Source organism: Pararge aegeria, chromosome 11, assembly GCF_905163445.1.
Source record: "Pararge aegeria chromosome 11, ilParAegt1.1, whole genome shotgun sequence".
In the NCBI taxonomy this organism is placed as follows: domain Eukaryota; kingdom Metazoa; phylum Arthropoda; class Insecta; order Lepidoptera; family Nymphalidae; genus Pararge; species Pararge aegeria.
In genome coordinates, this window is record NC_053190.1 from 12,494,137 (window position 1) to 12,566,225 (window position 72,089).

At 36.5% G+C, this 72,089-nt stretch overlaps 3 protein-coding genes across 4 annotated transcripts in view; 1 reads left to right on the forward strand and 2 right to left on the reverse strand.

The window, feature by feature from the left end:
• Positions 1 to 1,414: 1,414 nt before the first annotated feature.
• LOC120627199 (collagen alpha-1(III) chain-like) lies at positions 1,415 to 16,645 on the reverse strand. Its single transcript, XM_039895063.1, has 22 exons — positions 16,548 to 16,645; positions 15,812 to 15,859; positions 14,921 to 14,974; positions 14,278 to 14,337; positions 14,139 to 14,186; positions 13,185 to 13,232; positions 12,591 to 12,638; positions 12,093 to 12,140; positions 11,883 to 11,930; positions 11,307 to 11,357; positions 11,145 to 11,192; positions 11,005 to 11,058; positions 10,385 to 10,435; positions 9,667 to 9,720; positions 9,528 to 9,572; positions 9,122 to 9,166; positions 7,630 to 7,683; positions 7,247 to 7,294; positions 6,166 to 7,068; positions 2,380 to 3,456; positions 1,882 to 1,956; positions 1,415 to 1,695 (listed from the first exon to the last, which is right to left on the reverse strand). The coding sequence occupies exons 1-22, from the start codon at positions 16,621 to 16,623 to the stop codon at positions 1,682 to 1,684; spliced, it is 2,997 nt and encodes a 998-aa protein (XP_039750997.1). The 5' UTR covers positions 16,624 to 16,645; the 3' UTR covers positions 1,415 to 1,681.
• Positions 16,646 to 17,720: 1,075 nt separating this feature from the next.
• Positions 17,721 to 22,698, reverse strand: LOC120627428 (odorant receptor 4-like). Its single transcript, XM_039895429.1, has 6 exons — positions 22,650 to 22,698; positions 19,364 to 20,201; positions 19,177 to 19,273; positions 18,783 to 18,887; positions 18,273 to 18,428; positions 17,721 to 17,774 (listed from the first exon to the last, which is right to left on the reverse strand). The coding sequence occupies exons 1-6, from the start codon at positions 22,696 to 22,698 to the stop codon at positions 17,721 to 17,723; spliced, it is 1,299 nt and encodes a 432-aa protein (XP_039751363.1).
• A 46,243-nt stretch (positions 22,699 to 68,941) lies between these two features.
• LOC120627447 overlaps positions 68,942 to 72,089 on the forward strand; it is a 3,430-nt gene continuing 282 nt past the window's right edge. The window contains exons 1-3 of one of the 2 annotated variants that reach the window (XM_039895451.1): positions 68,942 to 69,503; positions 69,592 to 69,660; positions 69,899 to 72,089. The exon at positions 69,899 to 72,089 is cut by the window's right edge and continues 282 nt beyond it. In XM_039895451.1, coding sequence (XP_039751385.1) covers positions 69,452 to 69,503; positions 69,592 to 69,660; positions 69,899 to 71,877 — 2,100 coding nt within the window. In that variant the 5' untranslated portion in view covers positions 68,942 to 69,451 and the 3' untranslated portion in view covers positions 71,878 to 72,089. The remainder of the gene's footprint in view (positions 69,504 to 69,591; positions 69,661 to 69,898) is intronic. The other variant, XM_039895452.1, reaches the window with a different exon arrangement.

The following is a 72,089-nucleotide window of genomic DNA, read 5'->3' on the forward strand; positions in this document are numbered from 1 at the left end:
AATTTAACGGAGATATAAAGTAAAATTGATGAAAGTTTTCATCCCATTTCCCGGAGGAAACTTATTGTTTATCGGGATAAAAAGTATCCTATCCACCCGGTATATCAGCTACCACAATACCTAATTTTATTAAAATCCGTTCAGTAGTTTCCACGTGATGCCCGGACAGACAGACAGACATACAGACAGACAGGCAGACAAAAATAAAATAAAATTCTGTTTTGGACTCAGTATCAATTGTAAAGCATCCCCTGGTCAAAATTTTCAAAATATATTAAATGTACAGAAATCTTCCAGTTACAGTTTTTTATATTATATTTTATTTTATACTAATATTTTAATCCATTTTACGCTAAAATCATCAAGGTTGAGTTTTATACAGTATTTAGAATACAGATATTTTCCTTCTGACTATATTTGATTACATAGCGATCGGTGGAGTTATCCGGAATAATGTTTTTATTTATAGGGTACGGCCTACGCCAGCGGTCACTTTATTTTTGCTCTGTGTAGACTAACAGTAGTAGTATTACAATGTTTTGTTAACGTATTTTTAAGAAAAGCAACTGTAATCGACCGATGTTCGGCAGTATTGATTTGAAATAAAATCATTAGATTTAAGTAAATTACTAGGCATTGCGCGCGATTTTACATGCGTTGACGATGCGACGCTACGCGCACGCGGTAGCCTTACTCATAGGCATATATACCTTTCATATAATCTATGCCTCTTATGCCCGTATTCACTAAAAATATAAATTCTGTTTTTTTTAATAACCTTAAATCCATACGAATAGTGAAAAATATGATATTACAAACATAAAATACGACACCTTGTGGCAAGAACCATAAACAAGTTAGGCTATATGATTTGCCTAGTGCTGAGACAAAGACGTGCAGATGTGCAATGAAAATCGATTGGTGAAAGGTATGCCAGGGAATCTTCTTTAATTAGGCGTTACTTACTAAAGCATTGCCTTGTTTGTCGTTAGTGAAAAAAAAAATCTTTATATCTCTATAATTTTTTTTTATTGTTTCTATTTTCTTTAGAAAAATAGTTGTGATATCGGACTATAAAAAGTTTTTAATGTATTTATTTATATACAGTAATGACTTTAGTACGCACGAAACCTTCCTATTTACCACCATACCCCTGACAGGCAGTTCAGCTTCTGGCATGTTTACTCATAAAGGCGATGGATATTGCCATTTTATGCCATCTTCCTTCTTTATACGTCAAAAGGTAAGATTGCAGTCAGGGGCTTACTTGTAGTGGTATTCAAAAAAAACATGAATTAAAATAAGAACATATAAACTATTCCTTTCTTATTCCGATTGAGAAGATGCACCCTAAAATTTTAATTTTGTCAAATTACTTACTATTTAGAGAAAAAGGGATTAAATGAAAAAAAAATATGCTTGCTCAATATATTTGGATTTAAGATTAACAATGGTGCCACAAATCTCTTAAACTGAACTAAAGAAGGTATTGCTATCCGTTTAATTATCTTTGCAATAGTAAAGGAACGTACTATGTTAAGAAATGACAATTTGGTTTAGTTTCGAGATTAACATTCACCAATATTAACAATTAAATTTATATATATATATAAAAATATTATATAAAGGTAATCATCTTCCTTTAACTTGTCGCCTTGGTTGATCATTCTTTCTCAGTTTCTCAGTTTCTTTTACCTGTAAATAGATAAATATATTTAAAAAAAAAACGATTTCCAAAACTTATTGATCAGGTAGCTTATATCTTGTGCTAACGAAAAATCAATTGTTTTGTCAAATGATGTTCCTGTTATAATATATACATGAAGAGGTTCATAGAAATTTCATGGACAAAAAACTTCACATAAAAATTAAACAAATTACCATTTACTCCACACGGGCAGAGACTAATTCTTGAGCGATAGTCTTTTTCTCCACGTTCTCCACTCAATTCACGTCCTAAAATGAATAATGTTAGAATGTATTAGAAAGAAAAACTTAGTCAGACGTTTTCTAACTAACTACTCCAAACTAATTCTTCATTTGTTGATTATCGACAGCCCTTTTATTCAACCAAATCTACAGTCTCGCCTTATCACTGTAGTTTACTCCAACGTTAATTTTTGCATTTAGGAATTTGGAAGCAGCTAATCAAATAAAGTGTGTGGGATCGAATAATTTTTTCTGAAATGAAAATGAAAATGAAATGCCCCGCGCTGCTTACACTCGATATAGTATTTCTCTTAAAAACAAAACTATTCACCAATTTTATTTTTCCCTAATGTTTTTTTATGAATGAATAGTAAACATTTGAAACATTAATTTCTTCACTGTTCTAAGATGACAAAAAAGTCACTATGTATACATATTTTTTATATTTACCTCTTCCAAAACGTTCCGTGATTGTCAACTCTGGCAATATGATATAATTGTTCTTCTTTCTTCTGGGTGGCACTCTATAAATAATGACAGGTTTGCATTCTGGGATGCCAGAACCACCAGGAGAATTGCCAGAACCAGAAGGAATGCTGGGAGAACCGCCCGATTGACCAGGATTGCTGGGTGAGCCTCCAGATCCAGATGGACTACTCGGGGAGCCTCCCGGTTGACCAGAGTTGCTAGGAGATCCTCCGGATCCAGACGGACTGCTTGGTGAACCAGAGTTGCTAGGAGATCCTCCAGAGCCGCCTGGTTGACCAGAGTTGCTAGGAGATCCTCCAGATCCAGACGGACTGCTTGGTAAGCCACCTGGTTGACCCGAGTTGCTAGGAGATCCTCCAGAGCCACCTGGTTGACCAGAGTTGCTAGGAGACCCTCCTGATCCAGAAGGACTGCTTGGTGAGCCACCTGTTTGACCAGAGTTGCTAGGAGATCCTCCAGAGCCACCTGGTTGTCCAGAGTTGCTAGGAGATCCTCCGGATCCAGACGGACTGCTTGGTGAGCCACCCTGTTGACCAGAGTTGCTTGGAGATCCTCCAGATCCAGACGGACTGCTTGATGAGCCACCCGGTTGACCAGAGTTGCTTGGAGATCCTCCGGATCCAGACGGACTGCTTGGTGAGCCACCCGGTTGACCAGAGTTGCTTGGAGATCCTCCAGATCCAGACGGACTGCTTGGTGAGCCACCTGTTTGACCAGAGTTGCTAGGAGATCCTCCAGAGCCACCTTGTTGTCCAGAGTTGCTAGGAGATCCTCCGGATCCAGACGGACTGCTTGGTGAGCCACCCGGTTGACCAGAGTTGCTTGGAGATCCTCCGGATCCAGACGGACTGCTTGGTGAGCCACCCGATTGACCAGAGTTGCTTGGAGATCCTCCGGATCCAGACGGACTGCTTGGTGAACCAGAGTTGCTAGGTGATCCTCCAGAGCCGCCCGGTTGACCAGAGTTGCTGGGAGATCCTCCAGATCCAGACGGACTGCTTGGTGAGCCACCCGGTTGACCAGAGTTGCTTGGAGATCCTCCGGATCCAGACGGACTGCTTGGTGAACCAGAGTTGCTAGGAGATCCTCCAGAGCCGCCTGGTTGACCAGAGTTGCTGGGAGACCCTCCTGATCCAGATGGACTGCTTGGTGAGCCACTCGGTTGACCAGAGTTGCTAGGAGATCCTCCAGATCCAGAAGGACTGCTTGGTGAGCCACCTGTTTGACCAGAGTTGCTAGGAGATCCTCCAGAGCCACCTGGTTGTCCAGAGTTGCTAGGAGATCCTCCGGATCCAGACGGACTGCTTGGTGAGCCACCCTGTTGACCAGAGTTGCTTGGAGATCCTCCAGATCCAGACGGACTGCTTGGTGAGCCACCCGGTTGACCAGAGTTGCTTGGAGATCCTCCGGATCCAGACGGACTGCTTGGTGAGCCACCCGGTTGACCAGAGTTGCTTGGAGATCCTCCAGATCCAGACGGACTGCTTGGTGAGCCACCTGTTTGACCAGAGTTGCTAGGAGATCCTCCAGAGCCACCTTGTTGTCCAGAGTTGCTAGGAGATCCTCCGGATCCAGACGGACTGCTTGGTGAGCCACCCGGTTGACCAGAGTTGCTTGGAGATCCTCCTGATCCAGACGGACTGCTTGGTGAGCCACCCGGTTGACCAGAGTTGCTAGGAGATCCTCCAGATCCAGACGGACTGCTTGGTGAGCCACCTGGTTGTCCAGAGTTGCTAGGAGATCCTCCGGATCCAGACGGACTGCTTGGTGAGCCACCCGGTTGACCAGAGTTGCTAGGAGATCCTCCAGATCCAGACGGACTGCTTGGTGAGCCACCCGGTTGACCAGAGTTGCTTGGAGATCCTCCGGATCCAGACGGACTGCTTGGTGAGCCACCCGGTTGACCAGAGTTGCTAGGAGATCCTCCGGATCCAGATGGACTGCTTGGTGACCCAGAGTTGCTAGGAGATCCTCCAGAGCCACTTGGTTGACCAGAGTTGCTAGGAGACCCTCCTGATCCAGAAGGACTGCTTGATGAACCGCTTGATTGACCGGGTTTTCCTGGTGATCCGGGTTTTCCCGGTGAACCTGGTTTTCCTGGCTTGCCTGGTCTTCCAGGACGGCCTGGTCTCCCTGGTTTACCTGGCTTGCCAGGTCGTCCTGGCCGTCCTTTATTACCACCCGGTTGACCAGAGTTGCCGGGAGATCCTCCATTTCCAGATGGACTGCTTGGTGACCCAGAGTTGCTTGGTGATCCTCCAGAGCCAGATGGACTGCTTGGTGAACCAGAGTTGCTAGGAGATCCTCCAGACCCAGATGGACTGCTTGGTAGGCCACCTGGTTGACCAGAGTTGCTTGGAGACCCTCCAGATCCAGATGGACTGCTTGGTGATCCTGAGTTGCTAGGAGATCCCCCAGATCCGGATGGACTGCTCGGTGAACCTGAGTTGCTAGGGGACCCTCCAGATCCAGATGGACTGCTTGGCGAGCCAGAATTGCTAGGAGATCCTCCAGATCCAGATGGACTGCTTGGTGAGCCACCCGGTTGACCAGAGTTGCTTGGAGATCCCCCAGATCCAGACGGACTGCTTGGTGAGCCACCCGGTTGACCAGAGTTGCTAGGAGATCCTCCAGAGCCAGACGGACTGCTTGGTGAGCCACCTGGTTGACCAGAGTTGCTAGGAGATCCTCCAGATCCAGACGGACTGCTTGGTGAGCCATCTTGTTGACCAGAGTTGCTGGGAGATCCTCCAGATCCAGACGGACTGCTTGGTGAGCTACCTGGTTGACCAGAGTTGCTAGGAGAACCTCCAGAGCCAGACGGACTGCTTGGTGAGCCACCTGGTTGACCAGAGTTGCTAGGAGATCCTCCAGATCCAGACGGACTGCTTGGTGAGCCACCTTGTTGACCAGAGTTGCTCGGAGATCCTCCAGATCCAGATGGACTGCTTGGTGAGCCACTCGGTTGACCAGAGTTGCTAGGAGATCCTCCAGATCCAGACGGACTGCTTGGTGAGCCACCTGGTTGACCAGAGTTGCTAGGAGACCCTCCTGATCCAGATGGGCTGCTTGGTGAGCCACTTGGTTGACCAGAGTTGCTTGGGGATCCTCCAGATCCAGACGGACTGCTTGGTGAGCCACCCGGTTGACCAGAGTTGCTTGGAGATCCTCCGGATCCAGACGGACTGCTTGGTGAGCCACCCGGTTGACCAGAGTTGCTTGGAGATCCTCCAGATCCAGACGGGCTGCTTGGTGAGCCACCTGTTTGACCAGAGTTGCTAGGAGATCCTCCAGAGCCACCTTGTTGTCCAGAGTTGCTAGGAGATCCTCCAGATCCAGATGGACTGCTTGGTGAGCCACTCGGTTGACCAGAGTTGCTAGGAGATCCTCCAGTTCCAGACGGACTGCTTGGTGAGCTACCTTGTTGACCAGAGTTGCTAGGAGATCCTCCAGATCCAGATGGACTGCTTGGTGAGCCACTTGGTTGACCAGAATTGCTAGGAGACCCTCCAGATCCAGATGGACTGCTTGATGAGCCACCCGGTTGACCAGAGTTGCTTGGAGATCCTCCGGATCCAGACGGACTGCTTGGTGAGCCACCTGGTTGACCAGAGTTGCTAGGAGATCCTCCAGATCCAGACGGACTGCTTGGTGAGCTACCTGGTTGACCAGAGTTGCTAGGAGATCCTCCAGAGCCAGACGGACTGCTTGGTGAGCCACCCGATTGACCAGAGTTGCTAGGAGAACCTCCAGAGCCAGACGGACTGCTTGGTGAGCCACCTGGTTGACCAGAGTTGCTAGGAGATCCTCCAGATCCAGACGGACTGCTTGGTGAGCCACCTTGTTGACCAGAGTTGCTCGGAGATCCTCCAGATCCAGATGGACTGCTTGGTGAGCCACTCGGTTGACCAGAGTTGCTAGGAGATCCTCCAGATCCAGACGGACTGCTTGGTGAGCCACCTGGTTGACCAGAGTTGCTAGGAGACCCTCCTGATCCAGATGGGCTGCTTGGTGAGCCACTTGGTTGACCAGAGTTGCTTGGGGATCCTCCAGATCCAGACGGACTGCTTGGTGAGCCACCCGGTTGACCAGAGTTGCTTGGAGATCCTCCGGATCCAGACGGACTGCTTGGTGAGCCACCCGGTTGACCAGAGTTGCTTGGAGATCCTCCAGATCCAGACGGACTGCTTGGTGAGCCACCCGGTTGACCAGAGTTGCTTGGAGATCCTCCGGATCCAGACGGACTGCTTGGTGAGCCACCCGGTTGACCAGAGTTGCTTGGAGATCCTCCAGATCCAGACGGGCTGCTTGGTGAGCCACCTGTTTGACCAGAGTTGCTAGGAGATCCTCCAGAGCCACCTTGTTGTCCAGAGTTGCTAGGAGATCCTCCAGACCCAGATGGACTGCTTGGTGAACCTCCCGATTGACCTGAGTTGCTAGGAGATCCTCCAGACCCAGATGGACTGCTTGGTGAACCTGAGTTGCTAGGAGATCCTCCAGATCCCGATGGACTGCTTGGTGAGCCACCCGTTTGACCAGAGTTACTAGGAGACCCTCCAGATCCAGATGGACTGCTTGGCGAGCCGCCAGATTGTCCAGGACTTCCGGGATTTTGACCAGTTGGCTTTCGTCTTCTTCCTCGCGATTTAGCTGGTTTATAAATGGAAAAATTTATTTAATTATTTTGCTACTTTACTTATAAAATCGATTTTCAATCTCAAGAAACAAACATCACATTTTGTTGCTATTTTAAATTGTGTCCCCCAAATTACAAGGTTACTGAGGGTTACTTAGACAAACATTGAGTAATTAGTTACAATTTCCTTACCGGAAGCACGTGCGCTTGCAGATGATTTTCCACCTCCATTTGATGTTGCTGCGTAATAGATAGAATGGTATCAAATATTTTATCAATAACCTCGTGAAAAGATATCAATAGTTCGCTTTTATACAAAAAGCATTATTTGACATAGTTTTATCGAGATGACAGATTTTCACCTACTAGCAACTCTAGGGCATGTTGCTTAACATTATGTTTGTCAATCACGAAAATTTTGTATGGAAACTAAACTCGATAACCGGGAAGGTTGTACCTAGCAGCCTTATAATAATTGACTTATAGCAGGATTCAGCATTCAGAGCATCCTTGTAGATACTAAAATTAATTGTCATATAAAGAAAAAAAAATTGAAAATAAAAATTTCAATCTACCTTTGGCACTAGCATTAGCATTTGCTTCGCTGGTTCCTTCACCGCCATTGTCGTCTATGAAAAGTATAAAGATAAAATATTAGAAGAAGGCTGATTCACTAACTTAGTTTACAACAAATTTAGTTAACTGCCGGTTTATACCCTCTTTTATTACACTCGCCTACCGAGATAAATTAAACTCAGTTGGAAACTAAGGTTTCAAAATGCTAAATATGGATTTAACAGGTTATTTGGTGTCAAAGTTCAACTGTGGCTAGTTAAATATGGTGTCAATTGAGATAATAAATCGGCCTACTGGACGCCACGGTTTCACCCGCATTAACTAAGTGTTTTAACGTAATGTTGTAATATTATAGTTTAAGACCCACGTATTAATAGACGTAAACTTACCACCCTAACTCATTACGCAATTTTTTCATGACACTTGCCCTTGTCTGCTATCTCACTTGGTAGTAAGCGATGACGTATTCTAAGATGTTAGCAATCTAGCCGGTTAAGTGTAATGGCATATCAAGCGCATATCCCTTATCTACGCGACTTTGTACTAGAACGCTACGTCGACATGTCTTTATCGGTATGGTGGTAACTGAATAGTACGAACGAGTAATAATACGAACCGTGTGATCAAGCGCAATAGATTTAATACAAACTCTAATTTCGATGTATTATTTTTCAACTTTACGAACCGACATAAATACTTTATTTTAAGTTTTTTCAAACTCATTTAATTAAGATCGACAGAAATCCGATAAAACAGTAAGTAATATTTACATTTACTCTGTGCAAAAGGATAAAGCAGCTTATTAGCACTCATTCTCTTGGATAGTTTTACAAATACAAGTTACAATAATTTCAGGCAGAATAATATTATTACTAAAATGAAATATAAGCTGTGTTACTCGACGAAAATTTAGCCACCTATAAATAATTGAAATATTAAAATCAAATAAGTATTGTTTGAGTTTATCCACTGTAAAGAAACGGCCAATAAATCCTCTTCCTCTTTATAATAATAGTTATCATCATCATCATAATTTCATTACCGGCTCATTACAGAGCACTGGTTTTCTCCCGCAGTGAGAAGGATTTGGCCGTCCACCACGCTGGCCTAGTGTGGATTTGTGGACTATATATTAGTATATTTAAATAATTCACCGGAGGTTGGCGTAAAAATAATTAATACAAATTCATATACCAGTGATTAACGTTTAAGCTAATGACTTGCCACTCATTTTTAAATTATTGAGACGTAATTTATCATGGGTTAGGGTTTGTTTTAGGCTAGTATTAAAAAAGCTATATAAGAAAATGATGACAATATAACGCCAAACAATTCATCCTCCGTCAGGCAAATGCGAAAATTAAGGCGTCCAATGTAACGTAGTAAGTAATTATTACCCGAAATTGACCGATAATCTTTCGCCTATTTTTTTTATCATCACATCAATATCGTGATAACTTTAGAGTATACAATAAATAATACGAATCTTACCTCCGTCGTCATCATTGCCGTCAGATCCGTCACCGCCCTCTTCTTCTGAAAGTTGTAAGAAAGTAAAAATAACAATCATAAGTAAAAAAATAAACATACTATGACAATACGCCATATCGCCTTTAGCCCCCAAAGTAAGCGTAGCTAGTGTATTAGATACTAAGATGACTGATGAATATTTTTATGAATACCATACATAAATTCTTATAATATACAGATAAACACCCAGACACTGTAAAACATTCATGCTCATCACACAAACATTATCCAGTTGTGGGAATCGACCCCACGGCTTTGGACTCAGAAAGCGGGGTCGCTGCCCACTGTGCCAGTCGGCCGTCAATCATACATGCTTAGTTTTTATGACTTTACAGCAAAGTGCAATATTCAACCGTCCTAAACTTACCTCCACCTCCATTGCTGCCCTTTGATCCTTTGCCGCCATTTTGTTCTGTAAATAATTGTATACATATTTACTGCTCATGATTTGTGATTACTTTACTGAACTAGTATTTCAATTAAAATTACTGCCTGCCATTACTTACTGCCTGTACCACCGCTACCATTGTTTCCCTCTAATCCTTCATCTCCCTCTTCTTCTGTAAAGATATAAAATAAATAAATTAATTAATAAATAATCAATATACTACGACAATACACGCATCGCCATCTAGCCCTAAATTAAGCGTAGCTTGTGTAATGAGCACTAAGATAAATGTAAAACATCACTTCGACCTATACAACCAGGCCACTACAGAGCACGGGAGCTCCTCCCACAATGAGAAGGGGTTAAGGCCGTAGTCCACTACGCAGGCCAAGTGCGGATAGGTGGACTCCACACACGTTTCAGAACATTATGTTGAATTCTTAGGCATGCAGGTTTCCTCACGATGTTTTCCTTCACCGTTAAAGAAGTGATATTTTAATTACTTAAAACGCATATAACTTAGAGGTGCGTGCTGGGATTCGAACTCGGCCGCCCTGAAAGAGAAGTCAAGCTCCTACCCAATGCCCTATCACGGCTTCGATGACTGTAAAATAATACACCTAAACACTTGTAATATAAAAATAAACACTACTAAAAATCATACATGTACATCTTTAATCATTTTCCAGTTGAGGGAATCGAACCCACACCTGGATTCAGAAAGCAGGCCGATTAGCCAGGTCACCGAAAGTTAACATCAAATGCTCATGCTGTTTTTTTCTTTACTGCACTTTGTACGCACACAAATGTTTTACAAGTAAGAAACATTAACTTACCGTCGCCATTATCATCACTGTTTCCTTCTGACCCTTCCCCACCTGTTTGTTCTGGAAATGTATAAAGATTGTTTTATGTTTTTTTTAAGGTTATACTACTTTTGGCGCGTTAGGACAAAGTGATGAGAGTAATTTTTTACGATGCGCGCGACACCCTAAAGGTTTAACAGTTATATTAAAATAAACTTTATTTGACTAGATTATGACTTATAATAAAACTTTGAATTTATTAAATATTTTCTATTGTTAGTGTAGTTTTTCCTACAAACGTAGAATAAGGCGAAAGATGAAATTTTTGAAAAGATTTTTATCTTGTTCCGCCAAAGAAGTATAACTTCTAATGTGGTTATGTTTTTTTAGGTATATAGATGAGCGCTTGACTGCAATCACACCTGATGGTAAGTGTTGATGCAGCCCAAGGTGGAGGTGGTGGCGCTTGCCTAGAAGATGCCAATTCAATATTGATTTGAAGGTAACTAAAATTGTTAAGAAAATGGGAAAATGGGAGCTGCAGATATGCAGATCCTTACGGGGCTTCGCGGTTTGCTGGTAAATAGGTAAAGTAACTGCAATTTTTTGACTTTATTGCACAGTGCTATAAATAAAAATTCTTTACTTACTGCCTTCACCGCCACTACCGTTGCTTCCCTCTGATCCTTTACCTCCATTTTGTTCTGTTAAAGTGTAAAAGATAGTCATCAGTAATCACATTGTTTATAATTTTACAACACTGTGATACAATTGAGAATCCATTACTTACTGCCTCCACTACCATTGCTTCCTTCTGATCCTCCTTGTCCCTTTTGTTCTGTAAAATTAAAGTATATAATTACCATAAGGTAATTCGCACATAATTCATTTTTACTTTACTTTACAGTGTTATAATTAATAATAGTAGATATATAAGTAATAGTTTACTTACTGCCGCCACCACCACCACCGCTTCCCTCTGAACCTTTGCCGCCATTTTCTTCTATAACATATAATTTTTATGAAGGTCAAAACTCAAGAAAGTTAGTTCACTCCGTTTGATGTCAAACGGGGCATAAATAACTAGCTGATAAAATCCATAGTATTTTTTTATTTTTTTTATTTATACATATATATATAAATATATATAAAAACAAGGTTTACTATGACCCACAAATATTTTAATAGATTCAGGTAAAAAGTCCTAATTTGAACGTTCACATAACTTACAAATTTAAAATAGTGTAAGTTATGTGAACGGGAGAACATGAGTTTATTATTTTATATTGTATGACCTTAATTTGGCACTTAAATAAATGGAGTTTAGTATAAATATTCAATCATCTGTCCATCGTTTTAAGGCTCTGGATTTAGATAAAAAATCTAGCTTTTTAACGCTAAAAAGCTTAAAGTCAAACACGAACTTTTTATATAATACATCATAATACACTTAATTATATAGAAAAATTAAGGTAATAATTGATTGACGGCAACTAGAGATAGTGTATTAAATTAATTGTTGACTTACCGCCACCATTATCACCTTCTGACCCTTCATCATTCACTTCGCTTTCCGCTGTATTAAAAAAACAATTATTAATTAAACTACAAATAAAAAATAGTGTGTTTAAAATTCTGGTACTCAGATAATTTAAACTCAAGAACTACGTTAATTCAACTGGATGTATGTCTGGATATATCTCATTAAATAAAATTGTAAGTACTATAAATAACTCACCAGAGGCTTGTGCATTTGCTTCAGAAGATCCGTCTCCTTCGCTTTCAGCTGAAGCATTAAAGTTATTATTATTTTATTTATTCAATAATTAATAAATATAGTAAAAATAATTTTCATATTATTTGAAATCAAAGTGTATGTCTATTTTTGTAACTTGTAACAAAACAAAAACTTTCATGATTTTTTATTTTAATGTATGTTATAGATTTTCTATATGTGTTAAAATTTATGTTAAGATGATTAACATAATAAGAACACCAAGAACAGGAATGTATTATTATAAAATATTCAATTTGATAGATATTTCTCGGCATAAATTATATAAAAAACGCTAATAAAGAGATAAGTCAAATACTAATAATTGATTTGAATTCAATGTTACTATTTGAATGTGAATTTTGAGAATTCTCGAGAATTCTCGAGAATTTAGGGTATTTTGTGTATTTTATTTTGTATTGAATTAAGTTTAAAAGTATTAGTTTTAAACAGTTTTCTTACCTTTGGCAGCTGCATTTGCTTTAGCAGATCCATTACCTTTGCTCTCCGCTGCAACGAATATATTTTAAAGATTACGAAGAGTGCTTGGCTTCAATATATTAACCTATATATGTTAATTTAATTTCTATCCAGATATATAAAGAAGCCTCGGAAGACGGTGCATTTAAATACGTAATTTTCGAAAGAAACAAACGTCGTTTCATTTTAACGTAAAGGCCAGTTAAACATTCTTTACTATCAAATGGAATTTATAGAATTTAGATATTGTAGTAATTTAACATCGTAATTTTTTAACATCGTGTCCCAAAAATTGGTCCTCTCGTCTGGTGACCCAAGACTTATTTAGCCCAAAGGCTAAGTCTAGCAATTGAAAGGGGCAATACCATGCCCATAAGTTAACAGTTAGACGGCTTATATTTATAGTAAATATTAATTTTAGTTTGTAAATATTATTTCCCTTGAAAAATATATTTTTCGTTGGTTTGTTAACAAAAAAAAAGTAATTTATAAGATAATGATTTGCCTAGGAATATCTCACTAGTAAATACATTTTAATAATATGGTTGTCCAGCTTATGTCTAAAATGTTGCGTACCTTTGGCAGCTGCTTTTGCTTCGGCAGAACCATTACCGTCGCTCTCCGCTGGAAGAGATTAATTTTTAATATAGGTTTATCCTAAGAGTATAATTTCTTAACACCACCGTCATTCTCAGACAATTCATGTCCATCTGCTGGGCACAGGTCTCCTTTTTCATAAGAAAAATCACCATACAAATCGATAGGCCTTAAACGATTTTTATCACATAGTGATGATAATGGAAACCGACGGCTTAGCGTGCTTCCTAAGGCTGGACGGGTGGACTGATTGACACTGTTCAAACTGCAAGTCTGCAGTTATACTGAGAATTTCTTAAGACAATTATTTAGGTACTATAAATATATATGTGATGGTGATATTGATATGGCCAAAGAAATATATAATTTATGAATGTTTGGCCCGATTTAGGAATTCTACCCAGAACATAGCGATCTTTAGTTGAACATGGTACCAACAAAATAGCACAAATGATCGCTAGACTAAAATGTAAAAAGTTATTAACCAAAAATTGTTATCTATCCAATATAAAAAAATTTAGACCTCTATCTCGAGACAAATATTTTAATAATAGCAAAATATAACAGAGCGATCATCTTCTTGATCAACAGTTTTACGTGCAAAAGAAGAACATTTGTTTGAAGATAAGTCTCGCATATAAAGGGGCTGCAATATAGTGCAAACAGTTTCGAAGATAAACAAGTCAATCTAGATTGTCCATTAGATAAATAAAATTGGCAATCGTTTGACTGCTGCTTGCTAAATTATGTAGGTAGGCAAAAATGCAAATAACTCTGAGTAACTTAATTAAATCCGAAGTTGAACTTTTTACGATGAAACATGTCAAAAACATGTCTGAATTACGCACGGGACGAATTTCCAGTGGCCACCGTTGCACGTTAAATGATTAAACAACATTTTACTACTTTATGTAATCTCTAAAAATATCATACCTTTGGCAGCTGCATTTGCTTCGGCAGATCCACCGCCTTCGTTTTCCGCTGCAAGCGATTATAATATTTAAATTAATAATGGTATTTTAAGTAGTTTTACATTATTAATTCTTATTATGTGCCAAAGCCCCATTCTTACCATCGGCGTCAGCATCTGCATCTGCATCTGCATCTGCAGATCCATCGCCTTCACTCTCCGCTATAACAAAAAGAGCATAATAACTGAACGGATCAAAAGAGACCCATCTTCTCTCATATTAACCCTCCTTTTAAGCCATAGTTTACCACGCTTGCCAAATGCGGATTTTCACTTGCTCTTGAGAACATTGCGGAGAATTCTCAGGCATGCAGATGTCCTTCTGGGAAGTATACAACGGGTTCCGAAGACGTCTACTAAAGCCAACGAGAGGGACATGCCGTGGTAGTTTTTAGTTTGGGTAAACGCGTCCCACATAACATTACCTACATAACCTCTGTCCTGCCCAAAAGGACAAAGGTAGCCATAAAGCTTTTCCATCGCGACAAAGGCATGCATGTGTCCTTGTGATATTATCCTTTAAGAGATGCTTCAAACGCACTTAACAACGAAAAGTGCGTGCCGGGGATGGAACTCGGTCCACCCGAAAGGGAATCCAAATCGTGATACAAATCTTTATAATATTACCAAAACAGTAAAAATAGTAATACAAAGATGCTAAGTAGCCGTTTAGTAAATACCTGTATCAAGGTAAGCTCGGAGGTAAGCTAAGTAAAGACGGTCTTATAAATTGAAGGTTACTTACCAGAAGCATCTGCGCTCGCGCTTGCTCTTGCTGATCCTTCACCTTCACTCTTCGCTGAAATTATTTTGATTATTATTATTTTCACAAAATTAGGGTCAGATTCTTTAAAGCTTTTGACCTTATTCAATTCGCTACATGACAACAATGCGTAAGGCATCGTGATGTGATCCATCTAAAGTGTAAGATAGTTATATCCCTTATTCCTTATCTTTCAATAAATAAGTTTTACTTCTATAATAAATCTATAATTTGCGCAGCGCTGCGATTGGCGCAGTGGGCAGTGACCCTGCTTTCTGAGCCAAGGCCGTGGGTTCGATTTCCACAACTGGACAATGTTTGTGTGATGAACATGATTGTTTTTCAGTGTCTGGGTGCTTATCTATATATTATAAGTATTTATGTATACTATTCATATTATAATTAATCATCAGTCATCTTAGTACCCATAACACAAGCTATGCTTACTTTGGGGCTAGATGGCGATGTGTCGTAGTATATTTATTTATTTTAATTTGGAAATTATTTGTAAACGTTGTGAAAACCTGTAATAAGCTAAACATTCACTTAGCTCACAACGTAAAAACTTGGACAAGAAAAAATGTATTAGCGGTTGGTTTTCCTAAATAAATAAATAAATAATCTTAATAATCCCCGAAAAGTTTGGAAACTATTATGTTCATTGCAAATGATAGACACTAAAATATTTAGTTGAACGATTTAATTATTTATGAAATGGAGTGCTTTCGACTAGGTATTTAGGTTATTGGGTGAGATGCGGACGCCTGCTGTTCCGAGGTGTCATAATCACAAATTGACCCATCAATGGGCTGACGATTTATGGTAATACAGCAGATGATAACATCTGAACTGTTAGTATACTGATAAACTTACCACTTGCTATTGCATTCGCTTCGGCTTTAGAGCCGGAATTTCTGCCACCTGTTAAATTAAATATTAAACATATGTAACTTTTTTTTAAATCAGGAATCAAAGAAAACATATTTTGACATCCTGCCACACATTAATGCCAACGACACCACGTATGTTAACTAAGCCTTGTGCTGCATGCACCATATAGTCAAAGCATACGGCGCTGATTCTTTAGTTGGTACCTTGTACCAGGTGGCACCCATAATTCATGCAAATAGCCATTTAATTAAATGCATTCTTTGTATCTTAATATGAGTGCATTGTTGTATTATTTATTAAAATAAATAAATCGAAAAATATGTACTACGCAGATTGAAAGAAAGAAAGAAAAAAAATATTTGCGCCCGTGGGAGCGTACAGCGCTGATTTTCAGCTAGCACCTTTTACCAGGTGACACTGCCATCCACTGACGACATTTTAATATTTTATTTTAATAATAAACTAAGCAAAAGTTATATAAAAAAACACAACAATAAAACGAATACCACTAAATAAACCCACAACTATAATAATAATAAATTAAAAGTAATAAACTTGAAAATAAAAACGTTCATATATCAATAACTAATTAAACACACAGTGTGAAAGGTAGATACATAATTGAAACCATACAGGATTGCAGACCATAGCAGGAGTTATTAAATATTGAAACAATTATAGAGGGCTACATTTTTTTATACAAAACGTTTCTACTTACCATTGCCAGTATGTTTGGCTAGTAGCCCTAGAGGTGCAACTAATAAGAATAATATTATTAGACCCTTTGTACCCATTTTGTTTGGGCTCAAGTGACTGATGTTTGCTTAGATTACCTTGGCTTATAAAGGTGAAAATCTATAAAAAAATTTATAGATGTTAAAAAAATCGTGGCGATAAAACAATATTATAATGTTTATTTTTATTAGAAAATTTATATCTTAAATAAAAGGAGTCGTGATTTTCTTATAATAAACATTTATATTTAATCTTTTTTAAGTAGCTCATTAGACGAAGTACACTTTCTTTCTGGCTACCGGTTGGGTGGGTCGTGGTAAGAATTCAGCCTATTGAAATTCTTAAAACAAGTTCAAAATTCCTTTTGAATATTATATAATATAACCTTTTGCATGATGTTTCTATTTTGTTTAATCGTTTATAATGTTATAGTTGTACACGTATTTTACTAAAATCTTTTTGAAATGTACAGATAAAATAAGCTCACTTAAATTTACCGAAAATGGCGTCTTATAATACGTTGCGTAAATTGTGGGAGTCATACTCAACTTTTCAGACAAAATGAAAACGGTCGATAACAATATTCTATCAATATGCCTACGAAGAATAGTAATATGAATGTAGACATCTTGGTTTTATGGCATCATAGGAGCGAAATCGCTTCAATATTAGCCATTGTACTGTAGCACCCTCATTTTTACTGCCAAATGCATGCTGGAACTTTTCAACTTTAGCCTGGCGTCCATTTATGGTAAATTCAACTAAATGATTAAATAAAAATAAACTGAAATGCAACTATTATTTTCAAAGAAAATCTATTTATTTTTATGGTAAAAGGCAAGCAGGTTTATATTTATAATAATCTAAACATAAAAAATACAACGTGGATTAAATTTAAATACAAGAACACAGTGATCGAACAAATTCATAGTTACCATAAATTTCTCAACCATTAAAAAAAATACAAATAATTAAGTTAATAATGAATACAAGCTTATAAAACTAGAATATGAACTACTTAGTGCATTACAATAGGAATTAATGTAACTACCCGTTTCAAAAGTGCTTTCCTTTAAACTAAAATAAATGTTTTTTTTTATAACTATAAATTATTACGTATTTTTTTTTGTCTACTAAGAATATAATTGAATTAACATTATTTATAAATCGTGCGCAATAAATTATAAAACTGATATGATGAGCTGCATATCTGAAAAGAAGGAGTATTATTTCACTCATTTTTTAGTTAAGGAAATGGTTTAGTACGGTTTGCACATAAATGAAAAATATTTTATAAAGGTAAATATAATATCTGTCTTACACAAACTTTGATCATGCACACACAAACATACACACACACACATACATACACACACACACACAAACATACACAGAAACACGCATACTTATTTGTATATTATAGGTTGTAATTTTTTATTATCATCTAAATTTCTTTATAACATGTCTGTCCTTTTGTATATCATTGTATCTCTTGTTATGTTTGTTTTCCTACCTTCATTTTGATGTATTTTGTTAAGTTTATTTTAATTGTAATGGAAGAGCGGAGTCTTCTGACACAGGGGTATTAATACTACTCTTAAAAGAAGGCTTCAGCGATATATTGATACAACTTTGTTTCTTACCGATATTTTTATTGAAAAATAAAATATGTTTTCACTTTCATAAGTAAACACTTCAATTGACTTACGCTACTGAAACTGTTCATATTCATAACAATATATCCCTTTCCTGTCAAACGAAATTGTTTTTGGGTTCTCATCATAAACATTAGCATCAATTTCTTTGCTTCGGGGCTAGCGTATGACCAGTCGCTAAAGTAAATTGCTTCTGTGAGATTTTTGCTCTGTTGGGGAAATAATCTTTATTATAAATATTGCCTATTTATTAATATTTAAGGAACTTTTATTAAAATTTTAAAATGAATTACTAAACATCGGATCATTTTTTAGAACACTTCGTCAATGGGGTATGGAAATAAAAACGAACAAAATGACTTGGAGGAGTGTCCAATTTCAATGTAACGATGAAAATTAAAAATTGGAGATTTGATCAGGAAACTGTCTTCAGATAAATAAAACATGATTGAATTTTGAATTAACCGAAGCAGAACTTTATAAATTAATAAAATTATTTACACCTATTAATTTTGGAAGCAAGTAGCAGTAGAATTATAATTAGTGTTGATAATTAAACTCACATGATCATTTAATACTTGTCCAAGAAGGCATTGATTAAATATTTCAATGACTAGCGACATAAACATAAGAAAGTAACGTATCCGTTTGTATGTGACATCTACAACCTGTAATATAATATTCCAATTAGACTACTCATACGCATGTCTGAACAAGAATTGCTTACCACATTACAAAAGTATATGAAATTCAAGTGGCAGATAGTCCCTTTTATGATTAGGTAGCTACCAATAGAAGGTATTTAAAAAGTCGTTATTCGGGTGGTAGACAAGTAACTTATTACTAAGATGCCAGTGAATAAGTTACAGTAAAGTTTAACTCCAAAGATTTAAAGAAAGTTACAATTTTATGACAAAAACAACAACAATTCAAAATGAATAAATAAAACCACTGTACCGTGAATGTAAAAGCTGTTAAACAAATGAATATAGCTCCGAGGGAATAGTTGAGAAGCATTGCGTCACCCAGAACTTTGTCTAGTTTAGATGTTATTCTAAAAAAATGTTAACAGTTATAGTCATCGTAGCTGAGGGTATAGTAGAACTTTTTAAATTTTATTTTATGATAACAAGCTACTACTTACTTGGCTAAGAAGATATGTTTTGATATAATGATTTTCAATTTATTTACGACAGTCCGGTGAACCTCACGAGCGTTACGGTCTTCAAGTATTGCAACCACATTGTCTGGACTCAAAATTTCTTCTAAGCAATTCCCGAGTAATTTTAATTCCATACAAATAAATCCTATATAAGATGTGTGCATTACATCCAAGATTACAAAAACAGCTATAACAATAGCTGTCATAAAGCTTTCCCAAATATATGCAGCAGCGTACCATTTTACTTTATTGAAAGGATACCATGCATCGTAAGGATATAAATATTCGTCAGTGACTCCGTGCATTTTGTTATTATACACCATAAATAAATAAGGGAAAGAATCGACTATTAAAGTTAAAGGAATAGTATAGAAAACTAAAAAGCGATTGATTGCCATGACCATCCATTTATAGCTCTTCACAATTTTCTGGTGTTCTTGGGATTGTCTTGCAACGATATTCCACATTCCATCTTTAAAATGGTAAAATATCTCTTCATACAACTCTTTATAAGCGTGACTTCTTGTATACTTTATATAAGCCATTATTATTACACCCAGATTTGGGGCGATGTTGATGATTTCAAGCCAATCCTTGCTACCATCAGTGATTAGTGTGAATGAAAGTTGCGTTATTGTACACATCATTAGGATACACGTTATATAATAACCAACCATTCTTAATTTGTTCCCATTAATAAAAGGACCAAGAAAAATTTTGGAACCCACAGACTGTAAAAATGCTAACTCTAGTAATATTTCATTTCTCAGTTGGTTATTGGACATGTTGGCGTCAGAAGTTGCACCAAATGAATGTGCTTCTATGGTCAGAAAAATAAAAGCTACGCTTTAAAGTCTACATTGATGATAATATGCTGCAATTTAACTTGCTTTGTAATTTTCTAATAGACGTTTTAATATGAGTTCTTAGTAGTTGGGATTTCTGAATAATAATAGGCATGAAACGATTAGGTTTTTAAATTACTAGCTTTTGTTTAACTTATTTAAGCTGTTACAGCTTAGTGACTTCGACTTTCCTTTCGTGGAAACCGAGTTTGAGCCCCGGCACGCACCACTAACTTTCCGGAGTTATGTGCGTTTTTGATTTAAGCAATATAAATTTCACGTGCTTTAAACGGTAAACGGAAACCTGTATGCCTGAAAGTTCTCCATAAGGTTCTCAAAGGCGTGTGTAGTCTACCAATACGCACTTGGCCAGCGTGGTAGACTACGGCCTTAAACCCTTCTCATTCTTAGAGGAGACCCGTGCTCTGTAGTGGGCTGGTAATGGGTTGACGATGATGATGATGATCAAACTTATATTGTTCGAATAAAGTTTGGATTCTGGTAAAAATATTATTATCACTGTTCGCTCCGCGTATATGTTCAACTTTTAAAAATCATTCAAATTAAGTTCACTCTATTTGTATAGTATCGTTTTATTCGCAATCTGGTCTAGCCAATGGCAGAGCTCGCTTCCCGAGCCTACGGTTGTACACGAATGCTCATTGGCCCCAGCCGAATGGAGTTGCAAAGTTACTATCGACGCGAACGTAGAAAAAACCACGCTGCTGGTTCGAAAATGACTAGAATTTGATCTCCTGTTATTCCCGCTATCGTGGTAGACAACATAATTCAAGTTAATTCGCCCCTGTGAAGTTGTTGTGCAGTGTGTGAGTGGAGTGTGGAACCAAATCATCAAATTCTCCAGGCAGCATTGCCACGTGCTGTCTTGTCTCCGATACAATCGAAATACGACCAAACAGATCTCGGTCTGGATCGCCTCGGTACGACCGGTAAGTATCTGCTTGTTGCTTAGACCAGTGCCTAACATTTGAGGAGTAGAACCTACCCGTTTTACATCGGTGGAACATCCAATCGAAATTCGCGTTCTAAACCCAGAGTGACGTCACCGGATCTCCACGGCAAGATTCGTGTCGTCACATCTTTTGGTGCCGAAACCAGGGAAAGGTGTCTGGTCACTTCACTTTGAGTCGTATTTTATATATTACGCGTAACGAGTAATATAGCTGGTATTTTTCTAATATAAATCGTAATTTTAGCTATTACAACCAATTTGAGCAGGCACTCAGTACTTAAATTAATTAAATTCTATCGTAATCTATCTTAAATAAACTTTTGCCATATGAATTAGACTATAAATAAGTCATATTTCATAATTTAGTGTTAAATATGGAACATTAAAACGCATTCGGCCATGTTGCTCTAAACACTCATCGGTTATTGGCTGACTGCATTTATAATAGTTCAATGATTCGTTCCTTTTGATAGTAATAGCTACAGATAAATAATAAAACAGGTTCGTATCTACATCATTCATAATCACTCTTTTCCACTCGCTATTCATGCATACTTCAGGCTTGTTTATTAAGTGAAAGATATCTGCCAAGATATTATCAAACTACCGTCGCGTCGCGTCGTTCCGAATTTGTGTTGTTTACAAACTATCCAAATACGATTCCCAGCTGTATCTAAAACATGTTCGATTCGTAGAATATTAAGATTCCTACACATCACGCGTAAACAATCTATCAAAATCGGTGATTACGTGTATTCTATCGGGTGTGACAATCTTATGTTCTTAAGCCCCTTTGTTACTCCAATACGTGTTGCTATAGATCATGCCTATATAATAGGCAATTTTACAACATATCGGTGCTTATGTATAGGTATAGTTTATCGGCTATAGTGACTTCTATTCGGTTTATCGAGCTAAAGCGGATCTTGTGTGAAACAAACTATCTATTTATCGGTGTTTTATGCAATAGGTGACGACTGTAATAATCTCGTACTCGAACTTATAAAAATTAATATAAGAATCAAACATTCATATAAATTGATATAGTAGGCCCTTGATTTTTATGCAGCAGTAGCTTGTAGCTATAACAGCATTCATACAGCCACTAAAAGAGTACCTCAGCTACGCAGGAAACTATCGAACCGTCTTCTATTTTGCTGCTTCAAGAGCGGTTGTCCGGTTATGAGTATCCGGTTATTTCTACTATTATAGTTTCTCCCTTGTTGACATTCAACTTATTTATATTTATCGTGATAATGTCATTTAGTACAAGGCGTAAGCTTAGTTCAACGAAAATAAAGTCTAAACCGGCGGGAACCGATTGTTCTACTGTCCAAAACCTACCGTCTTTACGTCGAAAACGGACAATAGCGTTAAACCGTTTGACTAAAGCGTTAGAGGTTGGTTTATTAGCTAAAACCGATGACAGTCAGATCGACTTATTCCTTACCTACTGTGATCAAGCAAAGAGAATTGCTAACGACTTTGAACAGGCGCATTTTTCTATTCTTGAACTTTTGGACACATGCGATGATGCAAGCGATGGTGATGATGCTGATGATGAAATGCGCATTCGTTTTGATAATACTTATTTCCAAATTATGTCTATGCGTCGTACCTTAACAAAAGCAGAATTAAATTCATCAATTATATCTAGTGATAACCTTCGTAATAAGTCATCATTGTCACACGTTAAGCTGCCTAAAATTCAATTGCCTACCTATTCAGGTGACATTAAAAAATGGCCTGAGTTTTTCGATACATTTAATTCGCTTATTCATGACTGCCCTTCGCTTACCGATGTGGAGAAATTTCACTATTTAACTTCCTCCCTAAGCGGCGATCCGTTAGCTCTTATTCGTGTGTTTCCGGTTACGAGTGAATATTACTCGGATGCGTATGCGGCCTTGGTCACGCGTTATCAGGATAAACGAGAGTTGGCTTTCACTTGTTGGAGGGATATATTAAACGTTAATTTTAAAATTCAAAACGCATTTGAATTTCGTCGAACCTTAGATAGTATCGATGAGAGTTTAAGTATTCTAAAGAAACTAAAACTTCCAGTAGATCAATGGGATTTTATTATTGTTTATCACATTTTATCAAAACTAGATTCGAAATTGCGCCGCGAATTCGAAGAGAAGTGTACTAAGTCGGAATTTCCCAAATACCTGCAATTAAAGGAGTTTTTACATTCGAAGTGTGAAGCACTTATGCGAGATAATCACTTTAATGAGTTTTCTAAAGATCCTAATCTAGCAAAAGAAACTTCTAAGTCTATGTACTCTAATCCTAGGCGATCTAATGTGACTCACACCTTATTAATCGATAATTCGAATGTATCTCAACCGTCAACGAAACTAATGGCTCAAACTAACAAATCAGTTCCAATGAAATGTTCATTTTGCGGTGATTCTCATCCGATCTCACAATGTCAAGCTTTTCTCTCTAAATCCGTAGCTGAGCGCATAACGATCACAACCGAAAAAGGATGGTGCTACAACTGCCTCAAGGAATCTCATCAATTGCGAAACTGTGTCAGCATTTTTCGATGCCTCAAATGTAAAGCTAAACACCACACTTTAATTTGTGACATGAACAAGGAAGATTATTGCGTTACCGACTCTGAATCCGTGTCTCTCGTTGCTGGGAACTCTAGTCATGTAGCGAATACAACCGTTCTTTTGGCTACAACTAGTATTCAAATCAAGGACGTAGACGGCAAGTATCATCAGTTTCGAGCAATCTTTGACACCGGAAGTCAAAATAGCATTATAACTCAATCGGCAGCTCAACGTTTAAATGTTGAACCAGTTCCAGGCAAATTCAACATCAAGAGCTTGGGTGGTGTCGCAGTTAGTATCACCGGCAAGATTCACTGTAACGTTGCCGCTAATAATCACACGTTATTTGGTGTTGACATGCATGTCATGCCAACAATCTGTGGCGATCATCCAAGCGCGAAACTTCAAACTCAAGGCTGGTCTCATATTCATTCGCTAACTTTAGCTGATCCCGGGTTCGATACTCCTGGACCTATTGACGTGCTTTTAGGCGCTGACGTTTTCGCAAACTCTTTACTCAACGACATCATAAAGGGCGATGAGCATCAGCCCCTCGCCATAAATTCTTTGTTCGGTTGGCTGTTGGTAGGAAGAGCACCACTCGTGAATACTATTTTGCCACCGGAGGTTTTACCTAACTCGACCAAGTTGGTATACGTCCGACCAGATCAGCTCTCAAGCCTTCCTCAGAAGGAATATTTTCCAGAACCTCAATCATTCATTGACAACCCATCTTCAAATATAAACGTGCATAATCTACGTGCGATATCAGCCACCAATACGCTTTTACGCGATCTAAAATCCTCAAATGAATTACCAGATCAGCTATCCGCTAAGATAGGGATCTTGCCAGACCAGCAACTACCCGTACGTCTCACTATCGATACTACTATCGCATATCGTTCTATCTATCAAAAGCAAAGTTTATACCTACAAGTCTTGAGCCATGATGGATCTATTCAAACTCGGCTATTGTGTGCCAAGGCTCGTGTTAGGAACCACTTTTTTACCACGCGCATTAAGGATATTGAACAAGAGTGTCAATCGCCCCTCATTCAGGAAGGTGATAAAGTAGATTTCTTTATAAATAATATCCACCCTTTAAAACATTTAAAAAATAAATCGAAATCTTATCGTATCTCGGATCTATACCTTCCAATTTGTGATCATAATACCGGTTCACTTTTCACTGAAGTTGAAAACGGTCATTCATTATCACTTATTGTGGTAATGAATGACCGACCAAATTTCTATATTCCATTTCGTAAACCGGCACCTGCAATTGAAGCAATCATTCATAGCGAAGTGGTTCCAAAATCGTTACCTGTTTATGAACGTGGAGGCTGCTCTCACGGTGGGCGGTTGTTTTCCTTGCGCTAATTTTAAATTCATACAATGCAGCATCTCTGTCTTACTTAGAGAGGACCCTTTCACGTCCCAGTTTATCAAATTCAGTTTCTTCAAATGGATAAAGGAATACGTTAAGTATTTAACACCAAGAGCAGGATGGGCGAAAGCGTCTAACAGTCAAGAATGTATCAAATATTACAATCGCGTTTGCCTACTGCGATGGTCATTGGCCATTACGCCTAGTGCTTAATTTACTAATCGACTATTTTTTAAGGATATGTACTCTCTTGTTTTATCGGCACACTAATCTTAACATATTAATTAAGTTTAGCATATAGTTTAGTTTATAATTTAATTAGTATTTCAAAATTCGCTTCGATCATCATTCCTGCTTAACTGGAAAATACCAGCTGTATTTTGGTGGGCGGTATGTTCGCTCCGCGTATATGTTCAACTTTTAAAAATCATTCAAATTAAGTTCACTCTATTTGTATAGTATCGTTTTATTCGCAATCTGGTCTAGCCAATGGCAGAGCTCGCTTCCCGAGCCTACGGTTGTACACGAATGCTCATTGGCCCCAGCCGAATGGAGTTGCAAAGTTACTATCGACGCGAACGTAGAAAAAACCACGCTGCTGGTTCGAAAATGACTAGAATTTGATCTCCTGTTATTCCCGCTATCGTGGTAGACAACATAATTCAAGTTAATTCGCCCCTGTGAAGTTGTTGTGCAGTGTGTGAGTGGAGTGTGGAACCAAATCATCAAATTCTCCAGGCAGCATTGCCACGTGCTGTCTTGTCTCCGATACAATCGAAATACGACCAAACAGATCTCGGTCTGGATCGCCTCGGTACGACCGGTAAGTATCTGCTTGTTGCTTAGACCAGTGCCTAACATTTGAGGAGTAGAACCTACCCGTTTTACATCGGTGGAACATCCAATCGAAATTCGCGTTCTAAACCCAGAGTGACGTCACCGGATCTCCACGGCAAGATTCGTGTCGTCACAATCACTATGCAACCCGTTGAGCTATGTACCTACCTCTATTTTATCAAACCATACGAGACGGCCGAGTGGCGCAGAGGTCAGCGACACTGCTTTCTGAGTCGAAGGTTGTGGGTTCGATTCCGACAACTGGAAAATGTTTGTGTGATGAACATGAATATTTTTCAGTGTCTGGGTGTTTATCTGTATATTAAACGTATTCATAAAAAAAAATTCATCGGCTATCTTAGTACCCATAACACAAGCTACTGTTGTCTGTATGTCTGTCTGTCTGTCCGGGCATCACGTGAAAACTACTGAACGGATTTAAATACACATAAATATAAATTTGGTATAGTGGTAGCTGATATTCCCTGTCAACATATAGGCTAGTTACTTTTTATCCCGATAAGCAAAAAGTTTCCTCTGGGAAATGCGATGAAAGTTTTTATCAATTTTACTTCATAGCTCCGTTAAATTTGAACCGATTTCAATAATTATTTTTATTTGAAAGTGTATACTAACAAGCATGTATTGTCTAATTTTAATGAAGATCTTATAAATATTGTCGGAGATAAAGGACATAACTCTTCGCAGATACCAGCAAGTCGCAAGGCATATGGTAAAACGATCGAATGCATGCTACTGATATTATAAATTCGAAAGTTTGTGAGGATGAATGTATGGATGGACGGTTCTAAGTATGGATGGATGGTTTTAGTGTTTATTTTACCATGGTTTTCTGTAAATTGGCTGAAATATAACGATGTTTTTTAAAGATGTCATACCGATGAAGAGTTTTACTGGCGGATGCCGCGAAAATGGTTGATGATACATAAATATAATGTACCACATGTTTAAAGTAATCGTGATTATCTACAAAAGAATCCGCGAGGTTATATGTCTAACTGTGTTACGGGTTTACGTAAAATAACACACTGAGACACTTTATATATAAAACATTTAATTACAGAGACATTACAGAGACATTACAAGTTAACTACAGCTAATTACTGCAAGCTAAAACTAATTCTACGTTATGCCTATATACTAACAGCCTAATTAGTTTGGACGCCAGGAGAGTTTTTTGATGAAGGATCGGAACTCTGCCAAAAACCAGTGGACCTCGGCTAGCTGATCTCAGGGCTTTAGTAATTTTATAGTGCCAGGGTTAAAAAGGGCATTTCTTCAGGCTACGACAATAGAAAGAATATTTTAAGCACAAAACTATGCAAAGCTAGGCAAATAGTTTAATCTACAAAACAATTTGTGCAGCTTACCCCTTTTTGGAACACAAATCTCACTCACTTAATGATCGACCGCACATTGCAAATCGATTATAAGATTTCTTGATAAAATCAAAATAGCTCAAACAACGTAATTATATCCACCAAATATCGTTCTGTCCCATTAGACAGCTGACCGCTAAATGGCCGTGACCGCACATCGTCTCCGCGATATGTGAAAACAAATTATAAAACATAAAAAGTAGAAAGAGTACAACTTTTTCAAGACTAGGATTCGAACTCGGATGCGGCGTCATACGTCTGGCCACTCGACCACTGCGCTCTCGGCTATCGCAACGACCGGCGTGAAAATAAGAAACCAGTACTACTAAGCTAATACCTACATAATATTCCCCCAACACAGAGAAGAAAGAAAATATATCCCATAAGTAAGTATATATTTTATTTCTTCTCCGGACTGTCACGCCAAAATGTCTTCAAATCTTTGGCATGCCAGATACCAATAGATTTCCCATAAACGTTGTTCAAGTGAAAAACATTATCCGATAGTTTTTTAGTTATGATGGCTCTTTCAAATTTCGGTGCTAATTTAGCCATAAATTTTGTTCCAGCTTTAGACAGCTGACCGCTAAATGGCCGTGACCGCACATCGTCTCCGCGATATGTGAAAACAAATTATAAAACATAAAAAGTAGAAAGAGTACAACTTTTTCAAGACTAGGATTCGAACTCGGATGCGGCGTCATACGTCTGGCCACTCGACCACTGCGCTCTCGGCTATCGCAACGACCGGCGTGAAAATAAGAAACCAGTACTACTAAGCTAATACCTACATAATAACTGTTATGGTTAAGTCACAATAACTACTTTTTTTATAATTTTTCTTTGAAAAAACTGGTATAATTGTAAGATGTTGACATTCCTATCATGATATTAATACTTATCCAAATAAATAGTTTTATAAATATGAATTTTAATTATATACCTGCAAATTACTTTTTAAATTGTTCAAATTGAACCTATCGCTTAGAAGTAACGGCGGGCATAGAAACGCAAACAGTAAGAAAAATGCTGCGGGCCGCCCGGCCGCGTGTAACATACTTTGGAAGTAAAACTGGACCTGGTAGGTAGCGCTGCAATTCGTTTCTAGGTTTTTTTAAGATATTAAAACCGCTAATAACCGATTCAGTGCAGACGAAGTTGCACGGGTTAGCTAGTTAGTCTAATAAAAGTCACTAATGTAACTTAACGTTTTATGTTTCGATTTTAATTATGTCAGAATCATTATGTATTTCTAATATCAAGTAGTTGTGTAACGTAAAACAAAGGTCATCTACCTTCCCGGCACGATGTCTACTGCAATTTATAACAGTAATGCTGGCAATCTGTCGCTTTGCCGACGTCATAACTCAGCGAGCGATATAAGCGATTATGCTTTGTAATAGCGATTTCGCCTTGTTTATTGTTATTGAGGGTTTTGTATGAACATTTCAGTTAAGTTGTATAATAAATAAAAGTGAAATATGCTTAGTAAAGGTGAATAAAAATGTAATGAGTCTTCCAAATAGGATTCTGTTTCTGGTTTTATTATGAGTGCTATTTGAATCGAATCCTGTGGATTTAAATAGCACTGATAACAAAAGACTTATCCTGCTAAGGGCCACATTTTTATTTTATTTTTCTTTAATTCGAAAACCAACAGTTGTAGTTACTAAATAGTTTACAAATTGGTTGACTTGAAACTAATAACAGGTTTCCACAGTTAAGTCTTATATATCAAGGGTACCTGATAGAACCCATCAAAAACGCAGCAAACTGTAACTAAGTATTAAGTTTACCTTGCAACAGTTTATCTACTAAGTTGCGACGTACACTGTTCATATCACCACAAAATAAGTCAATTTCGGGGTCATTGTAAACAGAAATAATAAGGCGAGAGACACGGATTACAAAGTAATTAAATCTATTCTTACTTTTAGTTAAGGGTACTTGCAGAATCTTTTTATGTCTAGGTAATCTAGGGTACAATAAAATCTAACTTAGTAAGTAATTTCGGACTATCTATTGACCCTCTAGCAATGTTAAGTAAGAGACAAACATCGGCAATGTTTCTACGTACTAATAAATTTGTAAACTTAAAATTTGCTCACAGGTGCGTTTCTTCAAAATTGTGTTTTGGTTTAACTCCATAACATAGTAATTCGTGGTAGAACTTATGCTACTGTAAAAAGTATTGTTACACTATAAACCTAGTAGGCGCAGTATAGGAAAACTTTCAACTTAATGGAGCTATGATGGTGGCTGGAAGTGGAGGCTAAAGACGATGGGACTTGTTCAAGATAAATCTGTGTTTATTTATTTATTTTATTTTTACTCTTTACTTGTACACAAAAAATACAGAAGAAGAATTAAAAAAAACAGACAGAAGCAGCCTTATCGCTTAGTAGCGATCTCTGCCAGGCAACCAGACAGACAAAATAAACCATTATAACACAAAATAATATTTTAGTTATAATCCACTACTCACTTAGATATTCTTTGAAGTTATATTATAACAAAAGTCCAATTTTCGAAAAACATATTCATATTCACTGAAATTACAAAGCGTATCCCATACTCCGCCGAGGGTAGTACAGTGCTTTATTAAAGTTTAAAGGTCCCACCCATTATTCATGAGGTCTCGCTTGATTCTCCACACGAGATAGTTGCAATAAATTGGGACGACTTTATTGGCTATTAAAATAAGTAATGAAAATGTTTCGTGCACTGTACCGATTCATTTTGTAGCACGGCTGCGGTTGCGGTTGAAATATCGATGAAAGAAAAAACGTGGAAAAGCTAAAAAGATGGTTCATGTTATGAAGATAATGTTTGTGCCTGCAAAATTCACAAATAAGTTGAGTAATTAAATTAAAATTTGCTCACAAATGCATTTCTTTAAAATAGTGTTTTTGTTTAAGATCCCACGGAAACGGGATTGTTCAAGTGCTTAGTAAATTAAATCAGTGGCGTGGTTTTTATATATATATATATATATATATATATATATATATATCTTCTTAGGGTGCCGTCTCCTTACGAAGGTTGGCAATCATTAGGGCTATCTCTACCTTGGACACCGCTGCTCTAAATAATGATTTGGTGCTCTTTCCAAACCATTGTCGTAGATTTTTGAGCCATGATATTCTTCTTCGGCCAGGCCTATATATATATATACATACATATAAAAATAACATATATTATATATATATAAAAAATTCGGAACCGACAGGATTTGAACCAGCGACTCTTTGGCAATCGCGGCCTACCTAGGTTCAAATCCAACATTGCTACTATATATAAAATATTGCTACATATATATATATACTACTTTGAAGCGGTGACAGCTCAGTGGGTAGGACTTCAACTTCACTTTAAGGGGGGGCGAGTTCGAATCCCAGCACGCATATCTAACTTTTCTAAGTTATTTACGTTAAAACAATTAAAATATCACTTGCTTTAACGGTGAAGGAAAACATCGTGAGGAAACCTGCATAATGTTCTGAAAGTTGTGTGAAGTCCACCAATCCGCACTAGGCCAGCGTGGTGAACTGCGGCCTTAACCCCTTTTCATTCTGAAATGAGACCCGTGTCCTGTAGTGGGCTGGTAATGGGTTGATATGATGACGATGGTGATTGTTACCAGTGGCGTGCATAGAGGGTATGCACAGGCTATGCAGATGATATAAAATGAAGAAAATCTCCAGTACCAGTTATAAATACCTAAGGGTAGGCTTTTTATAACTCTTACAATGCCTATTCATATTTTTTTTTGCACGCCACGCCTCTATGCACGCCACTGATTGCTACTCTATACAAAGAATTAAAGAAATAAAATTGAGCTCGATTGACAATAAAGTATTGATGTGACACTATTGTTATCAATCAATGAATAGCCTATAACAGTCCACTGCTGGCTTCTTCTAACTGGAGTTTACTCACGTTGGGCAGATTGGTTGGCGATCGCAGAAGATGGTAGTAAGCAGGACGCTGCTACCTTTTCTTCTTTACATTCCCTTAGTCGCCTCGTACGACATCGATTTCGAGGAGTGGTGATAACTGCTCTTTGATCTGACATCACCACACGACACGGCTCGTTTGTCATGCTGGACTTGGACTTGCTTGGACCTGATGGTAAGTGGGAAGCCATCGCCTATAAACAGTGCAACACTTCCAAGATCATGCAAGGAACACATCCACATCACACACACATCAGGTGTCACGCCTGTACACCGGCAACACGCCCTTCAGATTCTCCGAGCTATGTGCCTTGCTCATTTCCACTTGAGCTTTGCGAAATATTTAATATTAAGAAACCATTACGCTAATATTTTCTTTTTCCTTTATAACTTCATAGATCTTAGAAGAACAACTACATAGGTCTTCAAACCACCGATACTAGCTACTACTAGGGTTGACCTCACTACAACAGTATGCAACATAATTAACGATCCCTTTACTTACCCACGTACCCGTTACTTTAATCTAATCTTTCTCTAATATACATAATAGCATTATACTGCACCCGTTATCCTATATTTTACTCTTATTTTACTGTGTAACGTGAAGTGGACACAAGCTGATAAAAACTAGACAAATTTCCGTCAATCTCCTGATCACTGTTCCTATACTGATCACATCAAACCTAATGCCTTGCTTTTAATATACAAGCGAATAAATAAAAGAAGTTTTATTTCGTGTGTTTTGTAAACGCTTATAGACACACGCAAGACTTTTTTACATAGTGAAAAATAATATTTCCTTCCATTTTTGTATTTAAACATTTATACTAGTACTACTTACAGTCGTTGTAGAGTAAGAGCTCTTAGAAGCTTTTGCAAACGATAACTAGTTCCTTGCACTAATTAAAGCAGACACTGAAATAAATGTTCAGCAGACACAGAAAATGCGGCTTTACCTACAAGTGGTGGAGCTGTATGCAATGCTTCTTTTTGTCAAAGTACCGGACCACCGGGTCCTAAAGCAAACACCATTTGCATTTGTAACATTTACTCGATGTTACACTATGCTGTGAACGTTGAGACAATTTAAATCATAGTGTTTATTTTGACGTGACAACGTCTTATAAATTGGTTTGCCGGGTGACACTTCAAGAAACTGCGTTACGCTCCGCTCACGTTATGCGCTCACAATGAGAGCGAGAAAGGCACGCGTCCCTTTGTAGTAAACGCTGTTTCATTGTACGCAAATGTATTGCAAGTTATTGTATGTATATTTGTATATAAATACGTATGTATGTGTAAAGGTAAAAATAAAATTTTGTTAATATGAAATTCAGTGCGAGATTCTTTGTATAAATTAATGTTTTAAATATAATTCTTTGTATAAATAAATGTTTTAAATTGTTACTATTATTTCATCCTTCTTCCTACTATACGAATGAATATTCACATTAAAATTATTTTACCACTCAAAGTCGTTGTCACGTAAAACTTTCGCCCGTATACCGACTTTACAGGCAACCAATTTTTTTATTACACTACATATTAGAGTGAATAAAATGTATGTACTGGTATGTTAAAACCACACTACACACATTGTTGGTGGCACGTCTATTTTGGTAGGGTGTTAAGTAGCCACAACTAAAACCAGACCAGACTAAACAATATTAAAAAATTTAAATTGCCTTACAAGATTCGAACCAAATTAACACCACGTCGATTACCGCTGTGCTAAAAAGGTGTACAATGTTTTTGCTTGCTAAAAATAACCAAACGGTGTTTGTTTTTTGTGTCTACTTATACGATATTTCATAAATATTGGGAAATAGATAATTGATTAAGGGTGTCGGTGTGTTGAGTAGCACTTTCCCTCGCATGATATCCCAGAACTTTTTAAATTAGAAGGGAGCCTTCTACAACAAGCCAACCGCCTGTATTGTTTGAACAACACAATTTTGAGAAAATGTTTATCAGACGTCAGAATTTTGCAAATGTAGCGCAATAAATTTTAACATAAGTGGACACACACCTTTGACGCTTGCTGAAACTTGTCCATAGACGTGCTGCTCTTAGCATTCGAGCACTACAGAATAATACTTTGGTAGTAAACAACGTCGCAAATTAGATTTTGTTCCTCTTTGTGTTGGAGAATTAGTTGGGAATATGTAAAGACGCTCATTGCGACTGGGTGATTCTTTTTAACTTTCTATTCTTATTTCTATTTTACCGTATTCTTGAGCACTATATGTTTTTATCTTTCTAAGAAATCTTTTTCATTATGAAGTGCTACAACTTCGTAAGTTTTAATCCGTATAAGATTTTTGCTGAGAAAAAAAAATCTACAAAATTGATCTCATTAATTTTATTATAATATTTCTAAAGTAGTCACTAGTCATGACTGGAACCTCTCAACTGACCAGAACTAAGAAAATTAAGATGTTATCAGGTCCTAAATCGCCTCTGTCGGGGATCAAGGCTCCTAGTTACATTACATACATTACATACATAAATAAATTAATTAATAAACTAAGGCAATACAGACATGGCCGTCTAACCCCAAAGTAAGCGTAGCTTGTGTTATTGGTGATAAGATGAATGACGAATATTTTTAAGAATAATATACATAAATACTTATAATACACAAATAGACACCCGGACAAACATTTTCCATTTGTGGGAATCGAACCCACGGCCTTGACTAAAATGCAGGGTCGCAACCCACTGCACCAATCGGCCGTCTCATGGCATGATCATAGCGTTCTCCACTGCACCATGAAAGTCGCTCATACGATTATTTTTTGTGATAATTTTATTTTTGATAAGTAGGAATATCTAAGTAAGGTAAGTATAATGAGATGAAGTTTTTATTGGGCTTCTCAACAGACGCTTAGACACGAACACGTTAAGCATCCTCGCATAATAAGTTCTTATGTTAAAGTTTATTGATGAGGTTACCACACCACAATAAAGTAAAAAATATTTATTACCGATCCAAATTTTGAAATTAAAACTTATCTATCTGATTTAAAACATTTCGAATCCCGATTCTGATTCAACAATTTACGATCTAATACAAAGATATTCCACTTAATTAAGAGCTCAATTAAGCCGGGCCGTTCATTCGTAATCCGTTGACTTCGAGGCATGCAGTGAATCCCGTATTTCCATCAAATTAAACAGCACCTTTGCGCAACTATTTATAAAGATTCCTTGGGGGCGCTATTCAAGATGTGAAATTTGACGTATAAGACCTCCAAGCGGCCGAATAAAACGCTCTTCCCGCTATTGTGCGGCGCTGAGTGAACATGTCTACCTCATAACCTTTCAGGTTATTATTCTTTGAGACGTCTTCATCTTATGGGCTTTCAGTATAGAGTTGATTTTACCAGGTGGCAAGTATTGTGACGACAATAGTTATAGATACAGCGTCTATAACCTAACCTAACTATTAAAAAAGTATCTACGAAATGAACGAATAAGCTAATGCCTTAATGCTGCTCATCTCATGCGACACAGAATGAGAATAAAATTAGACTTATGTGCATATGATATGAGAAAAAAAAAAGTGTATTCTCTGTCGTTTTTTTAAACATGTTCAACTACTTAAATAATTCAATTATATTGAAAAGTGTGGAAAGATAAAAATCCTATGTATCGATTTGTAACAGGGCTGTAGTTCCATTTACCTAAATAATCAAATTTTGAATATATTAACTTTTTCCCCGGGTAAATACACGGTTCCTGCGGTATTAAAAAAAACAATACAAACGCAGACGAAGTCGTGGGCAATGGCTAGTTTTTAAAAGTCAAACTCAGTTATTATAAAATACAGTTGGAATTCCACAGCCCTTGTTATATCATCTATCTATAGATCCAACTAAGTTTTTGAAATGGAGCCCATCACAGCGTGTGAATAAAGAATACTTACATATAAAAGGCTCAAACGCGACTCGCGTCTTATATTTCCAATCTATTTAGATATCCCATGATACACTGGATATGACTCCATATTCCCGAACAACGAGGTATAGATGGCAATGTGAGCTCACTATAAACTGGTCATGGGAAGGACAATCAGAAGCGCGCACGATCGCATTTATAAAGATTCTGAACGCATTCCCCGAATGAATACAATTTGAAGACGAATGCGTTTTTGTATTCGCAATTTCAATGAACATTTGCACGCCTGATTCGATCTTAATGCATGTAATATTTTGTGCGAACGAGTTTTTATGGGATTTACTAAGGCTCATTGTTTAAAGTATGCAATGAAATAGTAGTAGTAGTAGTAAGAAAAGAAAACAGAAAATGTAATGTTACTTACAGAACATTTATTCTTACGAGACATACCTGGAGGATATCCTTCATCAGGGTTTTGGGTAAAGTCCACGCTGGCCACATGCAGACTTCACACGCCTTTACACACACACATCGCAATCTAGTCCCAAAGTAAGCGTAGCTTGTGTTATGGGTACTAAGATAAATGATGAATATTTTTTATGAAATTATACATAAATACTTATAATATATAGATAAACACCCAGACACTGAAAAATATTCATGTTCATCACACAAATATTGTCCAGTTGTGGGAATCGAACCCACGGCCTTGGACTCAGAAAGCAGGGTCGCTGCCCACTGCGCCAATCGGCCGTCAAAACCTTTGAAAACATTATAAAAAACTCTCAAACATGCATCTCACTTTTCCCTTTTTAATTGCTTAAAAATAAAAAGTATGACAATTTTTTAATTAAAAAGCTTTTATATTCTGCAAAAAAATAAAAAGTTTGGAAGGATGCACTTGGTCACCACTCATATAAAGTTTTACTCTATCAAGACAAAAGATTTTATATGAAAGTACCTAATCTAAAAAAATTAGAACCCTCAGTAGCTGTAATGATACTTAACTGACACGGTTATATATGTACGTATGAACGTGCCATAAAATCATTTAGGACCATAAACTTTTTGCCGTTACTTTTGTATTTTTTTTAATTCTGTATTGGGATCAGGATAAAGTTTTTCATTCATCAGTGCAGGTGGACTGAGCTTGGAGAGGATAAACTCTTTACGAATCTCATCTGATTGAGGCCGCCAACTTAAACCAGCTTGGATCTTAGCAATTGTCTTTCCTCGAACTGGAGGACTCTACTCAACCAAGCTGGCCCAGTGCGGATTGAAGCTATTCGCACGTATTTGCGAACTTTATGGAGAATTCTGAGGTTTCCTCACGATGTTTTCCTTCACCGTTGAAGCAAGTGATATTTTAATTACTTAAAACGGACTTAACTTAAAAGTTAAAGGGATTCGAATTTGGCTCCCCGAAAGTAAAGCCGAAGTCCTAATAGGCTACTAGGCTATACTGCTTAATACTTAGGCTTTAGAAGCTCTATCTAACAAACCTTATTTATTTATTTATTTGAACTCTTTATTTGTACACAACTACACAGTTAGAAAAATAAAGGCCGAATAGAGAGAAACACAAAAACTGGAGTAGAATACAAAAGGCGGCCTTATAGCTTAAAAGCGATCTCTGCCAGGCAACCTTAGGATTAGGACAACCAGAGCGAAAACAAATAGGTGGTGTAAAATTATTATAAACCTACATTCAAATAACTACATACGAATACATAGTGGCATAAGTAGATGATAGATATAACATTTCTACCCCACAATAAATAGGCAAAGGGAATTACGAAGTACAAAAGCCATGCCTACATTAGCATCAAGTGGATGACATACTCCCGTCGGATTAATGCCATATTATGCATGCGTCAAAGACCTCCAAGCGGCATTGTGGAGTGCTCTCATGCGATTTACCTCCGAACAATACGCCAAATTATAAGCAATCGCTACTGTTGAGAACATCTTGACCTATTTCGATATTATATTAAAACGGAGCTTTGCGCCGTATCAGCCCTATGCATTGCTAAATAATTCACGAACATTCACATTCTACGAGTAGGAATTTATTATTAAAATTTATATGTAGAAGGGTAATTTTAGGATTCTGAACTCTTCCATGAAATAAATGGAGTATCATAAGATTGCTTTTTTATTTGTCTGTGTATCAGTCCGTCAGTGTGTCGAGGTTACTTTATCCCAGTAACAGCTTAAGATATCAAGTTGACACTTTACCCACATATATTGCATTAGAACTGCACGACAACTGAAAAATTGTGGTGCTGTTTATGTGCAGTTGGCATAACGGTGTAAGGTTTGTAATGGTTGTTATGCAATCCTAATGTAGTTGTATCATGCAGCTAAAGTGCAGTAGTTTTAACTGCACATCGACTGCTATCGTACTGCGCAGTCGATTTGCTAGAAGGTTTCAATCTCCTGTCATTCTCTTTTATTTTTGTTATTCTCATGATAATGTCATTGATTGTTACCAGTTTCATGATCCAATAAAAAAATAAGTTATAATAACAAGTAGGGTTTTATATTATCGATGGTGATTGCATAGTGGTTAGGACTTCGGCTTAACTTTCGGGGGCCTAGTTTGAAGTCATGCAACGGCACACCTTTTGAAATTTTGCGCGTTGTTTGCCTTAGAGTTTTCTATAATTATCTCAAATGCATATGAAGCCCAACAATCCGCAAAAAACAGCGGCCTGAAACCATCAAAAACTCTGGGATTAAACCCGTGTCCTAATGGGCATCGGATCATACAATAAGATGATGGAAAGTGTCTTAAAGGAAAATAGCATTACTTGTGAAATACTCAGTTAAAGGTACTTATATAAGAACACAAAATAATTTGGGTGTTTATTAAATCTACTTCTATATTTATTGCGAAGTATCTTATTTATTTAGTAATAAAAGTTTATTTGAATCGTAGTCTCTTATAAATGTCTGTAGTTTACGATTGATGTTTAACAGAAGAGAGGCTAATAATTCTATGTATTTAAATAAATAAGAATCCCTTTATTCTCTCTATAATTTACTTTCTTTGATTGGCATATTTATGAAGCCATATTTGCGAAATGAATAGGGCCTTAATCATAATATCTTATTTACTCATTGATGTTTTGAGGATAATTTACCTATACTTTTGTTCAAAATTCTATATGTAAATATATACTTTTTTTTTTGCCTTTGGGTAAAAGAATATATTGAACAAATCGTACCTAAAGATTGCACAACTTCAATGAATACATTTTTATTTCACACCAACTAAAAAAAAAGTAATAAGAATACATAGAGCAGGTTAGATAGCGAGTTGTTTTGTGGTCTTATGGCGACATACCGATGTTTTCCAGGCAAACAAAGGAGTAAAAAGACATAACTTTAGATACAAGGTAGGTGTCGTGATATGACCGCATATATACATTAACTAAATTTAAATGGTTAAAGATATCAAATCAATATACATAATAATTTAAATAGAAATAAATACTACATTCAATTTTTAAAATGATTGTCAATGAGTGATACCGCTATCAATACAGCCGACAGCAATAAAAATGGCAGAAGATAAATTAACAAAGTATGCTTTGTGTTGTAAATAGAACAAAAATTTATATATATATATATATATATATATATTATAGTTATATTTATATATATATATATATATATATTTTATTTATATATTTGTATAATTTTAAATCTTATTTATTGCACCACCTACCTTTTTTCTATATTTTTTCCTTTTACGCCATTGGTTGCCTGGAAGAAATCGCTATGTAGCGATAAGGCCACCAAATTGTACTCTCTTTATATGTATTTATATCTTTGTAACTACTTTTTTTTCTTTGGTGTACAATAAAAGTGAATTCATTCATTCATTCATTCAACAGCATAAAATAAGTAAAATTTTCGGCAGAATACTATGTTCTTCTTTAAATTGATATGTTATGTGATTAACATGTTTCGATACAACACTGCTATCGGCAATTCAGTAGAGAAGTAAATGAAGAATGAAATTAAGATTGAATATCAATATACATCTAGAGACTTTCTACTTATATATGTGTTGCGGAATTTCATATGTGTGGGTGTACACATATTGCACGTGTAAATTCAAGAATCCCTGTTATTATTACAATCCTTCAACCCAACCTCGTAATTCTATTTTCTAGCAAATTGTTATCAACTAAGAACAAAGGCGCCGCTTATAAAGCTAGGATTAACTGAAAGCGAGGGACCGAGTCAATAAAGAAACTATTCGTGGTATGCCGTCAAAAAGCAATATAATAATTAATTGTTACAGCCACTATCCGACGGTCAGGGTGGGCAGAATTTATGGTGGAATTATTATTGAAAAGCTCCATGGAGGGACAAATTGTGCGGTTTCGACAGACGACCGCGCGCGTCTCTCTATTTATAGACTCTGGTTTTCAGTTGGCTTTCTTATATTTTGTATATGTTTTTCGTAATTTTGCGAGTTTTTATTTGATTTAAAATGTAAAAAGAAATTATTTATTTTCACAAGTTCATTCACTGTTAACATGTAATATGATCGAGGATTTTAAATTACCTACTTTGTGTTTGGGCCCAAAATTTTGATTCATAATAATTTATAGACTTTGACAAATTTAATTGCCTTGCCCATTATAAAACATTAGAAGTTAAGCATTATATATATGGTTGTCTTTATCGTTATATTATTTCTAATATGAAAAAAAAATTGATCATGTCTTGCGATCGATTTGAATACTTTTTGTTTGTTTAGTTACTCTAACGGGCCTAATCTGCCGTACCCTAAACCTCATCATATCAATCATAAAAAAGAACATAAAACCTTGCTATAGATAAAATGAGTCGACATTATTTTATCTTACGATTAATAGCCCAGATAATTAAGAGCCCAGTTTCTTTAAAACACGGATTGAATCAAAATAGCTAGTGCAAAATACTTAAAATTAGAATAAACAAGGTCATCATACTCTTCGGGCTATGAATGCCCCAAACCTCATTTCTCATAGTAGAGAGAGAATAGAGCATTATTGTGAATAGAGCACCCACTGTTCCAATGCAGGTTTATCATATGCTAGGGATAAAAAATGGGACCAACGGACTAAAGTGCTCTCTAAGACATGGCGATGGACAATGACACAACCAATTTCCTAACTCCAAACTGGTTCCGAGAATATACTGGGCAAAACCAGTTGACAGCCAATTGCCGCAGTGGACAGCGACCTGATCTGAGTCCAAGGACGTGGTTTTGATTCCCACAACTGGAAAATGTTTGCGTGATATGAATTTTTGTCAGTGTCTGTGTGTGAAACACATTATTTTATTATTATTTATGTCTATTGTTCATTAAAATTTTCGTCGGTCATCTTAGTACCCATAATACAAGCTACGCGTACTTTGGGGCCAGATGGCGATGTGTGTATTGTCGTAGTATATTTAATTATTATTAAAAAAAGCAAAAACAAACACATTGGTACTTTCCAATATTTATGCCAACCCGAACCCAGAACCACGTAACTCGTACTCATACATGTTTACCACAAGACCAACAAAATAGTTAACAGAGGAGTATGCAGAACCAATAGGAAATAATCCCCCGTTACCTATAACAACGTTACACCCTAATCAATGCTCGACAGAACAATAAACCGTGTGGTCATCCTTCAAATTCGGGATGAAATTCAATAAATGTGGGGGGGACTGTCGGACAAGGAACTTTTGAATCGCCGTCAGCGTCCGCCGTCAAATTGAGGGGGTACCCTTTTGTCCACTAAATTGCCTTATTTCGTATTTCTATTAAGGAGTTCTGCAACTATCAGATGGATAATTGTGTCTTTGTATTCTTTGGTTATCCTTTGATGTATAATTTGAATATGTTTTCCCTTTGATATCATAACAAATTTTCTGCCGTTTTGATCGTTCTTATATTGAAATAAAAATATAGGTATAAAGGCTATAAAACTAATTTTAGGGTTTCATACTCAACGGGTAAACGGAGTTCTGTTTGTCCTTATGCAAAACATGATATACTCGTAGCACGTAGCAAGAATCCCATCACGTTTCGTAGAGCATGTTAAGTTGTCGACCCCGAGTCATTATTAATGAGACCTGAAAAATCAATACCTAATAGTGGTTGGTTATAACCTAAGCCCACCAACTTTACTTAGAGCACCGTGATGGGTCTAAGCCCTCTGAACATAACTGGGGAATTAAAAGCATGTTGAGACACACCTAAAGTGAGATTATATTATGATGACCAACAATGACGATTTCCCTGGTGCAGTGGTGGGGTACTTTGCTCTAATAAGTGGTTAGTACCAAGTTACATCCCCGGCAAGGTTATTCTGAAATTCATCATCATCATCACATCAACCGATAGACGTCCACTGATGGACATAGGTCTTTTGTAGGGAGTTCCAAATTCCACGGTTCTGTGCCGCTTGGATACAGCGGCCACCTTAATGTCGTCTGCCCACCTCGTTGGGGGTCGACCAACGCTGTGCTTACCAGGTCTGGGCTGCCATTCCAGCACCTTGGGACCCCAACGTCCATCCTTTCTCCGAACTATGTGCCCGGTCCATTGCCACTTCAGCTGTCTGAAATTCATAATATCAGGATATTCTCTGGCAGTGGCGTGCACTGGGTTTCTTACCAGGGTATGCATACAGCTGGATTTTTTTTCTCTTTTAGGGTATGCAGTGCTTTTATGCATGTATGAAGTGCACGCTACTGCTCTCTAGTCTCCACGGGCTTCAGCCGTGGTTAGTTACCACCCTAATGGTAAAAACGTGCAGCCAAACATTCCGATACGACGGGTAGAATCTGATTAAGGGATTAACTGATATGGATTTAATATAACTGCCTTACCACTTACGTTAACTCGCTACCATCTTAGTTATTATTATCTTTAACCACTACGTGGGCTTATCTCTGTACATTCTCGATTTCTTAATTTGATGTACAAAATATTGACGGTTATCACTCTAACTCACACCAAAAATTTTACATTTTCAGTCCAATTTACAATCTCAATAAGCAATCATTGTACAATATAATGCTTTCCGACCTTATTCGTGCCAAGTCACCACGCTAATCCATCTCACTGCGATTTCCCAGCGGACCCCCAACATCGAGATGTCTAATTACAATAAACCGATGCGGGCAATAATATATTTACGTTTCCTTATTTACATAAAGAAACGGTACAATGTTTCAAATATGTTAAAAGTACTATGTACTGAATGCAGTGATGTTTTAGTTCAATACTTAAACCTATTTTTTTTAAAGTATATGTATTTATATATGTCAAAAAATTCTAAATTCATTTATTTCAAGTAGGCCTGACAGGACAGTGCTATAAGCGTGCTAATGACAATATATATTCATTACGCACGCTTATAGCACTGTCCCGGTCTCTTGCCACAGGTTCTGCCTTACAAAGGTTGCCTGTCAGAGATTGCTTTCGGCAATAAGGCAGCCTTTAAATGCCTATATTTTTAATTAATTTCTTTTCTTATTATTTCGTGCTATCTGTGTTATGTTGTTTTCCTAAAAGCTCGCGTCTATAATATTTCTGTACAAGAACTTAAATTATCCTTAGTACCGAAATTCTAGTGCTCCAACGGATAGGCGGTAGAAATTTACAATTTCATCCTTGCCACAATTAAAAAGATTAGATTCTTACAGTTTAAAAAAAATGTGTTTGTAATATTCAGTAAACTAATTTACTGTTTACCGCACTTTCTTTGACAAAAGAACGTCCGCATCACCGCTCCACTACAAGGTACGATTCACTTACAGAGTGCTGTACAAAGAACACCGTAGTCCAACACGCAGCTGGCTAAGTAGTAAGACATCATCATATCACCCCAATACCGGCCCACTACAGGGCATGGATCTCCTCCCACAATGTGAAAGGGTTTAGGCCGTAGTCCACCACGCTGGCCCAGTGCGGATTGGTGGACGGGTAAGTGGCTGAGTACGCATAGGTAAAAATCACACGCCTTTGAGAACATAATGGAGAACTATGAGGCATGCAGGTTTCCTTACGATATTTTCCTCTATTAAGGTATTACCGCACCTAATAAAGTAATAGGTAAGTTTAACGGTAAGTATGTTTCATCAATGATAAAAAAAAAAATTATAAACAAATTCCATATTCGAATTTCAAACAGTACCAACCAAAAGCATTATGAATGGCTGAGTACGAAAAATGGGCAACTCGTTAATTAGCGTAACTATTCAAATTTCGAGATTTAATTGGGTTCCTGGTAACAGGTAACTCACCCTAATTAAAGGGCCTGTGGCTATTGACTCGTCTAGCGATTGTTGCTGACCATTATACATACTGCTGGAGAAAATGAACAACATTATGGTATTATTTTAGTTAAATTTGTTGTTTCATGCTTCAACGGTGAAAAACATCTTGAGGAAACCTAGAGTTCTCAATAATTTTACCAAAGGCGTATGGAGTCCACCAACCCGCACTGGGCCAGCGTGCGGGACTACGGCATAAACCTTTCTCATTGTGTCCTCTAGTGGATCGTTAATGGGTTGATATGATGATGGTGACGAATTATTATATTGTCGATATCTGACCTTACTTTCTTCTTTCTGGGTAAAAGGCCTTGGGTTCGACTCCCACAACTGGAAAATGTTTGTGTGATAAACATGAATGTTTTTCAGTTTCTGGGTGTTTATCTGTATATTATAGGTATTTATGTGTATTTTATTCATAAAAAAATATTCATCAGCTATCTCAGTACCCATTACACAAGCTGCGCTTACTTTGGGGCTAGATGGCGATGTGTGTATTGTCGTAGTATATTTATTTATTTATTTTATTTTATATTTACTTTGATCGTCATTTGATTTTACCGTTTTATTTCAATTGTGCGAATTTTTATTAGGTTAGATACTTTTAGCGATTAATTTGAATCGTTATATTCGGTTAAATTACATTGATTGGTTTGAAGGGATCAGAGCTGCTACTAATCTGGGCAAAATATATACAAATTCATTTTGTTTACTTGATATAATGGTTCTATAGGAAATACTAGCTAGTGACTTTTCCGACATAATGGTCTATTCCGCGTCATAATATGATATCCTTCGTAGTAATTGCTATAGTGTTTTCTATCCTTAGACCAGTTATACATATTTAGCTTAATTCATCATCATCATCATCATCGTCTTTATCAACCCATTTACCGACCCACTACAGTCTAACACGCTGGCTAAGTGCGGATTGGTAGACTTTTGACGCCGTTGAGAACATTATAGAGAACTCTCAGAACTCTCCTCGCGATGTTTACCTACACCGTTTAAAGCAAGTGATACTAAAATTGCTAAAATTATATATGTACATAAATAATAAATAAAATATATTTATTATGATTTTATAAGTTTCATTAATTCAATCAATTAATTTTAACTACGGTATCTACTGATTTGTTCGCCACTCGTCCAGTTCGTGTGTCTTCATAAACAATGAGTGGCAGAATGAACATCGCCCATGTGGTGGGAGAAGGATGGTATTGTTACGCTGGGGATTCAAATCTGATATAATCTGAAGGGTCTTCGCATATTCGCCGGACATCACACTCGTTGCTAACGAACGGGGGATCTCCATCCAGTATGAAGGGGCGTTGGCTTTTTTTTATTCACTAACATTGAAATCATTATATTCAACTAGCTGTGGTCTATAAATGGGAAGTCTAGGGTGCGTATTAATGCTTTAGGGACTTCAGGTTTCTTCTAATTGACATGTATGTACGCGCCTGGTTATTAGGCTTTTAAGAGATAAATAAATGTACTAAATAAATAAATAAATATACTACGACATTTAACACCATTATAAGTGATGTTAAATATATAATATATAATTATAGTGATTATATCATTCAGTAACGGCTCACAACGGAGTATAGGTCTTTTCTCTTATGGTTATGGCCGTAGGTCACTGGGTAAGTGGCGATTGGTAGACTTCGCACGCATTTGAGAACATCATGGAGAACCTTCTTCACCAAAATTACGGAATAGCAGATATATATGTGCGGCAGTAATCACTGAACATTCAGATTGAGATGTAATGATAAATGTAGGATTCAAGAAAATAAATTCATTAGAAGTTTACAAATGGCCTATGCCGGGTATAAAATCCGGACCTTTATTTATGGGATAACTACACTAACAACTGTATCAGGGAGGTTGTCAAAATACATACAATCGAAATGTAACCTGTTCTTTGTTAAATCAGTTAAAAAGAAAGATGCAACCCTCACTCGACCCATTTAAATGAAACAAAATATACACACGGAAGGTATTTTCTAAATGCAGCAATGCAATCAGAAAAGTCTTTGTATTGCAATGAGTTATATTATATTGCGCGGAATTGCTAGCAGCAGTACCGAACTTTTAATAGGAACTCCAACAAAGAACTTTATATCATCAAAGGAACTGTTCTCCGTTTTAAAGCCATTTGTATTTCCTTTTAATTAACTTACTCAAAGGTCTTATTTTAATAAATAAGTAACTCTAGCTCTGGTATTTCTTGAATTGAAAGATTTTCTACAGTCATGTAGACACTTTATTATTTTGCTGAATATTTATTTCTCTCCTTTATTTAATTCTTTTAAGTATTCTGTTTGCCTTTGTGTTTTTTTATTTTTTCCTTTACTTAAAGAGGAGTGTTTAGTGAAAAACCGTTTAAATGAATATATTTTATTTTTATATAAGTAATTTAGATGATTTAAGAGAAAAGCTGGACCAACATTTAAACTTATAATATGCAGCAATATAACCTGGATTTTAGGCTATTCAAAATATTTAAGGTATTTTTTATTAATTAACTTACACGCTCTTGACTTCCTACTCTCCTGGTGGTAATAATATATTCGCCTCGAATTCTTTTCGTCATTTAATGGGAAACCATAAGTTGCTCGGCGGTACATCGTTCTCAGCGCTGTACCGGAGAGTTTCAAAAGCTGATTTATTAATCACCTTATCATTTATTATCAAATTCTACTATCAATTTTTATATTATATTATGAATACGCTATGACCGTAGAATCTTCTTCCTCAGTAACGATAGGTTATGTGGTGAACCCTTTAGAAGACAAACGTCATAAGTAATTGTTCCTGAGAAATGTAACGAACGTGGTACCATCTTGATATTACGGTCAGTCCGTCGCAGGTATCGCCTATTCATCAAAAATGCCTCATTTCTTATATTTCTGTAAATATTTCAGACGTTATTGCTGCCATCAACATAATGTTATGGGGCGGAATTTTACAGGATACAAAAGATATAAAGCGATTCCGTTCTTTATCTATATTAATGCGCTATTGTTTACAATAGGCGCAGAGATATTGGATGCGTGTTCGCGTTATGTGAGAAATATGATAAAATCGTGAGGTTTTTTCTGCGCTTTCTTAACGCACGTTTGGGATTATGAAGAGAAAAACAAATAATGACAAAAATATAATAAAGAATTGATTAAGTCAGTTGATGAAGTTTAACAGTTTAATAATTAATAATATATAGTAGAGAATAGAAAAACTTTATTGCAACCCAATACAATAGGAAAAAAACAAGGAAAACAGTAATAGTACTTAGTGCTAGGGTGCAAAGGCGGCCTTATCACTAAAAGTGATCTTTTGTAGGCAACCTGAGCGTGCGAAGCCGATAAAAAAGTGGAAAGTGGGATATAATTAGTAGTTTTTTTTTTCCTTTTGTATAATTTTGTACATTTAGTTTCTTTTTTCATTTATTTCTTTTTTACATTTTCTTTTCGTGTTATAGTGTCCATCTACATTTAGCTTTGGCTTGAATAGTTACTAAGAATAATGTAGTTACCTATAAGTTGAATCATATATGTTTTTAATACCTTAGGCTATTATCATACGAGTGTGTCAATGTACTTCATGTGATTCTGTTAGCTTTGAATAAATAAATAAGTAAATAAATATACTACGACAATATACGCGTAGCGTGTGTTATAGGTACTAAGACTACTTATGATTATTTTAATGAACGATATACATAAATACTTGTAATATACAGATAAACACCCATACACTGAAACTGAAAACTAGTCTTGTTCATCACACAGAGGTTTTTTAATTGGAGTCGAACCCACGGCCTTGAGCTCAGAAAGCAGGGTCGCTACCCACTGCGCCAATCGTCCGTCAAGCAAACGATACACGTCCACTGCTGAAAGGGTGTCGTACAATAAGGGTAAAACATAATTACTAAGGCTCTCCGTCAGTCTGCCTGTCTGTCTGACCTTCTGTCACCAGGACAGTTACTATTTTCATTCACATTCACAGATGATGAATTCCTGTTATAACAACAAATATTATTATCAGAATAGTGATTTAATAATTCTTCCATTAAAGTACACTTAGGCTCGACCCAAGAGATTTGAATTATTTTTTTGCGGCCGTTCTATTTCGGCGGTGGTATTATGAATTAGTTGAAATTAAATTTTAATTAATAACTAGTCTTTTAAATATTCATTAAAATGAATTTGGTTAAAAGATTTTATGGTGACAACAATTCAATCAAATAGTTCTTGGAACACCTATAACTATGAGTGCTTGTTCCAGAATGACTGATAGATTCCTTCAGCACTAACAGCTGATCTTTAAAAGGTCAATATTTTGAGTGAATATTCCTCGAGCACCTAGAGAAAATAATCTTTATTGCACATACAAATAGAAAGCTAAGTTAACAAACGATATCACAAAATATATGCGCAAAGGCGGCCTTATCGCTTGAAGCGATCTCCTCCAGACAACCTTTGGTTGAAGAAACATATTACATAAAACGGGATAGTGCAATACCAAAATGTATTAATTATTTACAGTACATATACTATACATACTAATACTACATATATATATATATATATATATATAGGTAGTTTATTTATAGATATTACATACATATATATATATATATATATGTATGTAATATCTATATATAAACTGGAGGCGTTGTACTAAGGAATACTTTTAAAATACCGATCCCAGAGTGGTTAAATAGCGGAATAAATTTTATATGAATGTATTGTCATTTTTAAGTTGCACCTATGAAATTTGGTATTTGTTATTATTTCAAAATACTACCCCGTTTTAATAAGGAAAGAAAGTTTTTTGAAATTCCTTCATTTCGAGATAGTTTTCAAGATTTATAAACAAAAACTTATTACTGCGGGGTTATTTCTTAATCACACGGGATACGCAGACAAAGTGCTAGTAATAGTTTAGAAGGGAAAAATAAAAATGTTCCGTACAATATTTTTAAAGCGAGCAAACGTTGGAATCAGGAATGGGGGAAATGTGGATGCGAAAGTAAATTACACAAGGCGCAAATGTACCTGTGCATTACTGCAGACGCCGGCACAAACGACTCGATATTGTGTCGATACCTGGAGTACATCGTAGTCTATTTGTAGATACAGTTTTGAGCACGCTTTTATATAGCCAGAGTGTCTCCACGGTGTCACCTTTAGCAACGGTTTCGTTACTAAAAGTGCTTTTATTTACAAACGTTTTTGATGTCAACAACTATAGTTAGAGGGTAAACCTGATTTTTGACGTGGCGACACATCGCCACGCTGTATGATTGAATTTTGTATTTCGTATGTAACAATAAAAATGAATATTAATTTTGTAATAAAACAGTCATTATTACAAAAAGGAGTGGTTTTTTTAATTTGTGGAACAAATTTGTAATGCTTTATCTTTGTCATTATGCAATATCTGCAATAACTTTCAATAACAATTTCTATGTTTCACAGGCGTCCCGTGACGGCTCACACGTTTTTTTTTAGGTACGAGTCACACATCTCACCTTCGTCGATAGTGACGTTGAAGTTTGCGTCCTTTGGGCAACGAATCATAAGAATCTAGTTCGAACATGCGCGTCCTGTTACAAACTTTAACGACGCAAGTTAGGCGCACCGGTTTGCCCTGGCCTTAATTGATGCTGTATTTGTTTGTAGCGCCGGTTGTAAGAGCTTTGCCTTAACTACTTCTTTTACTGAATTTATAATTTTGACAGTAGGTACGTTTATTTGGTTTTGGTGTCTTTCTTTCAAGCATATATGTAAAGCGCAATTTGGTAACAACATTTTCATGCTAAAATAGCAATAAGGATTTTGATAATTTTTTTTATTAGCTATTAGAAAATTTTACAGGGAACTCGTTTAGGCAAGGCCCAAGCCTTCATTTAAGAAAGTAGTTACTAAAAATCTGAAACGTCATACACACACAACCGACTTACTAGCTGGAAGGACAGTTTCATGTCTATATTTCCCTAGCAAAGGATTCATCGAGAAGAAAAAAAAATACTTTAAAATAATTAAGATGGATTAAGGATTAAAATGTTGTAAAAATATAAAAATATACCCATTACCGGCCCAATTGAGGGCAAGGGCCCAACAATAAGAAGGGTTTAGGCCGTAGTGGGCCACCACGCTGGCCCAGTGCGGATTGGTCGACTTCACAGTTCACAGTTCACATGCTTTTGAGAACATTAAGTAGAACTCTCAGGCATGCAATGAATTAATATCGAGTATTGCACAATTTCAAATCAAGTAGCACGACTTCTAGAAAAATGTGTGTTAAAATGAACGGATAAAAGTGTAAGTTCGTAAGTAAACACGCGCTTGCCTTGGAGAGGCTTCACTCTTTCATTTACTCTTCCTTCCTAGAAACTTCTCAAATTGTACATGGCAGGAAGCACCGACGCCGGAATAGTGAAAGAGATAATGTGTTCGAATGCGAAACAAATTGCACCAGGTGCAAATGTAGCGAGGTGATTTACTGCAAGCTCTACGACAAATGACTCAAAATTGTTCAGATACGAAGATGTAAACTGAAAGCGTTGATAGAAGAGCTTGAGATAAAAGATATACTTAGTTGAGTGAAGAGAAATATTATGAAGATTCGTTGACTTCTTTAGTGGGCTAAAGCGAAGGCAAAACCGTCGCGTCAAACCTACGTCATAAGCGGTGTTCAAGTTTGCGTCCTGCAAGCGAATCACAAGACTCCACTTTAACTCTCGCTTTTTATAGTCATAATTGATAGACCACCTTTCGGTAAGTAACATCGCCTATAAACAAAGCGACACTTTCCGGGCATGCAAGGAACACACGTGTCGCCCTGTGTCCATCAACTTAAGGCGTAGGTGTTAAGCCTCATATACCTGTTATTAAACCGGCAATCACGCCCTTCTGACCGGAGCACAACATTCCAACCATGCTGCGTTGCAGCAAAAAGAAGCATGGCAGTAGTACTTCCCCGGAAGAGCTCAGTCACATAAATCCTACTACTTTTTTTTTTTTTTTTTTAATAGCGGGCCAACGAGCAAGTGGGTCACCTGATGATAAGTGATCACCACCGCCCATAAACATCTGCAGCACCAGAGGAGCCACCGATGCGTTGCCGGCATTGCCCCCCTTGAATATGCCTAGATTGTATTTTTGAGGAAACATCAGATGGAAGATTGTTCCATAATTTGCAAGTGCGCGATAGAAATGATCTGGTATTTCGAACAGTAGAATCCAGATGATGAGGGTGGAATTTATTTCTACGGCGTGATGTGCGGTCAGAGAACAGGGAAGGAGGTATCAACGCAAACAACTCTTCAGAACACTCTCTACTACGCAAACTTCTTCGCTTCTTGTGATTGTCATGCTGAACTCAAACTTTATAGCCATTAGAAACGCAGGTTTAAATCTGCGGTCTTGCCTTAACTCCATCCTCACTGAAACTATAAACTAAAAGTGCGTTTCATTGGTTTTTGGTATGGCTTTTATACAGAAAGTTGCCCAGTATCTAGGTGTAAAGCGCAATTATGTTGTAACATCTTCATGTTAAAATGGCTAAAAAGATTATGAAATTAATAAAATTTAGTGTACTTACAGGTCAAAATATACATAAAAATAGAATTATATTTCCAACGTTAGTAAAACATCCCGGGAATAAAAAGGCTTGTGTTATATTAATTAATTGTGGCTTAATTTTTGACATGGTATTTCTTTGTGCTAAATTTTATGTTAATTTTTATTTGTCATTTATCCATAACAAACAAACATAGTCCCACTTATAATCATCATCATCAACCCAGTACCGGTCCAATGCTGGGCACGGGACTTCTCCGAATGAGAAGAGTTTCGGCCGTAGTCAGTCACCCTGGCCAAGTGTGGATTGGTAGATTTCACACGCCTATGAGAAATTTTAAAAGCTCAGCTTAGCTGTTTGTAAATTTAAAAAAAAAAGCATAAAAAAAAATAAGCTAAATTTAAAAAATCGTTTGTAGCTAAGTTAAATGGTCGACTCTTTTGTGCCTCGAATACAGTTTAAAACTATTTATTGTAGTTACTCGCTTACTTTGTTCCTATCATTCTAATGTAGCGGTGTGTTTTTTCTCAAAGCTGGTTTTCCTACTTTTTCCTTAAATAATAACTAAGGTAACCGTTGTTGATAGTCACCGAGGGCAAACCTCTGTGGTTTTTCCGGTGCTTTTATAGTAACTAATTTGTTGTGTATGTTTTATTTGATAAATAAAAAAATAATAATAATAGATAGATAATTAGTAAATACACTACGACAATACACACATCGCCATCTAGCCCCTAAGTAAGCGAAGATTGTGTTATGGGTACTAAGATGACTGTTGAGTAACTTAACTATAATATTAATTCCTGTAAGTTAACTTATAAGAACATATCTCGAGTTTTGCATATCAATGACTAAAATGTACTTAAAGATGAGTCTGCCCGATGCTTTACCAATTGTTTTCATATTGGAATCGAAACGTTTTATAAAGATCAAAGGTATTTTGCTATCTTTTGACGTTCTTTGTAGCCAATGCTATTATGACTATTCGATAGAATTTCTAATATTTTATAAATATTGTTTTTTATATGTAATAAGGCATTTAGAATCCAATTTCAGCAGAAAAATACGAAAGTTTTTTGAAACTTATTTACTAGAGTTTTGTTTAGTTACGCCGAATGAAGGCATGATTTTATAATAAATTAGTGCAGTTATCACCATCACCTCGAGGTAATGTTATTTGCGAGTTTGATTGCATTTAATTTGCATCCGCAGAAAGGCGGGCGAAGCATTGCAGTTCTCTTAAGAATACATTGATTTAAACAAACTTTAAAAACTTAGAAGTTTTTCAATTCGCTGCCTTTTAAAGTTTAATAATAATAATAATAAAAATAAAATCCTATTGCTATACTCTATTGTCAGTACAAGTTCTAGAACTATGTAATTACCACTTTATTTGATAGCCTATTAGCGCAGTGGGCAGGGACCCTGCATTCTGAATCGATCATTACCTCTCTTATAATCACCCCAATATTTTAATAAATCACTAAGAAAAACTTACTTAAACTTTCTATTTTAGCTTAAAGAATAAATAAGTAAAAAAAACTATTATTTTATAAAATCATAATATAAGCCAATTTGCTAAACTCAGGTGTTGCATTTAATTTAAAAGTACTTGAGCTAAATACAGCAATGAGTATCTACTTAAAATTTATCCTATAGTCAAATTAAGGGAAAGTGAAGTAATAAAAGGTTAAAATAAAACTCCCTTTGAAGCCGTGGGCTAAGAGATATATTACCTTATCATTTGCCGCATTTTACGTAGCACAAAACCCCGAAACCACAAACGGCTTTAAAAACGCCCTTTAAATATCCATAGCATTTAGCTTAATGAGAATAACATAAACTTGAACCGCGTAAAATGTGCCGGTACCTCTTTGTGGAATGCACCCGTGTATATTCCGGAGATCCCTAAAGTAGATGTTATTGAGTGAGTTATTTAAGCGAGGTTCATTCCACGTGCATTTTTGCTTATTATTATTATTGGGGCCTTACATAAGCCCGGCATAATCCAATGAACTTTCATTACCGTGCGTTTCGGAAGGAACTTTATTTGCTCTCGTGGCTTTACTGCGAGCCTGTTCATACCCTTAATAGCACGCTCTGGTAGACAACGTTGTTCCGAACATTTGGGGCAGGCTAACATAATTATTAAAAATTGCTTTGGATATTACTTAAGCGTAATATTGTTTTTATACAGCAGTCCCTGTTCCGTAAACTCATTTTGTAAAGCAATCAATGCGGTCGTGTAAGTCGATTGAAGCGAAACAAAAGCTTATGAATTTTATACAAAACGAGTAAGTAAACTATTCTCGAAGTTTAGCGTTTTGAAGCAACCGGATTTTTTTCTCGCGTAAAACGTTTTAAAGACTGATGCGCTCTTAAAAATTAAAAACTCTAATTTAAACCGGCTAATGGACAGGGAAGCGAAACATTTTTCTCGCTGAGCATGGACTTGCAAAAGACTGAAATAAAATTGAACTTTTGCAGAGGATGGGAGGGGAGAAGGGTTCAAGGGGGAAAGGGGGAGACAGGCCCCGCTGCCCGCTAAGCATTATGTTTATGACTTCTATAGGGAAATAGCAACGATGTTCCAACTAAATGGAAAAACTTTTATTCCCATACAAGCGCGATATTAGGTGCATTTTCATATTTTTCGCCCGTGGACGCGATGAGTTTTTTATGTTTATGTCCTCGTAAAGTTACTGGTCGTTATAGTTTGTGTGACAATGTTGCCTATGCGCTTGTGTTCTTAATATGTAAAATTTCAATGTAACAATCGCTAACTGTTTGTTTATGATTCTCTGGTCTATCTGCGGTAGTACCTACTGGGTAGTAAATATCAGACCATGCGTGACCGTATCAGCACTTATAAAATAGTGTGAATGCGTTTACTTTATGCGTGAGTACACATACACTTTAATCATGCTTGTCTTCTATCATTTGTAAAAGAAACATTGTTTATATTATAAGCGGGGAAAGGCAGCCCCATCCTTTGTGCTACTACTACATCTACTGCGATCAGGTCCCTCCAGTGCGATGATTATACGCAAATCTTGCCATTGGCAAAGACTTTTAGTCTAGCTGTGGAATATTATAGTTTATTGATGATGGTAGGTATTATATTATTGTAAAATAAAAGTAGCGTGAATACAGGGTATGCAGTGGCGTGCACAGAGTTATTGATCAGGGTATGCATAAAGCTTTACAGTTGCATAAAAAGGAAAAATTGCACTCCTATAAAATAATTTGGGTAGGCAGTGCTTTTGTGCATGTATGAAGTGCCGGCCTCTGAGGGTATGCCCTAATCAGAACAAATCTCCAGTACAAGTTATAGACAACAAAGGGGTAGACTTTGAACCGACAAAGCCGTGCCGCTACGCGATTTAGCGTTCCGGTACGATGTCGTGTAGAAACCTAATAGGGGTACGGGCTTAATATTACTCCTATACCCTTAACCGGATAGCCCGTTACGATCTTAGCAGCAGGTGAGACTGCAGTCAAGGGCTAACATGTAGTGGAATAAAAAAAAGAAAAAAAAAAAAGTATTGCGATTGGTAACAAGCAGTATAAAACTTTAATGTCACACGGCAGTGTAGTTCTGGCTTAAATGGTTCTTTACCCATTGAGCATCTAATAAATATCAAAACAGTCAGTCAGTTTTCGTCATACCCTTGTGTGTTATATATGATACAGTATGTTACCCTATGTTTATCATCATCATCATTATCATTATGTCTACCCATTACTTGCCCTTTAAAGGGCACGAGTCTCCTCCCAGTGAGAAAGGGGTAAAAGCCCACGCACTGGGCCACGGTGGCCCAGTGCGGATTGGACTCCAAACACCTTTGAGAACATTGTGTGGAACTCTTAGGCATGATTGTTTCCATACGATGTTTTCCTTCAATGTTAAAGCAAAGGATATTTTGATTGCTTAAAACGCACATCACTTAGAAAAGTTAGAGGTGCGTGCTGGAATTCGACCTCGGCCCTCCGAAAGTTAAGTCAGATCCTATTAATACTAAGAAGCAAAACAAAATCTTATTTAACTTTAAAAAAACCTGTACCTGAAAACCCACCTTAAATTAACTTCTTAACTAAGATTTTAGACCACACTCTAACACTATCCCGTCTAAGAGTGTGGTCTAAAATCTGCGCAAGTGTAACCTGATAATAAGTTATTATTGATTTAGCACACGTGGGAAAGATCGCATGGAAATAATTAACACGGACCACCTGTAACAAATAGGCCGATAACAAATAGCTCGGTTTTGAAAATCTGTTAAAAATCATCTCATTTTAATAAGCAGTCGGTCATTCCAATTAGTGCAACTCTTTAGAGTACGATATATGAAGAGCTCTTTTATTGACCCCTACACAATCAGCCTACCATTGTAAATGACAACAAAGTGACAAGGAGCGTCCCCCGAGATTACAGTTCCCATTGACGCGATAGAAACCGCTATCTAGATGGCATTTAAACACAAACACGGTTTTAATCAATACATCAAACACAACTCGGCCGCTACAGCAATAATAATTAAAAGCGTATCATTATATGGAATATTTGCAGAGGACCAAAGGGGCCCCTTCTCCGCGCCCGAGGCTATGCCTCTATTGCATAAGTAAGACGTAGTTATAATCCTACGCCCTCCTGTAATCCTGGTCCAGATGATGATTGAGTCCCGTTTTAGTTTACAAAAGGTAATCCTTAAAGGAACTATTGGGGAACTTCGGCCCTTTGATAGGTTGTTAGTGTTTACGATGTAAATTTTGGCGGTAATATCATAAACCTCTTTGATTGGAATATGTTCGATGTTTTTGGGTAAGAACTTTGTGTACATAAGAGCTTTATCGTAACGCTGCAAAACTGTTTTGCTATCTATACATATCGTATTAAATTGTTGAATTATCGCAGTATTTTCGATCACAAACTATCAAATCAAATCAAATGTTAATTCTTTATTGAAATTTATAACTATTTTACTTTATTGAAAAATATAACTATAAGATCCTGGGTAGCAGTCTAGACTTCAGTAAAAAAAATTAAATCCTTTTCTTTTGTATATTCTACAAATGAAATCAGTTTTAAACATATTGAACGCGCTACTGCAACGGTTATCTTTGGTATACTCATATTATTTCGGTATATTCAAAAAATAAATGAAATAGAGTCAATTTCATGGCAAATTCTTCAGTCGTCTTGTAGCAAGTTACAATGTATAGATGGTTGGTTTCCAATCATATCTAAGTATAATAGCCGAATCACAACTTCTCGTATCCTTATACAAAATATTACTTTTCCCAAAGCCGGGGGGCGTTAATGCTTGAGGAGACCTCCTCCATTTTGGTAAGTCGGTTGGAAATTGCTTGAGTTTGACAAGTTGAGTGGAAAGCACTAACTTCAAATTAGGTATTTTTACATTCCACAGACTTCTGGCTCCTTCATATAGCATAATATAATATTGTCTTAATTAATCTGCAAAGTAATTTAATTTCAAATGAATCCCCAATACAATATCTATACAAAGAAAAGTTGAAAAGTACTTTTAATGTATTCATACACATTCTTCATTTGGTACCCTCATCAACCCTTATTTTATCAAAACGCGTATTGTTTTCTGTGTCTGTTTTCGTGGGCTTCGTGTTTCCGACGTCATAATACAGCCTCTTGAGATATAAAAGAACATTTCATGGCTTACGCGGAAGGGTTATTCACAAAAGCTCTTTTTCAAAATACTTTTGGCAGGCATATGGCGTATAATGAACTCCCACTGTTCTTCACAAGCAGGACTTTGTGGTGCCGAGTAATTATTGCGATACTGTATTGCTTATTTTGGAGACCAATTCTATTTTCTGTTCATTAAAATTTAGCAGTTGTGTACTTTCGTTTTGCTTCTGCAAAACAACAGAACAATCTAATTGACATCCCATTAAAAACGCTAGTTTTTTTCAGACAAAATCTGCGATTTGTTGGAAATAACATCGTTTAAAATTTGCACCTATTTTTATGACCTAATTTACCGAGGGATCGCGACATTAAATCTTGACAAGTTGACATCACGTGATTTCTGGCGAACGATCTAGTTTTAAGAATCATACTCAGAAATATACATGCCAATGCTTTTGAAGAATTATAAAATAGGGCCAATAAACAAACCTGAACAGAAGTTAGTTTTTATTTTTAAATGAGGGCTGATATAGATAATTATTTGGTCAAGGTCGGTCTTGTCTTGAAAATATCTTTCATTCTTGCCTTGAAGGTACTAAAGTTATACGTAACAGGAACCATTTTCACTTCCCAAGTAGCGGTGATAGCCCAGTGGGTAGACTTCAACTTCACTTTCGGGGGGCCAAGTTTATAACCCAGAACGCACCTCTAACTTTTCTAAGTTTATATATAACTTGCTTCCACGGTGAAGGAACAAATCGTGAGGAAACCTGCATGCTTGAGAGTTCTCCATAAGTTTCTCAAAGGTGTGTGGAGTTCACCAATCCGCACAGGGCCAGCAAGGTGGAGTATGTCCTGAGCCCCTTCTCATTGTGAAGGGAGACCCGTGCCCTGAGGTGGGCCGGTAATGGGTTGATATGATGACTCTTCCTCTCGTTTTTCACTACCAAAAGTATGTATGCTTATTATACAGATAATTCAAAAAGGTAGCTGTTTATATTTAAAATAATCAAAATTTCTATATGGATTGACCATTTTTTACTCGCGTGCCATTTGCTTTAGTGCAAATAGCTCCAAGTTAGTCCCTTATATTTTTTCTCTTAAAAATTATTTAAGATAACAATGAAGATTCAATGTTCTTTGAGCAGAAAACGTCTTGGTAAAAACATTCAAGCCATTCTTAAAATACCAGTAGATTGTTATGGCGCTATTCACGCTAGAGTATTATAAGTGGTGTCTGTGTTCAAACTTTATTCTTATGGCTTATAATATTTTGTTTTCATCCCGATATGCTGAAATTGCAGTTTATTCCAGAGGGATATTAAGCCGCCCGCCGCGCTTTTCCATACTTCTCCACGAAATTGCCCATTTCCTGTTTACTGTGCGCTTAAGTTCTTTTTATACGTTTATGTTACGAATACACAAGTTATTTATACAAAATATATTGTAGTATTAAAAGTTATTTAGATATTTTAGCTTCAGAACATAAAGTCCTGGCTATACTTATGATAAAACTGTAACGGGACACTGACACTGTTTTTTTGGGGGTTATTAAAAAAAAAAATAAGTTCAAAACCCAAAACTGTAATTTTTTCAATTGTGTCAGTCTGTCTGTCTGTATGTCTGTATCTGGGCCGCACATCACGCTGAAACTACGAAATGAAATCAAATGAAACTTCCCTAGATTTAAGTTCATTCTACGAGGTTAGACATAGGATACTTTTTATTCCGAAACCCAGCTCAGCTCCTTTTGGAGAGGGGATGAAAGTGTTTGACAAATTAAAACCATGACTCTGTCGAATGTTAACCGATTTACATAATTCCTTTTGTACTGGATATGTTATACTATCAGTTTAGTTTTGCTTAAATTTTGTCTAGATCTGATGAATATAATTGGAGATAGAGGACCTCAGTGGCTAGCAGCAAACCGCTTAGAATTACTTACTCATATTTAGATCTACTTTTAGTTATTACCTGTTTTGTGTACTTAATAACAATAAACAATAAACAAAGAATATTATTATATATTGTGTATAATATTATTCACAAGCTTATACTGTATTTAAAGTTTATTTTAAAATTTTTAATAGGTATGTGTAAAAGTTGTTTTAAAAGTGTTCTGTGAATATGTAAAACAATCTTCGGACTATTTAATACACGAAAGAGAATATTTACTTAAGTTATGTAGCACCAGCAAAAACTAGATCTAGAAAAGGGGACTTTACATACAACAACAAACGAAATTGTTTGGTCACCCTATCAAAAATATATGTTTGTTAGTTTGACTAATTAAAAGTGCCTATGAGATTCTCTTCCTCCCCAGTGGTAAACCCTTTTAAGTATCTACTAACCATTTTAGTTTAACGACATTTGGCGCAATGTCATCTCTCGTATATTAAGCACCTACATAAAATGATATCTTAGAGCTGATGTCAGGTTATCGCCTAATTAGACGGCCGACTACGCGCAATGCATGTTAACGACTGACATTTGCATTCGCATTGCCCTCCGCCTCTACCTTCTCTACGTTGTTTAGATGGCGGTTACATTCGACAATTTCCAGAACGTTATAAAAAATATTACTATTAGTTATTTTTGCTAACTTTTAAAATATTTAATAAATAATTAGAAAATCACTTACTTCAGCGGTGAAGAAAAACTAGTTGAGGAAACTAAACTGAAAGTTCTCCATAGGTTTGTTCTTAAAAGTGTGTGGACGATTTCCGCCAGAACCCCTTCTCTTTGTGGGAGGAGGCCCTTTCCCTGTAGTGAGCCCGTAATGGGTTAATATGATTATGATGCAAAAAAGGAAAGTTTACTGTAGTCTTTACTATATAAGCGTCCAGACGACATAAATATACCTACCTTGTAAGTATTTATAACTCCATCGTCTAACAAGATAAATATTATTACAGCGTAAAGAAACAAGAAAAGTTTTTATTAGTTACATTTAAGTTTAGCAGGTATTTATAATCGATATGTTACGTATTACTTAATATTTCAATAAAAAACTCAGTGGGATTGTGTCGTTTTATAACAAACTTCTCATGGCTTGTTAGTATTTATAACTCCAACGTCTAACAAGATAAGTGTTATTTTTATATTTGGCGACCGATTGGCGCAGCGGGCAGCGACCCTGCTTTCTGCGTCCAAGGCCGCGGGTTTGATTCCCACAACTGAAAAATGTTAGTGTGATGAACATGAATGTTTTTCAGTGTCTTGGTGTTTATATGAATATTATAAGTATTTATGTAAATTATTCATAAAATATTCATCAGTCATCTGAGTACCCATAACACAAGCTACGCCTAATATGGGGCTAGATGGCGATATTTGTATTATCGTAGTATATTTATTTAGTTATATTATATTACATCGTAAAGAACCAAGAAAAGTTTTTAATAGTTATATATAACTTTGGCAGGTATTTATAATCGATAAATTACGTATTACGTAATATTTCAATAATCTAAAACAGACTCCTTAACAATACGAAAGAAAAGAGCCCGAACTCTGTGGAATTACGTCGTTTAATAAGAAACTTCGTCATTCACCAAAAAGTAAACCACGCGAGTAATAAAATAGCACAATACTATGCTATGAATATCATAATAACATTTCATTGGCATTTGATAAGAAAGCGGGTTAGGTGAAACAAAATAAAAATCTGTGAATAACAAAACAATATAACATCAGGAGCGTCTAATGTAAACACGTTGATACAAAAGGGTGGTAGCTGTCAAAATCACCACGTGATCGTTACACCAGGGAATGAGTCGGAAAATGAGCGCTCACGGATAATTGGCGTCCGGAATGAATTTGTGATTCCGTAACGCGATATTTTGATGAGCTGCCCTGACGTTGACGTTGTTACGGAATATTTGATCAGGCCATCTTACGTGATACGTATTCCATGTCCGCGTTAATTAACTAAATATTTTTATTAAGTAACAGAAGTTGGTTGTTAACTTGAGTGACTGCCCCTTTTGTTCAATCAACTTTGAACTTTTATCTATTGACAGATACCTGAGAATCTTCTCAATGTAATATTATTTATTATTATTAAGAAGCATGTTTAACATCCCACCATATGTGACTAACAAGAATATCAAAAAATATTTAAATATTAAAACAGTCAGGGGGGAAATAAGGACACAACTTTGTACTTGATACTTAATACTGTATATTAAGTATCAAGGGCGACTAGTGGCACACGTCAACGACCTGGAAAATCAACTGTGAGGAGAAGGCAGTCTTCTTTTCTCTAGCCTGTAGAGAAACAGCATTCCAAATTTAATAAGTTGATATATGAGCGACTACGGTCAATTCATCAATGGGTGATAACCTGAAAAAGAGCAATAGAATTACCTTAACCCACAAACGAACGGCCCAATGTCTCAAGACAGATTGCCGTGTTACAGCAATAAAAGAAATAAGAAAAAAAAATGTAATATTATTAATTTGGATGTTAGAGTAACTTTTTTTAACAGCAACAGTTAAGTGGCCAAGCACAAGGTAAGTGGAAAAACCATCACCTGTGAATATAGAAACAATTCGCAGGGCATGCAAGAAACACGAACTGCAAAGCGCCGCCCTGTGTCCATCGACCTTAGGCGTAGGTTTTAAGCTTCATGTGGCTGAAACTATACCGGTAACAACACTCTTCTGCAGACAGGACCACTGCACTGCTTGACGGCAGAAATAAGCATGGCGATAGTACCTACTTCGCCGGACGAGTTGTGTCACAAAAAGCTTTACTATACTACTAAAACTTTAATTAAGTTCTTTGGTTAAGCAATATTGACTCAAGCCTTATAGTAGTATGTTATCGACATGCAGTGGCGTGCACAGAGGTATGCACAGGGTATGCAGATGATATAAAATGAAGAAAATCTCCAGTATTAGTTATAAATACTTGAGGGTAGGCATTTTATAAAACTTGCAATGCCTATTCTTATGTATTTTTTTTGCCCGTACTGGAGATTTTCTTCATTTTATATTATCTGCATACCCTGTGCATACCCTGTGCATACCCTCTATGCACGCCACTGTTTACATGCATGTATGCATCCGATACCACTTGGTTGGTAGTAAATCGGTAGCGAAGCCACATTGAGACAGCGTGGTAGGTTAATATCAGTAGCAGCGGCGTGCACTTCATACATGCACAAAAGCACAGCCTACCCTAAAACTTTTATGTAATTCGTATAGGAGGACAATTTAATTTGATCAGTAGCCTATAACACTCCACCAGTTGTCTTACTAAGTGTTATTATTATATTCTTTTGGCATCAATTAATTGGGCGTATGTAACTATGTTGAAACATTGCATGCCGAAATACTGGCAATACACTTGCATGCCATAATACTGGCAGTACCCTAAACTTATTGACGTGTATTTTGCAATAAATCATTATCATTAAATTATTATTATTCCAACGGACGGGTTTGCCCATAATAATTGTAGCGCAAAGGACTCTGTTATGACGATGTAGGTTTACGCACGCTCCATAATCATACAAGGCTGATGATAAAAGTGATGGCGGCCACTATTAGTATTGTTCAAATGTCCTGTAAATATTTAAAATAAGAATATACAGAAACATGAAACTCTATATTCGTTTAGAATTCGAGTGGTAGTTAGACGCAGTTAAATTAGTTCCTCAAGATTCTGAATTGGACGGAGAAAGTTCGCGCCCCTTCACTCTCTGAACCGGCGTCTGAAACGAGCATACATTAAAAGTTTACCGAGAACATAATAAGATAAAAACCATCGAATGAATGGATAAAATAAAAATTTCACGCAGATTCTAGCGTTGATCGTTTTTGGATTTTCGTATACATGATTAGTTGTTGCCCGCGTCTTCGTCTGCGTTTGTTATGGAACCCCACGCGTCCCCTTCCCGCTGGTGTCCACCTACTAAGGGAGCATAACGGAACGGGTAGCAGCGTCCTCTATGTTACTACTACCATCAACCCTTAATCCAAAAGTGGACTGTTCTAAGTTATAGACAATTCCTTCTTTAGGATGGAAGCTATGAATCTATTTTTTTTTACACTCTTTTTTTTTTTTCTTTATTATTTCCACTACGAACCTGTACGCCCACTGGGAGCCGTCCTTTGGCGACGAGTGTTTTCTGTTTAAGTTATAATGAGTATATCGTGCGGAACTTCTATGGTCTCCATGACTCAATTCACCTTGCTAAGTTTGCTGTGGGCTCTTAGACCAGAGCGAATTGGAACTCTCATAGCTTTAGTTTTAAGTTAACGAACGCAGTTATCACAACTAGATGAAGGAAATAATAGAAACAAAAGGCAACGTTATAGCCATTCATTCGGCGGCCGACTAGCGCAGCGGGCAGCGACCCTGCTTTCGGAGTCCAAGACCGTGAGTTCGATTCCCACAATTGGAAAATGCTTGTGTGATGAACATGAATGTTTTTCAGTGTCTGGGTGTTTATCTGTATATTAAATATATTTATGTGTATTATATTCATAAAAATATTCATCAGCTATCTCAGTACTCATAACACAAGCTACGCTTACTTTGGGGCTAGATGTCGATGTGTGTACTGTCGTATTTTATTTATTTTATTTATCTCTTAAGGGCGATATCAGCAAGGCAACCTTAGGATTAGATGAATAATATACCAATAATAAACAAATAAGTTAAAATAACAAACACACTTTTGCAGCAATAATATTAGCTATTACGCATAATTAAATTATTTTCTTGTCAAGTACTAATTTGGGTTCAAAAACCATTATATTCCTACAGTAATCAGACAAATTTGGGGTTCCAACGTAACATATTTGGCAATATGTAAATGTATTAGTTCCATCGAATCAGTAAGGGCACTCCAACCAATATTGCCTATTTGAACTATTTCAAAGTAATTGCTTTACATACTCAGTTATATTATAAGAGCCAAGCCAATACCTAATCTACATTCTCAAATAGAGTATAATAGCTATTCGCAACAGTAAACCGACCAATTTTGGATGGTCTTTGTTTATAACTTTAACACACGACAATCTTGACATAGATGTATGGGGGTTTACATCTGAGGTCGTTCAAGTTACTCTGGTGCGTTTGTAGTACTGCGCACTTGTCAGTTAGCATAAGTAATTAAGTTACGTAGAAATGAAGGGGTCTCACGCTATCTCGAACAGATAACAACTTTATCCATCAATTGGTTTTGCTATTGTCATTTAACCTAAATGTTACATTAATGTAACATGTTTTGATTGATAATTATCGGTCGCAGCGAGCGGTATAAGAAAGCTCTAAGTTAATCAGACGGCAGGCGATGGAAAAAGTATAATGGAAGAGATTTTTCTGAAGTGATAAGAAGCATTACATACTTCTTTTATTTACTTTACTCACTTTTTAAGCTGATAAGTTCTAAACATTAATCTATACTAATGATTCAGGATGATTCGTGTGCGAAGTATTCAAGAGTAAGGTATAAAACTACATTTTTTGTAACTTTTATGTTTAAAGAATCTTTCTATCAAATTTTTACAGTAAATTTGCAAAGTTTAAATATAGAAAACCAATAGACAAACGTTGCTGGACATAGGTCTTATGTAGGGAGTTTCAAAATCTACATCTTACTTAGCCAGACGACAGTCTGTCCGACATTCCAGCACCGTCGGACCTCTATGTCCATCGGTTCTCACATCGCTTGAGCTGTTGCTGATTCTGGTAACTCTGTTAAATCTGGTTTTCTTTTCTGAAGAATCTCTCGGACCATAACACTTGAAAGAACAACAAATATTTTAAATATTGTCCATATTACTACTGGTAGTACCTACAGCATGTAGTAACCCAAGCAAAAACCGTAAATATGAATAAAAACAATCAAAATAAAAAATAATTTATTTGTGTGAGAATGTAATTTTTTTAATTATTTTTTACCTTTTTTTAAAATACAATAATTTGTTCTGTTTTACTGCAAAATAAACAGGTAAAAAATTAGTTTTTTTGTCTTTATATTAAGCGCAATAGTGACATCATCACTCCGAATGAAGACGATAATTTATAACTCCTATAACACGTTACAAGATCCATTGAATATCTTTTAATATAATCTATTGTAAACACTGCCGTAATACATAAAGGCGCTCAAATGAAGCCAAGATTTGCATGTAATTATCATTTTTGATTCGCTCTTCTTTTGTGCAAATACTCCCTTGAAAGGAAACAGTGTAAATGACATAATGTGGCTAAAGATACTCTGAATTATTTATAGGATAATACATTCGGGTACCTCATCGCCTCTCGTTTTAGCGTTGAATTACTCTCCGATGAGAATTACTTTTGGGGATTTTTGTTGCTTAAATAAATTATTACATTTGACTAAGAACAGCTTTTAATAAATTTTGAAAGGAGCGTAATACCATTTCCCATTACGTTTTGTTGCTTAGACATGAAAGGGAATTTGTTTTGGGGTATGTCAACGTGTCAATATTTAACTTTGGGCTGGCCTACGAACTCGGAATACTAAATGGAGCTTCTGTGTAAACCAAAATATCGGCCATAATATATGTTACGGTTTTTTTATGACAATACACACATCACCATCTAGCCCCAAAGGAAGCGAAGCTTGTGTTATGGGTACTAAGACAACTGATATAATATATAATATGATATAAATAAAATGAATAATATAAAATACCTACAGATAAACAACCACACTCTAAAAAAAAATTGGTTATTCCTAACAAGATAGTGATTGTTGTGATCAAGCATCTTGATTCCATACGAGCCTAACAAGAACATAGATACATCAAATAAGATGATAATGATTGTTTATCATAATTCAATGAACTGGGCAACTGTATTGCTCCTATTATTGTTACTTAACTAAGGCATATTCTTAACTGATTCAATTTACGTACTTGTTTAAGCTAAATAATTAAAAATGATCTAATCATACAAAGAAGTAATTAATAATAGAAACAACGTATTTATTTGTTGGAACCAATGAACATACCTACATTGTAAGCTCAATCTATAATGAACTTGCTGCTATAACTAATCAGCTTTTGTTGTTATGTTTATTATCATAATTGTTATAATTTATATAAAGTCAACTAAGAGAAAGTCTCTCTTAGTTGGCTTTCTTTTTTTAGAGTGCAGACACTAAAAAACATCCATGTTATGTTCATCACATAAATATTTTTCCAGTGTAAGAATCGATCCCACAGCCTTGGGCTCAGATATAAGCGTGTTCAAACAAACAAACTTCTGTTTTATCTATAGTACAGACACTCAGTTGTACAAAAAATATATTATAGGTGTAAATATATTGCTTAGGTATAATTCTTCAAATTTTTTAAAAACCTTTCACGTGCAGCGTGGGGTTTTTACGCGAAAACCAATTTCGTCTTGATTTCAACGCTACAGCATTTCCGAACAAATAATTTTCATGTCAAACACAATATCGAATCGTTACAATGAACTTGCGAGTGGAGACGTCAAACTTGATTTCCACCAATACTTCAATTTACCCCAAAATATTCTGGGATATTTTTTTTTTGTAAGTAAGTAGTTTTTTTTTATTCCATTACAAGTTAGCCTTTGGATGCAGTCTCACCTGGTGGTAAGTGATGATGCAGTCTAAGATGGTAATGGGCTAACCTGTTAAGGAGTATAACAGTTAAACCTAAAGCTAAGTCGCTTAGCGGCACAACTTTGTCGGTAGCGTAGTCGACGGCCGAAGCCTCCCAGTATACCAGAACAGAAAAAAAAAATATTCGAACTCCTATATGTATTTCTCAGAAATACCCGTGTGCACTTTGGCTCAAGGCTACGAAATCGTTGTAAATTACAGCATTATAATAAAAAAAATACAATTTCCCGAAACAATTACTTTCTACCGAGATCTCCATTATTCTTGTAAACGCCACGTAAACCACTAAAAAGCCTGATTTCAGTTCAGTACAATCGCTTAAAAGTCTGTGGACGTAAACGCAAAAACTCCGCACTCAAAATTCAAATCGCGCGCTCTTCGTTAGGCTAGCCCTTACCTGCGCTGCATATGTTACACTATCCGTCTACATTTTACACAAAACTACATTCGCTTTGTTTATTTGTTGCTTGACGACGGACAAATTGAGTTTCCTCTGATTTGCTGAGAGGAATTGTAAAAACAAAGACAAATCGCATTACGGAACGGAGATGAGAAGCAACAGAACTTATATAGAAGTTCTGTTTTGCATAATCTAATATTATCTCGGTTTGATAACGTATGAGATGCTATGCTACATCTCGTCTAAAATACCACAGTGACTGAAAACCAACGTGTGTTTTTATTTATTTTTATTTATTAACGATAGGCCAGCGCTAACGACAATCATGCCCGTAAGAAAGCAATGATGAGGTCTAGGAGCACGCTTGCCTTCAGAAAGCCTATTCACTCTTGCCGTGAAGGTACTCAAATTAAACGTGGCAGGAATCACAGTTGCCGGGAGGGCGTTCCACATCCTAGCGGTACGTATCAGAAACGTGTAAAAAAAAACGTTTCGTGCGTGTTGATGGAATATCAAACACAAAAGGATGCCACCGCTCACGGTGTCTCGCTGTTCTGAGGTGGAACGGGGAAGGAGGAACAAGATGTGAAGTTCGAACAGCTGATGATGACTGAGGGTTTACTTAAATTAAGCAAATTAATATTACAGTCACAACAAACGTTATAAATCTAGAGGAACAAAAAAGGAACGGATTTCGGTTCCTACTAGGTATATTTGTGTTTCGTTTTCGGGGGATATTTCCTTATGAGATACCATACTTTAGAGATTACCTGAGCTAGGTAGCTGGAGTTATGTGGGATTCTTAACCACTAAAAACCCATATACATATTTGGAAGCTTTAGGACCTGGTAGGTAGCTAGGAACTGTTAAAAAATATATACTGATATTCTGGTAGCGATGAAAATATCCGCAGTTCTAGTGAAATAAAATCGGCTTAATATCCAATTAACTAATATCCAGTAAATAAAACAGGCGGTTAACTAAATAATGTGTTCTAAAAAAACTGTCTTTTTTGGTATTACTACGCAAGTTATTTATTTTGTGTGTATTACATTTAAATTGAGAAAACAACAAACAATTAAATATGCTATGTCCAGTTTGTATTTCATAAAGTAATGTAAAGAATTTTCATCTCCGAGAGAGTAATGCTTTAATATATAAGTATAGCTATCCTTAAAGACTTTATAGGGACAGAAAATTAGGGTTGGGTCTCATTTATATCATGAATATGTCCCCATTTATCCCGATTAGGACTGGAGACCTTTACACAGAGAACTTAAATCTTACTAACGACTTTCTAGGACCGTACGTCAAGTTTTAACATGAACACTTATTATCTACTTAATAAGGTTTATTAGTGAGTTACCCGTTATTCTAGAACGTGTGTTATAAAAATGTCACATGTTAGGATATTTTATAGAATAACTTCGTAGGGGCTATCAAAGGACAAAAAAAACATTGAGGCAAAAAACTTTATTATTTGAGCCAATTTGCCGTTGGTAAGCTTTCGTGATAAATCGGCTGATTAAACCAGAGTTTTGTTTTTCTAATAAATAGACCGGAGAATATCGGAGAATGTGAACGAATCAGGTCAGAGTTTGTAGGACAAATGTAGATTATATTACCTTCATACCTTAGAAAGCATTTATGCGTCGCCATCAGCCTATTACCGTTTTACTACTGGGCACAGGTCTCTCTCTAATAGGTTAGAGGGCAATAAACCCACCACGCAGCTCCATTGCGGATTGGTGGGTTCTAACGATCATTATCCTTTTTAAAAGTAATTTAAATTGTCGTTTAAATTGTCAGTATCCTACCTTCGGGCTGGTAACGATACTCTTTAACAGAAAAAAAAACTATTTTTGTTCTAACTCGGGAATTGAACCCTGATCCGTAGTTGAATATGCTTACCACTAGACCAACGGGCCGCTTTACGTTGCAGGACATGGTAATAATATGCTCGGTATAATTATTATTTTGACCCCAACGCACATTTCATCATCTGTAATTTAGCCAAATTATAGTGACGAAAACAGTGAGTTATGATTTGAGGCCACCAGAACCAGAGCGGCCCAAACCACAATTTGTGATATATTAGTTGACCACGGCAATGCTCCTTTTCAAACCCTTAAGTTCATAGCCAGAGTGGCTCAAAGGTAATTTCAGTAAACAATCATAGATGGCGTTAAAAAAATTGTTCTGGCATTTTGATTCTTAAATGAATATTAATAGAGCATAGTGGCCCAGATCACTTGAGTCACTATAGTATCTGCCGCCATTACGGCTCATGTGACATGGGCCACTCTGGTCTTTGGTACTTACGTGTAAACATTTTTGGTGTTGTGGGTACAAAACTGGTGTTTTTACGCAATAAGTGTGTATAGATTAGTTATTAATCTACGTGAACGTGCGGAAAGGTGTTGGCGGTACAGCAATAAGCTTAAGAGGTAAGAATACCTGTTATTAGTCAGATATTTTCTTGTTTTTTCGATGTCAATAAATTGTAACCTACAAATTAACTTAATTTTTACTATTTTTGTTTCGAACAGATCTAGCAGGAGCTACAATGATTGAAACTGAGAATGAAGCTGCTGAAAACATTGAGGATGACATACTAGGTAATTCTTAGTTTTAAATGTTGAGTTTTCGTTAGGTTATTATTTAATTTGTTACTGTATTTTCATTGACTATTTTTGTTTGGGCCAGACCCAGCAGAAGCTACAATGAGTGCAACTGAGAATGAAGCTACTGACAACATTGAAGGTGACTTACGTGGTAAGCTTACGTTTTTAGAGTTCCGTAATAAAACAATGTGGGATTTTTTTTTCGCGTATTAGACTATTGAAGGAGGCGTTCTTGGATAGATCTTTTGAAAAAAATTGAGGGTGCTTATGAGAAGTTTTAATGTTAAGTTTTCGTCATGTATGTAGGTTGTTACTTACTTTTCTGATTTTTATATATTTTAGCTATTAATTTACGCTATAATAATTAGTTAATAATTTTATTTTTGCAGATATATTTGGATTGAGTCCGGTGGAGCCCTATGAGGATTCGGGTTCTGAGTATGTCCCAGAACAACGTAGCAGGAGCTCATCGAGGAGTTTACAAGACATTCTTGGGGACTCGTCTACTGAAAACAATGAAGAGGGTCAGCCATCTTTTTCAACAAACAAAGATACAAGGAAGCGTATGCGCAAAGAAAGTTTATGGAAAAAGAATGTGAGAAAAAATAAACGAGCTAGAGGTGAGGCATACGTAAATACAAAAGGCGTTCTCATTCCTGCTAAACAAATAGATACAGGTCTTCAATGCACCTGTAATCAAAAATGCCATGACAAAATTGTACATGACAGACAAAAACAACTTTTTTCAAAGTTTTATGCCCTAGCAAATTTTGATTTGCAAAGTGCATACCTATATTCACTCATACATGTCGTGATAAAAGCAAGGTCTTATGTGAGAGTTAGAGATACCACATCGGATCGGGTAGCTGGAAACGTCACATCGAAGCCCAAGGAATTTTCTCGATTGTATCACTTACCAGAGGCGAATGGAAAACATATTCGTGTGTGTAAGTCATTTTTTAAGCAAGTTTTTAAAGTATCGGACGGACGCCTTACAAGGGTTCTGAAAAATAAGCCTCTTGGCGATCCCGCTCCCATTGATAAAAGAGGCCGGCACATTCCGTCGAATAAAACTCCAGAAACAAAAGTAAACGAAGTAAAGGATTTCATCAATACTTTTCCGAAATATGATTCTCACTACACAAGACACAAAAGTGAATCGAGACAGTACTTGCCTCCTCACTTAAATTTGTCAATAATGTACTCTGAATACAAAAGTAAGGTTGCAGGACCAGTTTCAAAATACATATTCGAAAAAATATTTAATGAAAATTTCAACCTCACATTTCATGCTCCAGTAACTGACTCATGTAAGCGATGTGACAATTTCAAAGTAAAAATTGACGCTTGCGATAACAACGAGCTTTCTAAAAAAAATGAGCTTACTATCGCCAAAGAACTTCATTTGCGAAAAGCAGAATCTGCGATGAAAAATTTAAAACTTGACATGCAAAATGCGAAGCAGGATAACGATACTACCGTTATAATCTTTGACTTAATGAAGACTCTCCCAACACCAGTAATTTCAACTGGTATTTGCTACTACAAGCGTCAGTTGTGGACCTACTGTTTAGGCATTCATAATGCTGGTACAGACGAAATGTTTATGTATGTCTGGGATGAATCGACAGCATCCAGGGGACCACAAGAAATAGGTTCATGCCTCCTAAAATTTATCAGAGAACATGTACACACAAAGAGGCTAATCATGTACTCTGACCAGTGTGGCGGGCAAAACCGCAACATAAAAGTTGCAGCGTTATGTATGCATATTGTTTCTAGTCCTCAATTTACAGTGGAAAATATAGACCACAAATTTACGGTCAGCGGACATTCTTTTTCATCTTGCGACCGGGCTTTTGGCTTGGTGGAAAAACAAAAGAAGTATTTCCCAGACATATACGTTCCCGAACATTGGAACAATGTGATATTAGCAGCAAGAAAAAAGAAACCTTTCAAAATTGTGGAAATGAAAGGAGATGACTTTATATCCACCAAAGCCTTGGAAACTAATATCACAAACAGGAAGATCGGCGTTGATCGAAGTAAAGTTGAATGGCTTAAAATACAGTGGCTTTTGTACAATAAAAGCCATCCATTCTCGATGTTCTTCAAATATTCCAACGAGCCAGAAGTTCTTTTCGCAGAGGTTAATTTCAGCAAGAGGTCATCCAAAGATACGTCAAACTTTGAACTCGAGATTTTATTTCCAGAGGGAAGAAAAATCAGCCATGAGAAAAAAAAAGACCTTCTATGCCTTTTGGAATATGTTCCACCTATCTATCACCCTTTCTATGAACAACTCAAAGTCTCCTCCAATGCGGGGAATGAACTAGATGGTGCAATTAGTGATTCTTCGACTGATTAACTGACTGGCTAATTTAATACTTTGTCATGTTATGCCTAAGATAGTCTTAAGTTGAAATAAAAACTATAATAAATTAATAATATATGAGTTTAAGATAAATCTAAAGTTTAATAAAAATTACACAGTAATAAAGGAGCTAGTTCTGAGTTTAATTTGTAGTATTTAAGTTGAAAAATGACAATTTGCATTTAAATTAATAAAAAAGGTGATAA

Bases quoted from the DNA above. Each gene is read 5' to 3' on its own strand.
- LOC120627199 (XM_039895063.1), bottom strand. From the start codon at position 16,623: ATGGGTACAAAGGGTCTAATAATATTATTCTTATTAGTTGCACCTCTA. The intron at 14,338-14,920 runs GTAAGTAACCTT...TTTTTGTTATAG, and splicing joins CGCGAGCGCAGATGCTTCTG to CGGAGAGTGAAGGCGATGGA. The intron at 11,059-11,144 runs GTAAGTAATGGA...ACACTTTAACAG, and splicing joins AAGCAATGGTAGTGGAGGCA to AACAAAATGGAGGTAAAGGA.
- LOC120627428 (XM_039895429.1), bottom strand. From the start codon at position 22,698: ATGCGCCTGTTCAAAGTCGTTAGCAATTCTCTTTGCTTGATCACAGTA. The intron at 19,274-19,363 runs GTAAGTAGTAGC...ACATTTTTTTAG, and splicing joins AAACATATCTTCTTAGCCAA to AATAACATCTAAACTAGACA. The intron at 18,888-19,176 runs GTACAGTGGTTT...ATTATATTACAG, and splicing joins TAACAGCTTTTACATTCACG to GTTGTAGATGTCACATACAA.